Genomic DNA, 72,089 nt, shown 5'->3' on the forward strand with positions numbered 1-72,089 from the left:
TTGCTGACACACTCCTGCTCAGGACAGGTTGTTTCTTTTCAATGTGTGCAAGGATCTGGGGAGAGAAGGTTGGGACAGGCAGAGAACTCATAGGAGAGAGAGGCCCCCAGTGGCATTCATGCCTTTCATGCCTGCAGCTCCCTGGGACCTGATTCAGGAATTTTTTAACAGACACTTTCAAGAGCATGTGAGAGCCTGCTGAGCAAACCTCCCTAACTCAGAGCCAGACACTTGGCTCACTTTTGCTCCCTTCCCCCCATTTATTTCAGTTGCATAAACAAACATAGGAACAATATTTCCACCAGGCTGGAGCATTCCCCTTGCCAGCACTACAGCATGAAATGGGATCTGATCTTTATTCCTCACTGAGCACAGTATATAATTCAAGAACATCTAGATATAAAAAATATTTAGGTACCTCACACACTGATCCAACATCTGTCAAATAAAGAAGTCTCAGACCCTCAAGAAAAAATAAAATTAAAAAAAAAATCAGTGTGAGTTCTACGCTTAGCAGGAACATAGGCATAAAAAATATTAATATCTTCATCAAAGTATCTCATTAAGTTTCCCCTCTCATTTCCTTCCAGTGAAGACAATTCACTAAAATCATATCTCTTCTTGATCATCTCTAAAATCATGCTCTTCTTGCTTGGGCAAGCTCCCAGTTTGATCCTCTGCCTTGGAGACCCACAGATTTCATGCCCACATACACCTACTGGTGTCACCTGCTGTGGGGCCTTTCATTAACACCTGTGAAAAATGCAGAAGATGCAACCTCAAAAGTCCCTGAGGTATCCCCTCTTAGTTATAACACATTGTTTGCAAAGACTCAAGAATTTTGTTTAAGTTCTTTCTTCTGGAGGACTGAATGTATTCACACTGGAAAAGTGAGAAAATAAACATGTTTATACATTTATTATCTACAATAGTAAGGCACAAATTTAAACAGCAAAGAATAAGAAATCTTTGGCTGACCAACAATATCAACATTTGCTGGGGGTGACACATAACATCCTTCATTTCCCCCCCTATGTACAAATAACCCTCCAGCTGTAAAACACTGTACACAAACTTCTCTATACAACCAACAGCAATAAAAAATGACAGTATTTTACAACTAGTTACCACTGACATCACCTGGAATGGCTACAGCACAGTTTCCCAAAAACACAAAACAGTCCAAAGAGCTGGGAAAGCCAGCACAAATGGAGCTGGGCCGCTCTGCTCAGCGGGGCTGACATATGGCAGTAGTACTCCATCCAAGTCCTGTGAGTGCTTGGGCTGGAGGGAGACACACCACTCTTCCAGGAAAATGAACATCTCTTGAGTTCAACAGAATGGGTGAGAATTTGGTTTATTTCAGCTGTTGCATACACATTGTCTCTAACAGTTCCCTATATCTGGGGCAGCACCAAGTGTAAAGCCAGCTTTGGATAGCAGCACCTGGAGAGACTGTGCTCTCCCCAAGGAGGAGTGCTGTACTCTAGCTGACTTGGAGAACTCGAGCTGAACCACTACCAAACATAACTGAGAGCTGATCCATGCTGATCCAGCACTGTTTCTCCTGGATGCCTCACTGTCTGCCTGCACACACTTTACTGAAGAGTTTCAGCAAAATAAATATTACAGCTGGTAACAAAATGCTTAGGGACTTCCAAGCACCTGGGTATCCTTATTTCTTGGATAAAAAGTGATGCCATTAAAAATTCACCAACATTTTACTTGTATTCCCTTGATTTGTCTTTCTCTTGCCCCATTCCTATCCCAGATGCTTGAGGAAGAGCCACGAAAGTGGGTCAGTGGTGATGTCACATGCGGTCCCGGCTTCTATGCAAACAATGACAACGTTTAAATTAACTTTAGAGGGGAAAAAATTATCTTACAAGGCATATATTAAGCTGCATATCATCTTCCAAGGGTTTTACACCTTTGGTTTCACAATGCAAAGCTGCTAATACTTGAAACACACAGTTTGCTTCCTGCACAACCTACCTACCACTACTTTGTTTAACAAGTGCGAAACTCAGAAAGAGGGTGACAACAATATACATCTAATTCTAGGTACACACAAAAATAAGTGCATAGCTTTAACATAGCAATTTTGTTCTTTTTAAAAACAAAAGGTATCAGCCAGGCAGTACTGAGCACAAGGCTCTGGCCTGTGAAGGCTTTGAGTTCACAAGGGCTTCAGTTTTTGGCAAAAGCAGAGTTTAAAATGCCTGGTGTTCTCAACAGTCAAGGGCTCTGATTTGTCGCTTGTGGGAAGAGGTGACCTCGAGCCAGCCCTGAGTGCACGATTACTTCTAGCACCCATCACTTTTCCACTCTGGGCAGCTTCACATTAGATCCCATTGCTCCTTTTCCCAAAGTTAAGCTCTCCTTAAAGTGCACCACAAGCAGGAACTGCAAAGCCAATACAGAAATGCCTCGCAGAGGAAAATTTCCCCATCGGCATGTGCAGTGCACGAAGCCATGAGTAACACAGTGGGTGAGCTGGCTGCCTCCTACTGAATTCAGGGATAAGGCTGAAAATAAGAAATGTTCCACCCTGGGTAAAATAAGGTGAAAAGAAACCGCAGCTCAGCACAGAAAACACATGATGCTCACGTACTGCTTTGCAGTTAAACCCTTCCCCGCCTGCTCCTGCACTCCTTAATGTCTAAGTCCCACATCAGCTTGAACAGCAGGTTTGTATGCTCAAAGAAGCTAGGATTTGGCCATAAGAATTGAAAGTTCTTACCACAAATACACTGACTCTTCAAACACGATGAACCAGTGCCCAGAACGAGGTATCTTCTGATCTCACATGGCAACCCAGCTTAACTCCTCTAAAAACAAACCCATGCAGCTCCCCTCTGAAGGAACTCTGTAACTCATAGCCCTTTAGGGAGCTGCTGGAATCCTCCCCCAACTTCCCCTCCTGAAACTTTCCTATGGTTACAACAGGGTTTGCTTCATCAGGGTCCCCCTCCCCCTTCTGCATTCATCCACGAGGAGAATTCCAGCCAACAACTGCTCCTATCAAAAAAAGAAGTCTCAGCAAGCTCTGAGGTTGCAAGACATGAATATTTGTACTGTAAATTCAGCTCCAAGAGAAACACTTGTCCAGCCAGGAAAGAGGCACCTGACCTGCCTGCCCAGGAAAGCCACACCAATGCCACTTCAAACAAATACTTACAAGAACCTGCCATGTACATCTACAGACCAATTATTCACAAAAATTAAGTGAAATTTTTGAGACTGAAACCTTTGAGAAATGCATTGATATGGAGGAAGATGCAAGTTTTTCCTGGATTATTCAGAAACTTTCTCTGGCCTCCAAAGAGACAAGATTTCACTCCCTGTCCTGGTTGCTGAGGCAGGAAAACAGAGCAGCAGCGTACAACCAGTCTGTAACTTCACTACTTTCTCTTTATGCCAGAAAACACAGTTTCCTTTTTCCTCAACACTCCCTTTCTCACACCACTTTCCATTTTCAATGACCCTTTCTGTTCAGAAAACGTCAGACGTTCATTTCATCACTCCTCTTCAGTGCTCTTGACTTCTCTCCTGGTGAAAAGTCTCAACGTGTCAGACTCTAGCTTCAATTTGGGAATAAACTTTGTCTTTTTTCAGACTCTCAGGGTTAGTTTTCAAGGTTGGCACACCAAGGACCATCTTGGGCCTGGCTGTACACACACAAAACCCCAGAGATGCTGTCCTCTGCTCAGATGAGGACTTCCATCATGTCTGTATCTGGAAACTCAGGCTTGTGGAGCAGGCTGCTCACTCTGCCTTTGCTGTCAGGCAGCTTCCCGTGGCTGGAGTTCTCTGCAATGGAAAGAAGGGAAAGTTGGTCTTCAGTCCAAATTCAAGTTGTTCAAAGCAAATATCAACCCATTCCTTGAGGGTGGGGCATGTATGAGCTGTACACCCTACATACTGAAAGCCATATTTGTTCAGGACACTAAGAATGTGTGATGCTGAATTCCCCACACAGTGACAGCAGGTGTGTCGTTGTGCACAGACCCCGAGGTGGTATTTAAGAGATGCACACCAAAGAACCTCTTTAGCTAAAAGCATAGAATGGTCTGGGTTGGAAGGGATGCTAAAGACCATATAGGTCTGTGATAGTCAGCCCTTTTAATGATACACAGCATGTTTTTAGAGGGAAAACTTGCTTTTGAGAGGAGATGAATATGTAAGAAACAGGCTCTTTCAAAATAACATGCATAAAATAAATATCTCCTTTGCTAGGGCTGCAAACCAGCAGTTTCCACCTTTCAAAAATAACTAAAATTGTACTTCTTCACCCCTCCTAAAAAAAAGGTCTCCACTTTCTCCTTACTATTGCCCCCAGCGTTTCCTTAAAAATTAGGGAGAAAATGGTGGTTTAACCAACCATGGTTTCAGTTGAAAAAAAAGAGAAGATTTTGAGCAGGTGGGGAGAGTTTTCAAGGTGTGAAATTCTAAATTTTATATCTAGCAGCATAAATATCTACCCTGCCACAGACGAACAGAGCTTTACAGAAGCTGCTGAGCACAAAGCTCTGCAAAGCCACCCTGGGCAGCCTTAGAAAGTTCTCTCTCTACAGTTTTATTTTCCCTGAAGAAACCTCCACCACACCTTACACACTGTGGCAGCATCACATACCCACACCTTGCCCCATTAATACTGATGTGTCTCTGGGATTGCTGATAGCCCCGGGGGTGCTGACATTTCACACTGGCAGGGATCTGGGAGAGCTCACCCAGTTTCTCGCTGGCCACTCGTGTCCCCAGGGGTCGTGGGGCTGGGCTGTGTGCCGGGGTGGCACCCAGGCGTCCCCTGCCAGGGAAGGAGGCGGTGGCGGGCCAGAAGAGCTCCGCGGTTTTGTCCGTCTGGGTGCTGCTGTCCTTGCTGCCCGTCTTGGCGTGGGAGGCTGCCGGCACTGGGACGGGCATGCAGGACAAGGAGGGCAGAGGAGGAGGCAGAGAGGGGCCTGATGGGTGGTCATGGTGCTCCTTTCCCAAGAGCAGTCCTGAAAACACAGAGAGGTCAGTCACATCCTGGCTCAGATGCACGTGCTGTCCCCCATCCCACCCTGGAGCTACAAGATGCTGGGTATGGCTCCAGTCATTTAGTTCAGCTTAGCTTCTCCCCTTGATGCTGCTTTTTCTGGCATCCACATGGTACTTTCCTACAAAACAGCTTTTTGAAATCAGCTTCCCCTCCCTGCCTCCCCTCCCACACACCCATCCCAGTGGCACTTACTCCCAAACACTGCTACTGCCTTGCACACCTCCACAACCCCATCCTATGTGGTCCCAAACAACAGGCAGTCCTGCACTGATTTTCCCATTTATCTGCCACATCACATCATGCTGTCCTATCCAAAGGGATTCTCACCCTCTTGATTAACTTTATTCAGGCTTTATTTCTAGCCCAAATTTGATATTTACTCCCATAAAATTACAAACAGTATGCGCTTGTATCTGGGAGGTCTTCCCTCAACTATGGCTTTTTATAATCAGTGCAGAATGATTTAATATGACTTAAAATGTAATTAAGATACGATGCAAGGTTAAAGAATTACTGGGGTTTTTTTTACTTAAGCACAAGGATACGTATCCTGGCCATGAAAGTGCTCTGGAAATGAGCTGCCAAGGCACTTTGGCTAAGCTCAAGCAGAAGGACTAGGATGAAGTGATGGATGAACCAAAGCTTAAGCAAAAGCTGAACTCACCTATGCTTCCCTTCCAGAGCTTTTCCTCCTTCCTCTCCTCAGCTATCTGATTGCTGGTGAGCGATGTCTGGCGCGAGTGCGCGCCGGCAGCGGCGGCGATGGAGGGCACAGAGCGAGCCGGCCGCAGGCTGGCACTGTCAGCTTTGCCAGGGTCCTTCCGTGACCGCTGCTGAAGGACCTTGATCATGGCATCCTTCTCAATTATTTTGGCGTGGAGATTCTTTATTCTGCCAAAATATGAATGCTCTGCTTACAGGAATGGAAAAAACATTCATATGGGTAGGTCTCCACACCTGGAGGGAGGTGCCCAGGCAGGGAGGTGCCCAGGCAGATGCCCTGCTGCTCTGTCCTGTCTGCTTTTGGATACTTGGGCAAGACAGCTCCCAGCAGTTCCTCCAAGGATAACCAGGCACTTCAAAACAGACAGCATTTCTAGCTATTAAGCCAAAACTTTTCTGCAAGGTTAACTGAACCCATCTATGCTATGGTTTTACTACCCCAGCAGGAGCAGTGGGCTCTATCCTGACCAGTATCCTCAGCAGTATCCTGACCAGGCTGCACAATACAATCACATAGGCAATTTTCACCCCTGTAATGCATTGGGGCCAAATCTGGAAACTATGCTTTGGCAGACTGAGTTAACCCCAGGATTCAGGTCTGTTGTCAGCTGGATTAAAAAGACCTGCTGAAGTGAGTTTCTTTTGGTTTCTCTAAGAGGTGGTCTGGGGTCTTCCTTCTCCCTCACTGCTGCAAAAACAACCAGCACATGGTGTTCAGAGCTGAGCAAAGCTCACTACTTCTCTCATACCCTCTAGACCCTAAAGACTCTCAAATCACTAAAAAAATGGGATTACCTGAACTCTTCTCCAGAAATGATTAGCACCAAATCATACTGAACAACTACAAAACTATGTTTTTCAAAAATCTGTACACTTTGACAGTCAAATTACTAGCCTGACTGTGCTGTACAATATATAATGCAATGCAGGTGCATTTTGTGAAGCAGTGAAAGCATTCGTTTTCTTCATCACACATTTAATGAGCAATTTAAACAAAAAATGCTAATCTATATTTATGAAAGCAGAGGCAAAACTCCACTACTTCCTTGGAAGCAGGATTAGCTTGCATCTGTGAGTGAAAAACAAAACCCAAACCCAGTAAAAACAATCACTGGTATTTTCCACAGCAACAAATACACCTCTTTTATAAAAGTGTCTGCAAATTTATGTCCTTGTATGCCAGACTACTCTTAATAGTGGAACAGCCTCTGTTTTGTAAAAATGTTGGGCTTGCCACAGAAGGCTTAAGAGGAAGGTAGGGAGGAAGTTATGACAACAATTCTTTAATCCCTGTTTGAATGCTGAAGAGCAAAACTGAAGTCAAAGTGAAGCCAAGCCCATCATTTCCAGGCATGTAGGAAGGAACAGAAGGGCATCCTGGTTTATGTGAACCCAGCCCCAACCCCACAAGAAGCAGGAACGGCAAGGCATATCCCTTACGTGTACTCCATGTCCTGGCAGCGGCGGTTGGCTTGCACGATCTCCTCCTCCTCCTGCCAGCCCCGCACCTCCAGCGCCGCCTCGCCGTAGCTGCCATTGTGTGAGTGGCTCGGGGCCGAGGCATCCCTGGCAAAGGGTTCACCATGGTCAGTCAGGCTCCTGAGACTGTGAGGCTGCCTTTTGCAAGTGACATTGAAACTTGCAAAGAAAACCCCAAACCCATGTCCAAAGAGCAAGCCTGGAATGCTGTCCATCAAGCAGATGGATACCTGGCATCGGGTATCCTGTAGCAGGCTACTCTTGGCTTGGGCTGGGTCATTCATGCCATTCATTTAACTGGGTTAAAGGAACAGAGAGCATGCTGGAATCATGACCCACACAGGGATAACAGCCACCCAGAAGGAGAGGGTCAGACAGAGGGACCCATGCACCAGATTCCAAGTCAACAAGACTACATCATGAACCAGTAACAAAGCTCTACACCTTGGAAGTTGAAAAACAGCACAGTAATTGCTGCCTAGACTGGAGTGTGAAAGGAAAGTCCATCCTGAGTCACACATCTGAACACCTTTCAAAGGGAAAACTCACTTTAGGAAGCTTCCTGGGGATTTGGTTCCTAAGAAACTGGGTTGAGAAGTTAACTATCCCATCCTCCTGATCACTGGGAAGTGTCACTGCCTTTTGTGCTTTTGGCCACCACACTTTGACACAGACAAACTGGAGACATATCCAGACACAAACAATGTGAATGGGAAAAGGTTTACACTAGGTCATGTCAGGAATGGCTGAGGGGAGGAAGCTAGTTCAGACCAGGGAAAATACAGGGAATATCTGTCCTCCAATATTCACAAGGCTATTTAAACATCAACAGTTGTCAGTTGTTCACCCTGTATGCCTGGGAAGGACAAGAATCAATGGAGGTAATTTGCAGTGAAGAAGTTTAGCTGAGCTATCAGGAAAAATATTTTAGTTTGAAGATAAATGAAGTGGTGGAAAGGGTTATTTAGGCAATAAAATTTCCCTTACTACAGGTTTTTGAAACTAGGTTAAACAATCTTGTTGCAGGCCAGGGGATGGATGCAGCTGTATACCACGTCCCTGCTCACTATGCTGGGGAACTGTGAGGAGCTGCCTTACCTGTGCTGTGTAATTTGGCACCTTGAGACTCCCAGAGGGCATTGCTTCAATTTGATGCCTAGATTTGATAAGCCTTTGGACCCAGTCAGAAGGATAAATTCTGTCTCAAGCAACTACTCTGTCTCACAGGCATGACACCCAGGAGAAGTGCATTAACCCTGGCAGTGTGACTCAGCAGGGCAAGGCAAGCAACATCCACCCTCAAGAGAACACCCATTCTGTACTATTTTGCCATGCTGTCCATGAGAACAGAGCTGCCTGCTGGCAGCAAGGCCATCTTACCTCTCTGTGGCAGCTGTGGCTGCAGCGTTCATGGCAAAGTGCCGGATTGTACTCTCCTCCAGGTACTTCTGCTCCCACTTGGTCATGTCAGCTTCCAAGGCCAGGATCCTCTCCTCCTTCTCCCGCACCAGCTCCATCAGGGCCGGGGCATTATGCTCTGGAAGGCTGCTTGCCTGGTAGCTGCCCTGCCTCTGCCAGTGGAAACAGTGACAGATATTCATGCCCTGCCAGGCATGGCATGCTGACCCTTTTTCCTCAGTTTTCTGGCACACAGAAAGACACATCCCCATGTCTTTTGACAGGGGCAAGTGAAAATCCCAGGCTAAATCCCTTAGCTTGCAGGAGAACAGGCACATTGACCATATGTGCAGCCCTAGCACACTCCTTCCTAGACCATGCTGACAGAAGCAGGGATTTGGCTGCTACTCTGGATGTGCAGAGATTTCCTGGGATAACCCAAGTCAAGGGAAAAGTAGGAAAAAAAAACTGGTAGGAAAGGAAGCAATGAAGCTTTAAAAAATACTCTTCTTGCTGGGACTTCATGCCCATGGCTGGGCAGTGCTAAGTATGGACAGGCAGTTATTACCAGAGGGTTTATATATTAAAGCTGAAAAAAAGCACCTTGTGACCTAGTTACATGTACCCTGTTTAAAACAGCAGCTGGGAAAATATCCCAGCCATGCATTTAAGCTTGTCCCTTCTGGCACATTAGTTCGCTTGTGCCCTCAGGGATACTTTCATGGTGTAACAGCTAACTTTCTAACTGGAGGGGCAGAAGATTCCCAGGCACCTGTGGGGTGGCTCCCATGGGATGCTGACAAGCAGCAATGGGTGCATAACTGTTTCCATCTATGCTGCAAGAAAAGTGCTCGTCCAGGCAGGATTTATTCCACCCAGTTACAGCACTTTAATTTAAGTCACCTAAGCAGCATGGGTGGCTACCCTGAGCTCCTCTCACTGCTGACAGGCAGGCAGAGGTAGATCCTGTCCTTGGCTCAGCAGAGGGATGAGTGCACAATGAGGGGAGAGGCATGAAGCTCTGGGAGAACTCAGTAGAAATAAATTAATTTTTCATAAATGCAAGAGATTTGTTATACTCCATGGTGAATGATATTGTGCTGAAGAGGAAACCATGTCTCGGGAGCACTGACTTCTCATTCATGCTGCACCTTGAGGTTCCACTGGCAAAGCTGTACCATTGAAACTAGAGATACCAGGAAAGGGCCACAGCCTTTGCCTCCGGTGCAGTAACAACATGTTTGGAAGATGCTTTCTGGAAATGCAGTATGGAGTGGCCCTTGGGATCAATGGCTATGACTCTGCTCCTGCAAAAATATTGTCAAACCACCGTCAGGAAAACAGTATTTTGGAAGTGTGATCCTGATCTACAAATGGTATTCTGGAACATCAGAGAAGCTTGTCATCTTCTGAGTCAAAACATCTGCCAGCCCTGCACACTGAGCCTGCAGTGCTGACTGGAAGGGTTTGTTTACTGGTCCCAATTAGTGTGTCAGTGATAAGGAAGATTTGCCATTTGGACTCAGCTACCAGCAAGCCAGGAACAGAAGAGATTCTGGCTCACTGTCTCTTTGTGTGCTGGGTCCCTTCTGCTCACTCTGGTAAAAAAATGAGAAAAGAAAATCACCTTTTTTTCTCTGCAATGAGAAAATGTTTCAGTAGCTATAACTTTGATTACTCAGAGAAGACAGCTCTGAAGCAAAAAACTGAGGTATTTTGAAGTAAAGTGAGTCTTTGCAACATTGTGGCTCATAAACAAATAGTACAGATAAAAATAGTAAAAATACCCCAAAGTTTTCTCGCAAAGCTTATAGGTAAGGCAAGAAGTTAAGAGTATCTTACCTCTTAAAACTGACTAGATAGAATCGGTGCAGGCATTTGAAAATTATGCCAACCCAACAACCAATTGCTAATTATGGTGCCAAAATAATTTAAAAATAAACAATCTGTAAGTTACAGAAGAATTTTCTGCCAAAATGAACAGACATAGCCTGAACTTGCAAGACAAGGATTTCAGCAACAGTCCATACCTGTTACTTAGTATATCAATCTGTCCCAGCCTTGGTTCTAGCTTTACATTCATTGAATTTTAATTGTATTTTTCTCAGATGTTCTTTTCTCAAATGGCATTAGCATGTTATATTCTACGTAATTCCCTTGTTAAACTGTGAGAGAGCTGGCTGAGGGGGAACTGAGAAGACTTGAACACCAAGCCTGTGGTGGACTGCGCAAGAAAGACTTAAAACACTTCTATGGCAGCAAGAAAGAGTAGAGATGAATGAGAAGGGTCTTCAGGGAGCAGCAGCTGAGTGAAACCTTGGGCAGGGTGCTGGGGAACCTGCCCTGCCCTGGGGCTGCCAGAAGAAAGGGGATGCTCTCAGGTCTGGCTGCTTCATGACTCTGCAAACTCCTGACACTGACCCTGACCGTAGAGCTATTTCCCAGTGGCATCCTGCCAGCAGGATCAGCCCTCTGCTTTCTGGTAGCACAAGCTCTGTGTAACAGCTGCTTTGGTGTCCATTAATGGCTTATAAATAAGGAAAGGTTATAGCAGCAGATGCGTGCGATGACAGATATGGGTGAGTGCTTCAACAGTTTCAAGAGTTCCAAGAGCATCATGCTTTGCTTATGTTGCTGCTTTTTCCCCAAGCTGTAGTCTGATACATTTAGCATATCTGCTCACTCTCCTCCAGGGCCAATGCCCATATATTTGGCATTTGGTGTGGGCTGCATCCTGGAAATTCTCCCCGCAACCTCCTCTTTTTTTTTTTTTTCTTTTCAAGATGACTGGACTTTGTGACTTAGGGATGAAGGTGTTATAACAAAGGAGTAACTGTGCATAAAATACAAGCATAGCAATACCCCTCTAAGGACACAAGGCCGCCAAAAGACAAGGGAACACACACAGAAATTCAAAGCTATACTCCTAGCCCATTCTGGACTGGACTGATATATAAATAATTTATTGTCTGAAGATGATATCACTTGGCTCCAGATCTGTCATGGTTGAAGTTTCTGTGAACCACACACATCAAGTATTGCACAGAACAAACATGGGCCTAGATCTTGGTCCTACCAAATCCCACTTCACCCCACTTGGCCTTTTCAATGAAACATCAGCTAAAATTTTTGGGGTGAATCTCACACGTACCGCACCTTTCCTCTCCTCCTTCTGTGTGGAGCTGGTTTTTGCACAATTTACCATTGCTAGAGACATGGAAGGACATTTTCCCCTGCCTGCCCTTGGGCAAGGGAGCCAGGACATCTCAGCCCAGCAGCAGGCAGGGCTCAACTGTATCCAGAGCCCCACAGCAGAACGGCCCCATCCTCTGCTGAGGATCAGGAATAAGAATCATAGAGTGATTTGGGTTGCAAGGGACCTTCAAAGATCATATAAATCACCCCTCCTGTCATGGGCAGGGAAAACTTCATGAGTTCAAAGCCCCATCCAACATTACCTTTAATACTTCCAGTGACCAACAACCCTATCCAAAGGAATGGTTTAGGAGGAAAGCCCAACAATCCCAATCCAAAGACAAGGTGTCACCTGGCAAGGCTGCAAGTGACCACCTCTGTTCAAATCAACACCAAAGGCCCCGTGCTGGGGTCCTGCCCATATCACCCTGTGCTCACCTGCTGCATCCTCAGCGAGTCCAGCTCTCTCTCCAGGCGTGTGCGCAGCCGCCGCTCCATCTGCTCCCTCTTCTCACAGGCTGCCTGCAGCTGTGTCAGCGCCTGCTGCAGCTTCTCCACCTTCTCCACGTAGGCCTGCTTCCTGCGCAGCTGTGGGGCACAGGGCTCAGCAGCCTGCAGGGCACTGTACCCCACCCCAGGCCACTGGGGCCCCTGAGCACTTCAGGCACACACTGAGCTTGAGCATGGCTTGGGTCATTTGCTTCCAAGAGGGATAGGATGGTGCCTTTGATGGGCAGGGAATGTGCACAGAAGGCATTGCTGGGACGGGACACAGCTACCCTTTTTGGAAGGAATGCTGCCCCAAATCTTCCACCCACTGGTGATCTGCTAACCATGAAAACCCCATAGGCCATTTCTAGGCAAGAGCTGTGATGTTGGTGGACACTCTTTGGGCAAATACGCAGGACAAATCCAGTTAAGAGGAATCCCCATGGGTTTTATTGACTGCTGACACTCAGCACACTGCCTGCACCCAAACAGAGGGGTTCTTTCTTCACTCCTGCATATCTGCTCAGCACAGGTGGAACAAGTGGAGTGCCAGCAGCCAGAAGCACTCCCACCTACTCCATCCTGTCCATGGTGATCTGTAGATGGGATGTCCTGGCAGCTAAAGCCAGCCCCTCTTTACATCTATAATGCAATTACTGAAGGGCTAAACATGACACAAGGATTTTGCAATGCAGGGTTTTACAGCCAGAGATTGCTCAAGCAGCATACCCCAAAAGGGGTACAAATTCCTCTTCTGTCACCCTAAATCCATCCATCCATCCATCCATGTCACAGGTGAAGTGAAATACAGACTTGCTTACAGCAAAAGCATAGCTTGGTCTAAACAAACCTCCCTAATGCCTGGCACCAACAACTGGCAGAGTGACCTCCTTAGCCCTGCTGCAATCTAGGGTAATGCTTACAGCTCCCTGGGCTTTCCCTGAAAATTAATGAGATTATAAACCCCACCAGTCTCTGGCAGCAGCATGAAGACTGCATTCCTTAGGAGCTCACGACTTGGCAAGACCCACATAGCAGAGACTTCTTGCTGAAAGTGCTACTTTGGCAGTAGGAAGGTGTTTGTGTCACCTCCAGCCACACCAGCATGGATAGAGAGGGTTAGGGAGCTCCCCCAGGGTCTCTCTTTGGCAGCAGACCTCATCTGCTCCCCAAGTCCTGCCAAATGCTGCAGGGTCCATCTGTATCACAGCAGCCACAATTTGGCATTGGAGCAGCCCTCTAGGCCCCAGGGTTCACACTCACACACCTCTGCCCTTGTGGCTGAGGCAATGCTCACGTGCCCACCACTGCCTTCAAAAACAATTTTGCATGAGATATGCAACAAGACAGTTCTCATAAACATTCAAAAACAAAACAAAAAAAAAAAACTACCAATGCATTTAAAACACAAAGTATAAAATGTTGTAATTCATATTAATTTGGGTTGCCAGTGAAGCATGGATCCATAAGGGAAGGTTGGCTAAAATCAGAGACATGTGACGCTAAGCTCCAACATCTCACAGACACACAGACTCCAAAAAACCCCAAAACTGGATGGCAACTGGAGAGGTACCAATCCATCCTCCTGCTGCATGGTAGGATCAACTGCACATAAAACCTGGCACATATCTCTATAAGTTGTTTACAAAATCACCCAGGGGTAGGAATTACACGACCTATCCCTGCAAACTACTTCACAGCTTATTTTCCTTTACTGCCAGAAAACTTTTACCCTAATGCCTAATCTGGCTTTCTCTTATGCAATTTAAGCAAATTACTTCTTGTTCTGTCTCCAAACTGTGATCTACTAAAGCAAGAAGCATTTAATTAAACAATTCACTTCTTCACCAGATCAGCAAACTTGCCTGAACACTGCCCTTGTCCTGGGAATTAGAAAATGAAGATGAAGAACAGCTAAGGCTAAAAGAAGATCATCCAAGCAAATAAATCTGAGTAAAGATGAGTGGGTCTTGGAAAAATATCTGTGCTAGAAATGTAACTCCGGTCTGAACAATTGAATTCTACAGATATGAGATTTGAATGAAAGACTGTAAGAGATGGAGAACCCACTATCACTCTAAGTAGATTGTTTCAGTGTTCATTACTCTTAACTCTTTATTTTCAGCCTGATTTGTTCAGCTTCAGCCTCCAAACACTGCATCTCATTACTTCCTCTTATGTTAAATAGAAATGTTTAATCTCTCTACAGCAACCCTTCTTCATCCATCCCTGGATGGATAAAGGGAGAGCAGTGGATTTTGTGTACTTTGACTTCAGCAGGGCTCACCATACTGTCTCTCACAATATCCTCATGGGTAAACTCAGGAACCATGGATGAGTGGACAGTGAGGAGGATTAAGAATTGGCTGAAGAGCAAATCCCAGGTGGCAGAGGGTCTGGTTGGAGGCTTGTCACTAGTGGTGTCCCTCAAGGTACAATACTGGGTCCAGCTTTGTAAACCTATGAATCAATGACTTGACTGAAGGCACAGGTGCCTCCTCAGCAAGCTGCCTGCAGAGACAAAGCTGGAAGGAGCTGCTGACAGCCCAGAGGGCTGTGCACCCCTCCAGAAGGACCTCAACAGGCTGGAGAGATGGGCACAGAGGAACCTTCTGAAATTCCACAGGGGAAAATGCAGAACCCTGCACCTGGGGAGAAATAAGCCCATACTCCAGTACAGGATGGGAGCTGACGTGCTGGAGAGCTCTGCAGAGAAGGACCTGAGGGTTCTTTACTATGTGAGTGTCCGAGCACTGGAACAGATTGCCCAGAGAGGTTGTGGAGCCTCCCTCACTGCAGATTATCAAGAACCATCTGGACACAATCCTGTGCTCTAGGATGACACTGCTTGAGCAGGGAGGTTGGACCAGAAGACCCACTGCTGTCCCTTCTAATCATAACCATTCAGTGATTCATGTTCATGTGCACAGTCTGAAGCTCAGACAGCTTTCACTTAAACTCTTCCCAGCAAAGAACAGCTTCTGGACCCCAAACAAATTGTACAGCTGCTTTCTGAGCCCCTCTCCAATTATTCAGTTTTCTATTCAAAGCATGGAACTGACACATGATTCCCGTAGCAGTCTGCTAAATGACATGTGGTAATAATACCACCTACACATTTTGAATTAAATCCTTCTACAAGCAGACACTCAAGGATAATGCAGATTTATACAGAAGACTATCTTATGTTAATTCAACTTACTCGCTACTGCTTATTTCTTAAGGCTTGATTTAAAATGCTGTTAATTACATGCTGGTGGTAGAACAAATCTGGGCAGATTTACAAAGCAGTGTATGAGCTAGAGCTCTGTTAACAATAATAACAGTCATTGTGATTTGACTGAATTTGTGTTTTCCTCAATATATTCCAAATTATAGTAAAAATCCCTGGCTTAAAATGAAGGTTTAACAGTGCAGCTTATCTTCTGCATGTATTTAAGTAAGATCCAGAAACATTGGAGACTGTTGAAAAGGTGCTTGGAATCAGCCATGAAAACAGGACAAAAGGGAAAGTGAGTACTGGAGTTTGGGCATGTGCTGGCAGCTTCAGGTTATCTGCACTTCACCCAAGCTGCCTGACACTGCCTTGAACAATTAAAATATACAGCTGGGCTAAAATTCATTTGAACTGCCCCTAGAATGAAAAAAGAAGCTAAAAGGTACCAGATCAACATGGGTTTGTCAGGCTAAGGACTCTGATATACTCTGGCAAATACCAAGGCATCACTTTCATAGGTCACCTCTGAGACTTCCATGCCCAGGGCAGGAGATTACCACCTCTGTAACACCTACAGTACCCCAGACAGGAATTTACCACCTCCATAACTCCTACCATGCCCTAGGCAGGTTAGGAGCTCCCTAGAGCTAACCTCTGCTCAGCTCTACCAGTCCACAATCCAGGATCCAGCAGACGCACATTTCTGTTGAATGACTAGACTAAAACCTGACTACTGCCAAGCTCTTAGAGCCCTAAGGCTGCAAACATATTTACTACAACACAGCAGGCACAAGGTAGGTTCTTGAACCACCTGCCTGGAGACCACTGTATAAATGCTTCTGCCTTCACTAGTCTCTACTCAGCAAATCAATATTACCTGCCAGTACCACACTGACAGCCTGTGGACCAGACACAAGCTAACCACTATTTCTTCCCATCCCCTGCATGATGCCATGAGCATAGAAGCAGGCATTGCCACCTAAACCATTCCTTTATTCAGCCCTTTGTAATGAAATGCAAATAGAAAACCTCAGGTTGCCTTTCAGCCAAAGAGTGTCAAGTGAATTATGTACAGATTAAAGATATGCTGGCTCCTGCAGCTACCCCAAAGGGACTGCTTCAAATACACCCAGATGGTGAGCAGGCTTTAGCCTAACGAACAAAGGAGCAGTTAAACTTAATGTGATCCTCTTCTTGCTGCTGAGTGCATCCATCCAAGGAAATCGAGTTTTTAACATGTTTCTAAACAGGGAGTCAGAATGGGCCATTTTGGTCAGGTACAAACCAGCAATGTCTTCAGCACTCACACATAGCACTTTAAATCTTCCAGACTCTAACCAGTGGTTTAGCCTGACAGAGAGTCTATCATTGTCATTTTACTGTCAATAAAAAACATTCAAAAACCACAGAGGTCAATTCTCCCTTCGTATTTCCAAGACAATGAATGGCACTTAGGTTAATTGCAAATATTAGAGAAAGGCTTTCTCTGCTCCCCACAAGACCCCTTGCATCCCGGCTCCCCTTGCCAGCCCTGGGGACGGAGCAGGTGGAAAATGAGGCTCTGAAGGGGAGCAGAGCTGCCCAAGATCCTGCCAACAGTCTGTGCCAGAGTCTGAACCTCTACCTAATCTGCCAGGGCAGAGGGTCAGCCTTCCTGTCATTGATGACCTGCCACTTAGGTAGTAAAGATCAGGTTCCTTTTACTCCCCATAAAACATTCTCCCTCTGTTGGTCACAGGGACAGAGATTTTAGGGGTCTGAAAGGTCAAAAGGGCCTGTTCTGACAGTTTTACCCAATCTGCTAGCATGCATAGACTTTCAACCAGTTACTGGATCCATACTTCCTGATTTGAAGGTCCTTAAGGAATACAACAAATTGAGACTTTCTTCACCCATAATGGAGAACTGATATTGTCACTCTTAGCTATAGGCAAAACTGAACATTATTTCCACTATGAATTTGTCCATTTTCAGCTTCCAACTGCTAGGTATTGCTCTGTCAGTTTAAAGAGCACCCTGTGCCTGGGATTTTGCTTCCTCTCTGAATACCTATTTTCACTATCAGGCTTATATGATTACTTATTGGGATTTTTGCACTTCTTGGGTCTCACAGTATGATAGGTTCTCTTCAGATCTCAAATAAAACCTGCAGCTCTAAATCCTGGTCAGTCAGTCTGCTTCCATCCAGATCAGCCAGATATTTTAAGATGTGAAGTCACCAAGTCCTGCATTGCTGTGTGCATCTCAAAAGCTGGTATTCTTTGGTGAGAAATGGGATGCACTAACACCACATGTCTCTATCACAGTCCCAGGCCAGTGAGTAGTCAGTTTTTTATTCAATTTTTCTGTTAAATACTACCATTACCTCAGCCACCAGCTAGGTGAATTTAATCTCCCTCCATGTTAAAGGCTTTGCTCTAGACACAAGTATGGTCTACTTTGCTTGCTTGTTTGGCTCAGTATTGTGTAACTACACATTTTCTCTATAAAAGGGCAAGTGCAAGGGAAACAGGAAGACCTAGCACCCTGTGGGTAGAAGAGAATCAGGACTTGGATGGAGAAAGGTCTAACTATGAGCCATGTGCATCCTCAGAGCACAGAAATATTGTCCATGCCTCACCTCCTCTTCCAGCTTGATAACCTTGGCTTGTGCATTGTTTAGGGCCTGGTCAAGGATTTCAATGTGCCTCCGCTGGTCCTCATTGGCTGAACGTAAAGCTGCCAGCTCCATCTCCAACTTTTCCTTCTCCTTCAAGTTCTCTCTGTCTGAAAGAAAGACAAGAACAAGAGCCACACCATGAGGACAGCTCACAGACCACACACCAGAGGAAAGCTGCCACCTCCCTGGAAGAACAGAAATTATGAAAAGCAGCAGCGAGCAGGGCCTTTACAACACAGTGCTGAGACACAGTGGGCAAGGAGCTCCTACTGGCAGGGCTCAGCCCCTCAGTGCCCAGCCTTACACCAGCAGCAGAGACCAGTGGCAGCTTGGGCTGCATCTGTACCAGCAGAGCTTGTGGCCCCCAGCACTACCTCAGAGCTTTCCATTCTGCTGAACTGCTAGCACATCCCCCAGAAACACTCTGGCTTGCACCAGGTACCCCTTTTTTACACAACACCCTGCATCAAGAGCTGCTGATAGCTGCCAGCTTCAATTCTGCCGCCTTCTGTGTTGGCCAAGAAACCTCAGCCCCACGGATGTGGGCTGTGCTGTGCCTCGAGCTTTTTATTTGCAAAGATGGAGATCGTGACGCACAGAAAATTTGAAGAAGCCGAATAGTAAACACAAATCTGTGCTGGACAGCCTGAAAATGGAAAGAGGGGAAAACAGGAACAAAGAATATGATAGGAGGCCTCTGTACAGGCTTCCTCTGCCCATGCAAAGAAAAGGGAGGCTGTGGGAGCCATTTCAGGCCTATGGGGCTCTGGGTGACCTTCCAGACCTGCAGGACTTAAGGATCCAGTGGCCAGTGCTCCCCTTCTATTAAGCATTAAGAGTGAGACTAAAGCACGCAGATAATCTCTGTGCTGAAAAATCATCCCTTTTTTGGGTAAGATTTAAAACAACATTAAAAAAATAAACAACCGGCTAAATTCAGTCTGCTCTGCTCACATCTTTGTCTCCAGCAACAAATTGCAGGCCCACCATTGACTTTGCTGGCAAACTGCCTGGGGAAATGCTTGGCTCCATCTGCTTCTGCCCTGACAGTGCTGAGAAGCCACTTCTGGGAGCACAAGTGTCACAGGCCAATCACTGGTTCCCTGATGTCAGAACACAAACAGTTAATGACTGGGGTGAGCAGGGGATCGAGGTTCCTTTCAGTCACATCTGAAATTTCAAAATCTGGCCTTTGTTCTGAATGACAACAAAAATAGATACTTGGAAGGCCTCCAGGAAGGAAAACTTCCTCCAAAAATTTATTTGGCATCAATTAAATGTTGTTTTCATTTTTGATTTTTTAAAACATAGCATTACATAATTTATTATTTTTTAACTGAAGTGAAAAGTTGTTTCAAAAACACTGAAACATGGGAAACCTGCCCCAAACATCCAGCCCACGCCACCCAAATGTGGCCACTCAAGCTGAAAGCCCAATCATCCACCTTCCCCCAAGCAGGGTCAGAAAACTTTTCATGGCCAAAGCCATTCCATTTTAGACCTGAACTACCCCCAGCAGAGCCACATTCTTCCTTAGTGTGAGGTGGGATGAGAACAGGTTTAATTCACACACTATCAGCAGGTGCCTGTAGCGAGGTGAGATGGACACAAGCTGAGCCATGTGTACAAGGCAAAAGTGGACGAGATGAGCCCAAACCCACCCACCTGTCCTCTCATTTATACCACCAGGAGGAACTCAGCACCTCATAAAAACTGCTGGTGCCAATACCATCATGCTGGTCACTGCAAAGCCCACAGGCAAAGCCCAGTGAGTGCTGTGGACACTGCACCACTGACTGCCACCATGAGCCATCTTGGGATGATGGTGGCCTTCCTCTTCCCTTGTTGGCATGGGATTTTAGGATTGAATGGCAGACCTCTTCCTTCAATGCGAAAATATTTACTTCAATCAGATTAGCCAGAAGGAACATTAGTATCTATTGTAGAAAAGTGTAAATCTGGGCAAATTATCAGGGAGCTAATGTCATTAGAGGGTGAGGAAGCTGGAAGATGAATGCTATTTCAGCGCTCCACTGCACCACCTCATGCTGGGACCACACACGCTCTGCTCTGGATTTGAAACCCGAGTTTCACGTTACACATGGGGATAACATAGCAAAACAGTGCTTGGGATCCTCATTTTCAATTTCCATTCATGGAAGTTGAAGTCCTCAGCCTACCCCGTTGCATTGTGCTTTCTATCCTGCCAAGAGGACTAATTATACACAAATACACAAAATAATCACCACTAGAAAGCTGGCAAGAAAAATTTCCTGAACAGCTCTCAACATTTCTCCATGTCAGCTTCATCCTGTAAAATTCTAGATGTACATTTTATAAGTTCTTTACTTGCATTAATTTTTAGTGATGAAGGACTTAGTTGAACTTATCTTAAATTCTCTTGAAGTGCAAACAAAGTATCCTTAAAGTCTTAAAACACTGTTTTACTGCACTACCCTTGCATACACCTTTTTAACTAAAGATCTCTAATTAATAACTATTTCTGTGTTCTGCTGGGTCACTGCCATACCCCATTACAGAATAGCTCCCAAAAGACTTCACTGTTGCAGCTCACAGTTGTAATCTCACAGCTTTCTACGGACTGACTCTGACTGTTGTACCTCCACACACTGTGGATATTACACTTGTATTCCAGCTGAGTAGAGGAAAGGTGATGAAGCGAGGAGGCTGCTTCAGTACTTCTCAAACAGGCTTTCTGACTTGTCAGGCTGGGCAAGTGCATCAAAAGTAGACAAGTCTTGAATCTGCTTTGAAATGGAAACTTTAGACAAAAAGATACAGGCACGAGATGACCCAGACTCAGTGTAACTCAGATGTGACTCCCACCTTAGCACACATCACATCTGAGTATCAACTTATTTGACCATCTCAATACATCCCAAGCTGATTTTTGCCTTGCTCTGATGCTGCAGAGTGGCAACATGGACATATTTTAAATACAGTCCTTGCTTCAAAATGACCACTGCTGGCAGAAGAAAATATATCAAGTTACAGCAGCTGGAGACTAATTTGGCTGCAGGAGATTTCCTGCGAACAAGAGTGGTTCCCACAGCACATCCCTTGCAGCACTCCCAATAACGTCTCTTATGCAGGTTTTCATTTCCCAGTGGTGGCTCTTCACTCACAGCTGTCAATTCCACAGATGCCTTCCAGTGACCATGCCTTTCCTCAGTGAAACCTGAGGGACTTCTTTAGCCTCTCATTACTCTTGCAGCTCCTGACATGGCAAGTGTGTGGAGGAGCTCTGTCATATGCCATCCCTGGTCACAGGCATACACCATGGCAGCTGCTGCCAGTCACCCTTGGACCAGCTGATGTACCAGGATGGGGCACAGGAGTCACCTCTCCTGCTCACCTAGATCAAGCTGTATCCCAGCCAACTCCAGCGACCCAACCTTCCCAAACAGCCATGGCTGTGAGACAGGGGACCAAGAGCAAGATGGGCCCTCATGCTCCAACAGCCTCCCCAGACTGACTGTCAGAAAGAATCTGAAAGGAGGACAGGACCTTGTTCTAACCTCTGATTGCCTGCTCCAAGGACCTTTCAGTAGCTGGTATCCATCCCATAATAATAAACAAAATAAATGAATTGGTATTTACACCAAGCAGCCAAACAGGAGAAGGTTTTCCACAGTTTTACTATATTCTCTACACATCAAATAGGGCCAGATTGCCAGCTATTTCCCTGCAGAAGAGCAGCAGAGCTACTGTCCATCTGCCCAATCCTCACTCAGTCCTCTGCAGCTGTGGTTTGATGCTGACAAAGCTGGGCCAAAGGAGGCCTGGAGCAGCAATACAGATTATTTCCTGATTATTTCTGGTCTGGAAATGGGAACATTTTTTTTGCCTCGGATATTTGGGACAGAGATATATGCACAAGTTCAGGGCACATGAACTGAACACTCCCACAAAGAGTACACACTGCTAAAACTGTCCATGTATCCCCACTAACACATGTGGAGCCATGTGGATGGGCACAATTCATCTCAGACACCTGAAAAAACAGTGCTCCCACAGTTCAGAAATCCCAAAAAAACACACAGAATCCTCACACTCCATCAAAATACATTTTTCCCAAGATATGAGGATAATAAGTTGCATTGTAAGCTTTCTCTCAGCCCCATGTCCTTGAAACCATCCTCAATCATCCTGCTTCTTCCTTTCCACAGCATCTCTCAGCCTCCTCCTAAGTGTCTCTTCTCTTGCCTGTATGGGCCTATATGCCTCCATCAGTCGCTGCTTCATGGCTTTCCTTAAAAAACCCTTTTCCCTGAAAAGACATCACGTAATTATCTTTTAACTAATATGGTGTGAGTATTTTCCAGCCCTGCCTAGCACTCAATTCTTAGAGGCATGTGGCCTGGCTTTGTCTATTATAATTGCAAAGAATAAGATTTTTTTGTCACCTGCAGTCTCCATCTCAGAGCACATGACTGCTCTGCACTGTTGCACTGCTAATGGAAAGCTCTGTGAGGAACTGAGAAATGATCCCTGAACATCCTTCCTTGCCAGATTTCTTTTTCTGGGAGTCTTTCTCAATACTGGAGTTTTACCATTAAAAAATTGCTATGCAGTATTACCAGCCTCAATAATCTTATCTTTCTTCAGCTCATCACCAGAGTGGCTTAAAAATGACAACTTTTAGCAAACTGTGGATGTTGGAGCCTTCTTATATAACTTGGGTCATATTTCCCTGCTGTCCTCCAAAAACATAGGGACTAGAAATCTGCTTTTGCTTTCCTAATGAAAATTTAGATTTGCATTTATTAACCTGCATTTACTTAATAACCTGCCACTCTTCGGAATAAAATCCAAACATCACCTTCACAACAAACCTCTTCTTCTAAAATGACTATTTCAATCTCAGTGTATTTAAAGCAGCTAAAACTCAGTTTCCTTCTTCTCAGTTTTCTGCCTGTGCATCCTATTAAAAGACATGAGGAAGATAAAAACTGTGCTTGCAAAAACCCCCAGGTGAGCAATGAAGTGCAGCCGAACCCCAGACACAGTCTGCCCCAGTGGAAGACTCAGACACACACGAACATCAGGGTATAAATGCAGTCAGCAAAAGAGGATTTCCAAGCAGAACCTTTTATGGACTCTGAGAGGGGTGCTTGTTAGGCAGACACCCTGATATCGAGGTCAGCACTGTGCATGTCCCAGCAGCCCAAATAACATGACTGAAGAGGACTTGCTTTACATGTGCCCATTTTTCTATTCTTGGAAGCACTCTGCATTGCATTAGTAACATTTAGCTCGCTGGCCTAGCCAGGAGACACTCCAAGCATCCAGACCTTCTTATGTGACAGGATCCAAAAAGCTATATTTGTTTGTAAGCTGTGAATTGATTGCAGCAATATGCTGAGTGCACAGCACAAAGTTGCACTGCTAGATATTTACCAGCAGAAGCACAGAGCATGTTTATGTACTGGAAAAGAACTCAAACCGAGTCCATCCCGGGGATTTAACTCCTCCTTGTAGCTAACAGCATATGGCAACACTGCCAGGTTGTCTCTATATGAAGAGAGCAGATCCCGGTCTCCAATTTCTACTGAGCAGCTTATCCCATCTGAACTCTTTCCGAGGATGACAAGATTTATACAGCAATACCCTTTCCTTAAGAGATCATCCCATTGCATTTGCAGCAGTATCTGCACACCTTTATGCCATTTGCTAATACGGCAAAGCTAACGTGTCATGGAAAAGATCCCCAGATTCTCTTCTGGTTTGTGCACACGTGTACCAAATGATCAGCTGTGCTGGCATCATCGCTGCTGGTGGGAGCCAGGAGAAGGCTCTCCAGCATTTGGAGCAGCTGCTGGACATTGCAGGGCTGGTGGTGAGACATGTTGAATAGTACCAAGCTCTGCAATGGAGGTAGATGGTTCTCCACTGCAGTTGCAGCTCATCTTCCTACAACGCATTGGGAATGGATGCTTCCATAGCAATAGAAGCCGCAAAATCTCTGTCACTTCAGCCCTTGGTAAAAAGCATGGTTGAGCTCTGCTCTTTCTGCTCTTAGCCAAACCGTGGCACTGACAACTAGGCAGCAGACCTCATTCTGAGCTTTTCCCAGCCAAGAGAAGAATCTGGCTTCTCTAAAAAGCATGCATCTTTAGAGATTATCTCTGCAAGCAACACTTCACAATTTCAGATAAATATTTATCAAAAATAAGCTAAGTTGTGTTACCATTAACTCCCACTGCTTGGTTCTGGTGCTCAGAGGGAAAAAACCCTACCCCAAACAATCCAGTCTGCAGCTTAAACAAGACTGTGTGATGACTTAGCTGAGTAAAACCAAGCCACAAGCAGAATAACAATTAATAGCAAAGTATTCACCTCCACTCCACTATGTATACATGTGTGCATGTATATATGCATATATATATACATATCTGCATCTTCCAAGCAGATCAGCACAGTACTCACTCTGAGTGGCATAAAGGCCCTCTGTTGCCTTATCCTCATGCCCATCGAAGTCTCGGCTGGCCAGCTGCCTATTGGCTGTCTCCAGTCGTTCTGCAAAAAAGAGGAAATACTTCAAGTATAAATATATGTATATAAAACTGTAGGCCAACCAAGAAAATAAGATGCATGCCAGCAGAGAAGTATAAATAGACTCTCTGAAGGAGGATATTAAAATGGAGGCTGACACATACATAAAAGATGAGGCCTTTGACCTCTTCCATGAAGCTGTGTTATTCAGATTCACAGAAACTGGAAGAAAGTCTCTGCCATTCACAGCTGACATGCCCAGGCAATCACGTCTCTACCCAGTCGTGTAAGGAGATGGCTGCTTTCCTGCAGTGAAGAGCTGCCCCTGGTGCAGCAAGACATCCTGGGGAACAGGAGCCCCCAGCCCAGTGACACCACTCCTTGAGGATGCCCTGGGAAAGAAGGCATTTTCTGGAGCCAAGGACAGCTTTCCCTGGAAAAGTCCTGCCTTCAGAAACTTCCCCCCTTCAAAAAGACAATGTGTCCCACTTACATCATTGCAAAAAACATGTCAGCTTGAAAAAGGCACCTCACTGCAGGAGCAGTGAGTACCCAAGTAGTTCCCATAGGCAACCTGGATGGGCGATAGTTACCCAACATATCCTCCATTTGCTTTCTCAAAAGGATACACCCTCAAATTTAAGTTTTTTAAAAAAGAGAAAACCTTTGATACTGGGCTACCAACCTGTGAAGGCACTGATCTTGGAGATTTATGGGTAACACAGCACTGTTCTACATTACAATTTGCTCTTTAGCTCTTTAGGAGTGGGCAGGTTTCTCAGTTTGAGACAACAGGATACTGTGACTGGTGGCCTTGCTGTCAAATCCATATTTTCAAGTGTTAAACACAAAGGCACCATCTGGAGCCGACTCTTACACTTTGCCAGAAGGTATTTTTGCCACCAGGAGGGTGACAGCAGTTTTGTCTAATGCCAATGAGGAAGGCCTTATTTCTCATGATGTGTATCTAAACATTGTGTGAAGCCACTCTGCTAAAGCCTGCTGCTCTGGAGCTTGTTAGTGAAACACCATGTCAACCAAAGGGGGAAAAAATACACAAGCAACTGTAACGTACCACGGAGATCCCTGTTGAAGTCATGAAGTCTCCTAATTTCTCCTTCGAGTTTGTTTCTCATCGCTTTGTCCAGGGACTCCCTCTTAGTGGTGGTCTTCACCAAACCTTCATAAGCTTCTGAAATCCTCTGAATCTCAATCTCAAACTGAAAGGAGAGTTCCTGTTAAAGCCCTGCAGGAATGTGTCCCGTTCCAGTATTTGCCCGGCACATTCCAATAACACAAGGGGTCAGGCAATGCTCATGTCCAGTGTCATGCCAGCCACCAACTCTGCAATGACCAATCTCCCTGGCAGACAATGGCATGAATCCCCAGAAATGCTGGTGGCTCCTGCACTGGGGACCCCCATAAACACCCTGTGAGGCAGCTCACCATGTCACAACACCCCAGGACACCCCACCAGCACCTCCCAAAAAAAGCTTGAGGTGGGCTAGACTTGATGGAACTGCTTGGTTGCCTTTGGTCTATGACCAAGGTGACTGCTTTAATGCCACCCAGGAGCAGAAAAAACAAGAAATGGTGTACTTATGTGGGCTGTATTCTCTCCTAGAAAAGGTGTAGGAGGCAACATTTATTGTTCAACCGGTCCCTGATCCAGAACTTATCTCTGAGCTCTGAATGCCACCAAAAGTATTTTAGGCTCAGCTCTGGCCTCCGGTCACTTTTAAACTACTATGATCCATTCCTTTCCATCCTTGACTGAAGACTGCTTTATACAAGAGAAACTCTCTGTAACAAACAGAACCAATTGTTTTGGGTTTTTAATCTTCTTATCCTCACCTTCTTGAAATCTGGCAAACTGCAGGCAAGGTATGCAGAGGAATCCCTTAGTGGTGAACTTGCATTTTAGGACCCGAGCCCAAAAGGCTGACAGAAGACTAGTCCTGAGTAGAGTTTTGCTGTTCAGCTCAATCCATCCAACTCTTTTAATAAGATAATATCATGTTAAGTGATACAGCTTTGGTTAAATTATTGCTGCAGAGATGATCAATGCTGATGTGGGAATCTGTTCCTGCATGCCTGGCCCTTGTGTTTGTGGAGAAGGGCTTGATAATGTGCACAGGCTGGAAAACCAAAAGACACACGCAGCCTCCCACGTACCTCTCTAAATCTGGTGCTTTTTTGGCCTCTTGAGTCATGGGTGGGACAGATTCAAGAGTTTTGAAGCCAGGGTGCAAGCTCACCTCCACTTGCTGAAGAGCTAGGTTCCTCTCAGTAAGCTTCAGGCATGATTTTCCAGCTGCAACACTTGCAGAATGAGAGCTCCAGAGACACTGGAGCTGTCACCCCTCTCTGGGTGTATAGGAACCCACAGTGAGGCTCCAGTAGCTTGGACCACTCTGTGGAGATACAGCCCGTGGGCAGGCAGCACCTCCAAACCATGCACCAAGGAAAGCCTGGCAGAGCCATGAAGGGGAAACCTGATTACCTTCCCCAGTTTCTGCTTCCAGCTTGTTCACAAGCACAAAAGCTGAAACAAGTGGGGACATTCAGACTAGCCATGAGAAAGCATTTCTTTACTGAGTGGGTGGTCAAACCCTGAAACAGGTTTCCCTAGAGAGGTGGTCAATGCCTCCAGCCTTTCAATGCTTTAGAGGCATATGAACAATGCCCTGAGCAAGATGCTTTAATTTGGTTCACTTTGAATTGTTCAGGGAGTTGGTGAGCCACTATCTGCAGGAGAAGATGCTTTCTCCAGACAGCTCCTACCACAGTAGAGCAGATTTGCCAGCACAAAAGTGGCTTTCCACAGCCTAACAGTCTGGCCCAATGCAGCTGGTTACCACAAGGGCTCTGCTTGGCCCTCTATATGCTGGTATTTCCCAAAACACATCACCACACCGCCTGCAGCCCTGGAGGCAAAAACTTCCTGTAGCAAGTGCTCCATCAGCACTGAACAAAATTAAAGGAGAGCAGAAGAACAGCCATAAATTGTGTTGGCGTTTCTCAACAGCTCTGGGATTTCCTTCTCCTTCTTCCATGGAGGAAAAAAAAAAACAATTCAGCATTTTCTCTGCCTGGTAGCTCCTGGAGCCAACCCACTCAAACAACCCACACATGTGGCACGGGGAAGAGCCAGCCCAGCCTAGCAATTAAACTTGAGCAGGTAACACTACTCAGAAAAGAGAAAATCATCCAAAAAGCTCAAAATTAAATGCACACAATTTCTCTTCCAACTTTTTTTAGGTAAGAAAAAAAGGCAACTCATCAAACAGCAGAGGGACTCATCAGCACCTTGTACCTCTCTAGAAAAAGGTCTGTTCACACACAACTGAGAATGTGACAACCCTCAGAACTGAGCTGTTTGTGCAAATGCCCAGGGAGTCCTACAAGTCAAGCTGACTTTCTCCAACTTCTTCCCCTATTCTGTAATGAATAAAAGTGATGGGAAGGTCGTCCTACCTAGAATAAAATTGTTATCCACAAACAAGTACTCATTCCTGACCTTTCCACTTGCAACAAGAGGGAAGAGTTTTCACATCCAAAGTACATAATTTAACTCAATCACATTTTCAGAGGCAATGTTTGTGGGAACTGAGGAAGACCTGCCCTGACCTTGTGTTCAAACACGGCAAAAGCAGCATGGGAGGGATACCATGTGTTAGAGATTTGGTTTCCTGAAGAAAGAATGCACTTGAGTATGTGTTTCACTTTAATAGTCTGCTTACATTCCCCCAAAGTCAATGGGACTCAAGTTCACACTTTATTGGCTGAAGTAAGACTTCAGCCCATGCTTGAATACCTTTCTGTTGGTGTCTGATGCAATACACTTGCAGGGCATCCAAGATAAAGAGAGAACCATTTCTAAGCATGAAAGATACCAGAATATTTATAGGGCATTACACTTAAATACCTTTTACTGAACAATGCAGCTTTTGTAAAATTAATAGCTGGAATATTTCTTTTTGCCCACAAAGGCCACAGGAAGTCAGTAATAAAGTTTTTGCAGATTTCTTCATGAATAGTTAACATTGCTGCAAAATTTTTTCTAACTAAGTTTAGGAAATTCTGGGAATAAACTCAGCTCATCTTGTTGCAGAGGAGGCAGAAAGGACAGCAGCCACAAAATACTTGGTCTTTTTCCTAATCTGTTTGAACAGATTGTCACAAATTTCTCCCAAAGCTAAGGACAAGCTTCTCCCTAAGGTGGGACATGGTCTCTGAGAGCTGCTTCTTCTTCTCTGAAGGGTGTCTCCCTGATCCACACAGCATACAAAAAAAATTGAGCTCCCATACAGACTCCTAAATTCAGAGAGAAAAGACCTGCAGTCTAAGCTCATTTGTGTATAAGCGGTGGGAAGACATAAATGAAATACTAGTACACGGTCCTAAGTAAGTTATTTGGTCTGAGCTCTTAGGACCCAAAGTCAGCAGATCTGGGGAGCATCTCTGATTTGCCGTCAGTGAGCCTCAGTTTTAAGCAACTTCTACTGCATTAGATACAACTCTTCATCTTCTCACCCCAGGCAGTGCGCAAGACATCACCCTCCTGCACTGAAAAAACCTGCATATTTATAGAAAAGAGCATGCAGGATCTCTTAGAAAAATGGGTTTCAAGTAAAATCTTTATCAAATGGTCCTTTCAGATAAGGGGACAGTGCTTTTAGAACCAACATGTTCAAATGGATGTCTAACATCAGTTCTTAGAAACTCAAGGAGCAGTAACTGAAAGCCTCTAAGACAACCCAGTTCATCAATTTCATGGATGGAAATTGGTGAACAATGGACAACCCCACTGGCGGCTGTTACACTTCCAAAGAGTGTGGAGCAACACACGAGCTTGTTGTGGTGGACGAGACTGCCTGGGACAAATAAGAACGTGCTCTTCACATGGTTCTCACCTGCATCTCTAACCCCTGTGCAGATGATGCAGGACCCTGCTGCACCAGGAACATACTGCCCATGGGAGACTTCCAGGGAAAGCTCCAGTGAGGCCAGCATGGAAGATGGAAGGGGAAAATACCCAGTTGAGAGATATCTGATGGACTCCTCTGTTTCATTCTAAAGACAGTAGAGCCCACAAGGCTCTACTGTGAGACCACCATGGACAGGCAGTAGTTAGAAGTGGCCAGTGGAGCATCCCCACTGCAGTGATGCAACTATGAAGAACAGTGTCCAAAGGCAGAAGCACCAAGATGTTATCCTGGCCAGGGATAACCATCCCAATCTCTAGACCTACCTTCTGCAGCTTGTCTGCCTTCTCGTAGTAGCCCTCCAGCTCCTGCCGCAGCACGTGGTTCTCCTCGGAGAGCATCTCCACCATCTGCTGCGCCCGCTCCACGATGGCAAAGGCGTCGGGTGTCAGCTGCTGGCCCGGCAGCGTCGGGGTCTGGGCAGCCACGGGGGCCGGCAGCGGGGGCAAGGAGCCTGGGAGCAGAGGGCCAGCGGTGGCCTGAGAGGACATGGGGCTGTGCTGCTGGGCCGGCGGCGGCGGGAAGGGCGGCGGGCATTGTCGGCTGTGGGAAAACACATATGGGGGAAGTGTCAGAGCCGCAAGCCCTCAAAATGCTTACAGGAGCTTTCACCCAGTGACTGCATGGTTTATTAATAGTGTTCTAACTGGAAAATCACGACTCCTAAATGCCAACAATCGCAGCGGTGACTGGGTAAATTGCCTTCTTGCCTACTCTTGACAGTGACGTACACATCTGGTATGAGTGCATAAAGGAAGCACTGACTCAAAACCAGCATTTTTGCCTAGGTGTGCAGCTAATACTTCAGCAGCCACCAGCCTCTTCCTGCCTCCCCTTCCCACCAACACCATGGCTGAGAAGCATAAGCTGGCAGGCTTGAAGAAAACACAAGGGATGCATTACTCACCCTTCGAACACCACTCCCCGCCCAGAGCAAGACCAGTGGATCAGCTGAGTTGGGAGGCAAGAGGAAGTGATGCGAGCAAAGCAGCATCCCTGAGTGGCTATAGCAAGTAGAAGAGGAAGTGCTGCTGCAGAACTGCTGGAGGCAGCCCCATTCAATCACAGTGAGCCATGAAAGCCATCCTCCAGTAGGAGACCTCATTGTGTCACTCCCCCATTAAAGGCATCTATCACTCACCAGACTCATATCAGGGAAAAATAAGCAGTGAGCTGGTAGTGGATCTGCTTGTGAGCTAGGCTTGCTGTCAGCAGGCAGCTCTTTAATATACCCGAATCATAATTTGCAGTGGCTGGAAGATAATCCAGAAGGATGTCTCAGCAGTGAGGGTAAGGCTGGAGCTGACAGTCAGCTGGGATGAGAGTCCCTCACCCGACCCATCTCCATCCCTCCCTCCACTGCACAGGCAGCCCTCAAAGCCTCGGCCACGGGAAGCAGTCCCAGGCAAAATCTCACTGTGCACAGGCTGAGCCACTTCTCAGCCCTGATGCCAAAGTTCTGAAATTTCTACGCTGATCTTGTTAAAGAGACTCAACCCACACCACGTGGTACTTCAGGCCCAGTTTGGCTGGAAAATAAGTTGGCTGCTGGACCCCACCTGAAGTCTGCAATCAAGCACCTTCTGGATTTGTACTTTAATGTAACCACAAGCTATTAGGCTTGCTGTGGATACCATTACCTTTATTTCTGTACTCTACACACAGCACAAGACATAATGAATGCACATATTTACCCCACTGGCCCTCAAAGAACCATGAATGCTTTTTCTTAGACAGTCAATTTTGTGCTATATAAGTACATAATAATTATGGTTACTGTTGTCTTCAGCACCTACACAGCTTCTCAAAATAGATTTTCAAAAGCCTTCAGTGTTGGCCTAATTCTACTGACAATAACCCACCACTTTGTTTGACTGCAGCAGAACAAAGCTGAAAAGTGAAGGCAATTTTAAAATCCTGCCCTAGAAAATGAACAGCACTGCTCTAACAAACTTGTCCCTGCCAAGCCACACGACAGCAAAGAAAGCCAGCAATTCAGCCTTAATCTTCTGTCCAAACTAGTGAAAGCAAATCTGCAGGCCCTCAGACACAGCACACACACAGTCCCACACTCTCACCCCAGCTTTGCCCAATGCATCCACTCTGGCACAGAAAGGTACTGAAATGGAGGAAACACTGAACACAAGTACACTGCTAACTTGTGTCTTCCCAGCATCCCTGGGAAGAAGATCCCAGCAGAGCTTCATGCAGCCAGCAGTGAGGAAAGCTGTGCTGAGCTCAGTCTGACATTGAGATGGCTTTGACCTGCCTAGCACAGACATGCTCTAAGGCTGTGTCTGTCCTGTAAATTAAACATCCACGGAGGCGGCTCATGAGTACAGGAAAGGGGCCATTTTCCCTGGCAGCTCCCAGGGCCAGAAGGGTTTGCTCTCAGCCCCAGGCATATAAGTTCTCTGGCAGAGGTGCAGGCTAATTACTAACAAGCTAGATGTCTACTGAAAGAGGATAAAAGACAGGAAGCCAGGGAGGTGCTGTATGGAGGTGCTGTATGACACTTCACAACAAAACACACAGGAATGAATAGAATCACAGAATGGCTTGGGGTGGAAATTATCTTTAAAAGCCATCCAGTCCAACCACCCTGCCACAGGCTCAGACACCTTCCACTCCATGAGGCTTCTCGGGGCTCCAACCAACCGGGCCTTGAACACTTCCCATGACAGAGCATCCAGAACTTCTCTGGGCAACCTCTTGCAGTGCCTCACCACCCTCAGCATAAAAACTTGCTTCCTTACGTCTAATCTAAATCTTTGAACCCTCTTCCAGTTCAAAGCTATCTCCTTTTATCCCATCTCTACAGGTCTTGGTAGAACTGTCCTGCTCCAGCTTTCTTATAAGTCCTCATTAAGTTTTAGAAGGCTGCAGTAAGATCTCTCTGGAGCCTTCTCTTCTCCAGGCTGAACAACTCCAACTCTCAGTCTGTCTTCACAGAAGAGGTGCTCCAGCCCTCTGATCATGGGCATAGTTGTCACACCAACCCCATAGTCCCCTTTTCCTTCTGGTGCTCCAGTGTGCAAACCTAGCAAGGTACTCGATGCCCACTGTGAGACTTGAATAATCTTTTGCTCAAAAATCTGAACAATAAATAACATCATGAGTGAGGGATGTCACTCCCAGTGCAAAAGACGCTCCACAAGTGAATGTGAACTCAGACAAGCATGCAACACCTCCTCAATGCTGCTGACAGCCAGTTTGTGCTCACATATTTTACCACAGCAATTAATTCAGTTAAATGTGAGCCTGTTTGTCTTTACCAAAAGAAAAGGCACCACTGGTTTTTGTGAAAGTAAAAACCCAACTGTCTGGATACAGTTACACTCCTACAAAGACACTGAGTAGCAGAAAATTTGGAAGATTTGCTGCAGATACAGATTTTCTCACTTCTTTATGGGAATAGCGTAGAGCAATAGACTTAAATTGATCTCTGAATCTAAACCAGTGGAGATACAGCAATCTTTCTTTTTCATTATGAAGCACAGCAGTCTTTGTCCATAGATACACCCTTTAGACCCTTGCATGAACTTTTGACACTGTACTTTTGGGAAATCTTAGCCTTTCAGCAATTTCATCTTTTCTTGTCACTTTAGTCTGTCTAGCTTTACACTACAGAGGAAGGAAAGACCACAGAGATCTCTATTTTCTTGAACTGCAAATGATTTTCTGAGCTACTAAAGATTTACACCCTGTAGCAGCTGCCAGCCACCAGAGTCTCAGCAGCCATGGTCACAGGAGAGATTCTCCAGTGTTTTCCAGCTCAGAAACAGAACAGGTACAAGTGACTTTATATCTCTTGAAGCACAGCTATTCAATAAAATTAATGTTTCTAACTTTCTTTTTACTTGTTTAATCTGTCCCAATTTAGTTCTGACTTAGCCAACTGCAAAATCTCTGAGTGCATACGTAATAAAATAAACACAGCAATTCACATTAACAAATCAGCATTTGCAAAAATAGGAATGTTACAACAGCAGCTTAGCTCCTATCCAAATTCTCATGTAAAGCTCTAAAGAAACGCAGCAATCAGGATTATCCTGAGGTCCTTTGGGCTTAGTAAAGAATGACATTCTCACAATGCTTTTACTGTATTCTAAATGTTGCTCCTACTCTGCATTAGAGCAGGTTAAAATCTTTCAGCCAAACATTCTAGTTAACAATCATCCTTCTTAAAAGCACGCAGCAGTGGAACATTATGAGTTTTGGCTATCTGCAATATTTCAGCTACATTTCTATTAAAAACATATTTTTTGTTGGCATTTTTGTAGATGTAGGCCCCCATAAGCTTCTGCAACATATTGTAAAGAAGGAAAAAGAGAAAAAAAATTAAGGGAAACAGCTTTTTCAATTAAGAGCACCAGCAGGCCATGAGGCTTTCAAGGGCTGCTGTGCAGGGGTCACCAAGCACTCTCTTTCTTTTCAGAGATACAGCATGCATAATAGCTTACTATCTATAGCTTGCAATACAATGTCTTCAGCAAAATACTTGACAATGGACCCCACTTTCATAAAAAACTCCTCCAGATGTTGGGGCTGCCTAAGCCCCCAAATTTAGGCATGGTCTTAATAGTCCTCTTATACTGGACCACCTGGGAGTAAGAATTACCAAGACAAAGAAATCTGGGGAGAATTTGTAAATTTATGTAGAAATAAAAAACCTGGAAAGGAAAATTAATGATAAAGTCCACTTGCTGTTGATGACCAGGAAATCATAAATACAACAGAGTTGTTGTTGGATAAAGCAGTGCAGTATTAGTAAATGAAAATGCCTGTAAATGTTCTGGAAAGGAAATTCCACCTCAGCCTTCCTACAGGTACAGTGAAGCTCTCCTCTCTTCAGGGATGGAAAGGGGCCAGCAGAGGAAGGACTTTGTTTCCAACACACCGTGGCATTTACATTCATAATTAAAATGCCCTGCTCTAACCTATTTAGCTCATCTTTCTCTGAATGCTGTGCCTTCCTTTGCCTCTAGGGCAGACTGGCCTATTTCATCCTTCAAAGACTCTCCCAAGGAACTTTATCTCACAACTTCATGCATCTTCTGTGGATGCTCTGGATGAGTCAGCGGATGAGAATAAGGCATTTCTAGGGTGCAGTTCTTTGAAGTTGCCTCAGGCTTTTACCTTACAATGAGAGTAAAAAAAGTGTGTGAAATGTGCTTATTCCTGCCCATTGACTGGGAGCCTTCAGCCAGGATACTAACCTCAGACCAGGTGTCTACCTGATTTCATTATGATTTCAGCAGTCACAAAGTAGACTTCAAACACTATTCTGTCTCGCTTGGAATAATATGGAAGAAACAGTATTATGACCATGAAGGAAAAAAACAGGATCATGGCAAAGTCAGGAAGCCCAGTCTGATGGTCATGGTGCAAGGAAACACAATTATAGATCCATCACTAAATGGTGACACAGAAAGAAACGGGAGAACATTTGCCAAAGCCCAGACATGGTCCTCATAGATGGAATCAGCAATAGTTGCAGTGTTTGTTTCAAAAAACACTCTGCAGACATGGACTCACGTCTCTTGAATTCACTGTTCTGTTGGTGATATTTGTTAGTTCTGGAAAGACTTGGCCCAGCTTCTTTGGTACAATTATGTGAAGATTCTCAGGGCAAAATGATAATCTAAAAAGACATCTGCTGTATCAAACACACCCTTGATAGTAGAGAGGGACAGGATACTGTGTTTCCTCACAGAGATTCACACTCAGAATAGATCCACACTCAGAACAGATTCTCAGCATAAAGAAAAGGTGCCTTCCTGAACCTCTGCACTTCTAGAGGAACCAGCTGGGATAATAACAGAGAAGGGTAAGGAGAAATGACAGGACATCATCCAAGCTGTGGAAACTGCCTAATTTCACTTTCATTTATTTTAATGTAAGGCATATTAGACCAGAAGGAAAGGATACAAAGCAAAGCTCTTCTGCAGGGCTGTCAGATGGAAGTGTAGCCTCCAACCCACGCTCATGCTTGGGCTATCCTTGCCAGAGAAAAGCCAGGACAAGTCAGCTTGGGTGTAACATCCTCCAGCTTGTGCACAGTGCCAGCAAAGTCGCATGCCTGGGCTGTCTCAGGGAAGAAAACGAGCTCCTTGTGTCCTGACAGCAGCCACAGACATGGCTGAATTGGTAACTATCAACAGGTTGTCTGAAAACAGCAGTAATATGTGTGGGGGAATAAATACACAAATACTGGAGAAGCAGCAGACTATTTCGGCAGTTAATTATAGACTTCTACATCCTGGCAGGGTGGAATTTTATGAGGCACATAAAAAATGGGATGTATTTAAGAACAGCCCAGATTTATTCTTTTCATTGATTCTGCATGCTGATTTTGAAAATGCATGGATTAAATCAGAATGAAAAGGTGCCTGCATGATTGTCTTCTGCACGTACCAAAAATTAATTCCCCTCAGTAAGAGGCAGAGTTTCCAGTTCAGGGCTTCATTTGCATTATACACACTTTTTATTAATAGTGCAGATAAAGAAATCATTCTGAATATAAGACACCAGGATCTGACAAGAGCCACTGGGATCAATGAAGAGGATTCATTGCACTGAGTGATCTGGATCCCAGTTTAAGCACGACACGGAGATACAATATCGACTTGAGCTGGTCCAAGCTCATCCATCCAGGAATAAATACAGCAAGCTAAAGTGAAAGGGTGGAAAATACTATCCTGGGCTGTGACAACTCTCACATCCCTGACTGGGTAACAAGCTGTATGGGGAGATCCCAGGGTGCCAACTGCAAGTGTTAATGAGCTATGTAAACAAGGAACAGAGTCAAATCAGAGGTGTTACTACACCTGATTAGCCTCTGGTCCAGTTGGTACTGAACCAGTGTTCAAGTTGGCTTTCCACAGTGAAAAAAAGGAATTTTGACAATAGTGAAATAAGTACAGGGCTCTGGGCTCCATCTGTTAAATGTATTAAAGGAATGATAGCACAGGTCTCTTCACTGTATTTGACAAAGATTTTGCAAAATCCCTGGTAACTAGAAAACACAGGCTGAAACTAAAATGGAGATCTTTGCCAGAGATGGCAATTAGCTAGTGGAACAAGGCTATAAAATCCGTGATGGATTCTCCAGATGGAGATTGTTATACTCACCAGGACTGAATGTTTCACAAACTGGAATTAATTCATGGAATCGTGCAAAAAACTAAATTAGATTAGTTCCAAGCCCTTTTACCTAACAAGCCATGACTTTCTGAACCTACACCTAAGAAAAGTTAGCAAAGACACCATTCAATAATGGCTGCACATCTAGGAAAGGAAACCTTTTCTAAAGATTATTATACTTGGCTAACTTAAAGCATTCAGAAGTTGTGAGTCAGGGCCCTAAGCATCAAGCAATTGGCTTAAAAATACTGACATTTTAAAAGTAAAAAGTACTGGTTCATTTTTATTTGCCTTCTAGTTGTTTTGTCTTTTAAGCTTCAAGGTTCAAATTCTGGTCTGCAACTGTGATGTCCATAAAACAGAAGTCACTATATCTAATTTATAAAAATGCTGAGACTACATCATCATATGACTCTAGGATTTCTTCAGTACAACACCAATTAATAATCTTGAAATTTACAATAAATTTCAAGATTTCACCCCAATGATTATAAAGGCAATGTCTCCTTTAAAACCAGTCATGTGCAAAACAAAAAGTCAAACCAAAAAAGGAAATGAAGCAGCAGCTACAGTTATTCCATAATCCTTCAACAGCTCCTGGCCAGCATTAGTCCATTTCCAGCCACATTTCCCTTGTCAAAGAAGGACAGTGGGGAAGTGGGGGTTCAGTGGCCCTTTAAGTCTTTTCCATCCCTGGTACCTGTGAGTGCTTTATCTGGCTCAATGCTCTCTGTGTTTCTCCTCTTTTGTGGAACACAGAAGACACTCCCATGGTCACTGTCCAGAGGATGAACCTGCACTGATGGATGGGCTGGGGAACTGGTATGACCAAGACAGGGAAGGAGATGCTGGGGTACATGAGATTCCCATCTGACCATAAGCAAAGTTCTGTTTCCATCAGTTTCTTTCCCAGACACTCCTGATGAGATGAAAGCTGAAATTCCTTACCTCACTTGTTCCTGTAACAGAAAAACCAGCCTCTCCAAACCCTACCCCTACTGTTAATTAACCCTATGAAATCAGGCAGTCCCCTATCTCAACCTCTTCTGTCACAGTCCAACATCCCAGCCAGATGCCTGTCAGTGAGCAGCCCCAGAGCCCAGGTAAGGGGAGAAGCAGTGATCAGGTGCAGGGTTCACAGGAAGGTTTATGCTTGGGAACAATCCAGGAGTGTAACACAGCGCTCCCCCTGCACCCAAGTCCTCCAGCAGGGCTCAGACAGTGACTGCTGCCCAGGCAAATCCTCTAGTAAAGACAGGGCTGACTGACATCCCTGAACAGGTAACTTGCCTTTGTCCTCTCCAAAGACTGAAATACTTGGCATAGAGACCACTTTATGAAATTGCATTTTAAGCAGCGCAGACATGGGCAAGCCCATCCTGTCATGCAGCCCAAGATGCATGCAAGGATGCACTGGAGCACAGCTGCTGAGATAGAGAAATGACAAGTGATGAATAAACATACAGGGACTAAAGTCACCTCCAAAATGCTTTTGTCAACCAAATCTTCCTGGGTGACAGGACCATACAGGACCTGGGACCAGTTATAAACTGGGATAAGCACAGAATAAACTGAGTGAGTTTATTTCCTGGTTTTTAGTGACAGTAGTTCATAATAATTGAGAAAAGGTAATGAATATTTCAGTGTGCCGAAGGAAAGTGAAAAGTTGACATCCTTGTGTTAAAAAATACAGATAAGCCTGAGATGAGGATGAAGACCACCACTTTGCTGAGACCCAGAGGCTCACTGTCTGACATCTGAAAATAGTCAGATATTCCCCCATTCACCGACAGAAAACCTCCCCAAAATCCAGGCAGCATATGAAGGAAGCCAAGAAGGACCTGAAAATGACCACCTGTACATAAGGACCCAGAACTGCCTTAAATAAAGTTCAAGAAACACCATACACCTTAGAGCAAACCCTGATTTGGTGAAACAAGCCCAGCCATGCCAAGCCCCTAACCTACATCTGAACAAGTTTGCTGGCAGAGCCAGGGATAGCAGACTGACAAGTATTAAGGCCCTTGCTGAGTTGCAAGAAAGATACCACTGAAGAATTTTTTAGTAAGTGTGCAAAACTTGGCTCTGCTCTGCTCTGTCACACTGCCAGTCCTCTGCTGCACAGAATATCCCTTCCCCTGGTGCCCCAGGACCTGACAAGAGGGAGATTTCTCCATGCAAAGAAAGCATGCAGGGGGAACAGACATCCTCTCTGCAGTGTGATTTGGGGGTGAACGATGCTGCCTTGCCAGGAACAAGCAGTGACCACCACCACGAGCCAGTGGATTTCTCCCCACAGCTGCTGAGGTGATCCAGACTCTGCTGAGGACTTGGCATGGAAATCTGCACTGAATCAAGGAGGTTTCTCAGCACTAACCTTGCTGATCAGGCAACTGAGAAAAGCTTTGGAAGTGGCCCCCAAGGGTTTTCTACTTGACTCCACTGATGTTCCCAGTTAGCTGAAGCAGTGCATGCAGCACCCAGCTCCACTCACTTGCACAGACTCAGAACACTCTGTGGCTATTGAACCAGCAGTTTCCAAGAGTGATAAAAATACTCAAACCAGCTCCTTTTCTATGGGGATGAATCTGCTTGGTGCTGGAGGTGCTTGTTAGCATCACAAACAACTGCAGAAAAGCATGGCCTCAGTTGTCCTCAGATCTCCATAGGTCTTTCTTTGCACAAACAGGCATTTTTGCTTAGGTCTTAAAAGTACCATCTTGCTCTGAAAAAGTTGCATAAACTCTGCACAGTGGCCATACATGTAGCTGTAGAAGGATTCAGTGCAGGCCTGCCACTTGTCACAGCCACCTTGCCTCTGCCACTGAAACTACACTTTGAGTTTCTACCTGTCTCAACACAAAACCCATCTTTGCTGCAAACATGGAAAAGCAGAGCATTCCCTCCTGCATTTCATGCCTTACACATTTTGGACAGAAAGAGCCAGGTCGGTTGCACCACCTTTTCTTTGTGCCTGTGCTGTGGTAAAATAACTATGCAACTTCAAGTGATGCCAGCAAAACCTCTGGGGATTCTCAGATCAGTAAAGACCCAATGAGGCAGCTTGCAACATGGAAACTGCTCACATTCACACCAAACAATGTCAGACTTCCAAACCCAACAAAATAACTGTCTGAGAGGTCAAAGAGACAGGGATGACACAGACAAACACTTGCATTGAAGTACAACAGGGAAAAAGAGCCCTTAACACACCATCTCATCTCTGAAGGCAGGACCTGCACCACTGGCAGGGCTCAGTGCACAGCCAGCAAACACTGGATTATTTTTAATGCGCTTGGAATAAACCTGTGCTCACAGGGAGGCCTGGCATGAGGGGCTCAGTACCGTGAAAGCCCCATGTGAGTACTGTGGGGAGATGGAAGTAGCACATAGCGGAATATAAGTTTTATAGAGTCCTCTGGGAGATGCAGGTACCTCCACCAGCCAGGCCTGCCATCCCAGCCACAGGATGTTATGTCCCCACGGCAGTGTGTGATGTCCCCACCGTGTGCCTGGAGCTACAGCTCACTCTGGCCGTGTCTACACGAGGCCCAAGCCCCACAGACACCCGGGCAGGAGCAGGTGACCCCGCAGACCCCCCAGTGGCCATTACCTGCTGAGCCCATACTCTGGGGGCGGCTGGTAGCGCACGAGGGCCATCTCTGCCCGGGCGGGCTGGGGGGCGGCGTAGGCAGCCTTGAGGACATCTTGTGACGATTGTTCGCCATAGAAGAGGCCGTGCTCCTGCGCCTTGCTGCCTGGGGCTGCTGCCTTGCCTTTGTAAGGGTACTCGGGAGGTGGGCCCCGTGGGTCCGCAGCCTTGCTGGGTTGTGGGGCTGCCTTGAAACCCTTCCCACCTCCTGGGGCTGGGGGGTGCTGCTTGGCCCCGTTCCTCTCCAGAGAGAGCTGCATGATCCTCTCGCTCAGCGAGCGGACGTGGCCCTGCTTCAGCTCCTTCAGCGCCTCATCCTTATGCGCCTGCCCGCTGTTGGCCCGGTTCACCGTAGGCCTCCCCTCCGTCCTGGACTTTTGGCTGGAGGAGCCATAAAAACCCGGCGTGGCGGCAGTGGCTGGTGGTACGGGCTGGCCACGGAAAAACTGGGATTGAGCCTTGGCCTCCTCGTAGGTGGGGAGCTCCTCGGTGCTGTGCGGGGGCTGCGGGGCCCGAGGCTGCTTCTCCATGGCAGCACCGTCCCCCTGGTGCTCCTGCCCCTGTGGTTCCTGCCGCCCTGATGGCTGGACCATTGGCAGGTCTTCGGGAGCAAGGTTTTCTGCAGAAGAGAGAGTGCTGGCAGTGCTGTTGGAGGGGCCGGCGCTGCCCGTCGCCTGGTGCTGGATGGCCAGCAGGTTCATGTTCTCGCTGGGGTTGCCATACCTCAGCCGCTCCTGGATCAGGCGCTGCAGGACGGTGCCGGCTGCCACCTCCTCCGCCCCTCGCATCTCCGCCTCTGGCACACGGCGGAAGCTGGGCGGGCGCAGGGTGCAGAGGCTCTCCTCGGCTGGGCAGGGAGAGAAAGGAACCCATTAGCTCTGCTGTCCCGGAGCTCTAATTCCCCCTGCTGTTTCTTCCCTTCCTACATCCTACAACGGTGACCCCATGCCCAGGATGCACCCCCATGGACAGTGTTCTGCCAGGATTCCCGTGGCAGTACAGGGGACATGGCTGGAAGCCAACAAAGGAGGCAGAGCACTGCTCCCTGCTCATCCTCCACCCCTACATCCTAATTCTGTTTGGCAGTGACCCCTAGGAACACATTCCAGTCCCCTCCCTGGCCTTTCCCTCCATAATATTCCATGCGTCCAGTGCCCACAGCTCTGAACCTCCCTCTAAGTCAACAAGGGACATTCCATGTCACAGGGAAATTTGGTATTTTCTAACATGGTTAGGATAGGATAGGATAGGATAGGATAGGATAGGATAGGATAGGATAGGATAGGATAGGATAGGATCCTACAATGGTTATCTCATCCCACTGCTTGGCCAATTCAATGCCCACAATAAGATAAAGCATTTTATTAAGTCCTTGTCCAAATGCCTCTTTAAACACTGACAGGCTTGGGGCATTCACCACCTCTCTAGGAAGCCTCTTTCAGTGTTTGACCTCTCTCAGGAGATGGCTTGTACAACTTACAGAGCCAGCCTGAAGGACAACACTAACTGCTGTATTTTTGATGGCCAAAGGTGTAAGAGAACTGTGTGCCATGACAAAATAAAATGTAAGATGCGTCACAGAAAAACTGTGAAATGGAATTGAAAATGAAATGGTCCTAAAGGTCAGAGAATAATCTGTGCTCTGGCATCTTCCTCTAAAATGGCAATTTCCCTTCTGGATGAAAACACTATTTCTAAGGGAGTCGATAATAACTGTTGCAATTTTACAAGGAAGGCCTTATGGTTATAGATGTAATGCCAGCATTTAAAAAAAAAAAAGCACAGACAAATTAGCTACACAACCCTAACACAGACTACTGAAGTCATTCAGAGTCAATGGCACCATGTTTGCGCTATATATGCAGTGGAGCTTGCCTGGAGCTAAGCATCTAGAAGCATTTGGACAAAGCTCTCAGGCACATAGTGTGATTCTTGGGGTGTCCTGTGTAGGGCCAAGAGTTGGATTTGATGACCCCAATGGGTCCCTTTCAACTCAGCATATTCTATGATTTAACCATGGCTGAGACTTCTGGAATCCCTCCCTCCCGTAGCCCTCCTTCCATCCCAAAAGTGCTGTAAGATGTCTATCTGAACACTGTCTGAGCTCAGACAAATGCTTCTGAAAGACTCCAGTGCAGACAAAAGTGAGAAGAGTCTTCCAATGTCCCTAGGCAAGAAGGAGGTACTTTCTGCAGTTTGGTTTCTTGAGGTCACTCTTGGCAACTTTCTCTCTCCTGCTGTTCCAAATTCTCAGAGGAGTTTGTCAGGACTTATATATGTTTCTTGGCATTTGAAAGCAGTTTAAAAGCAAACTTTCTCTTGAGGTCTTGTCATTTCCCTGAGGTTTCATCAGTTACTACATGCTGTGGGATAACTTACATACAACCCATATGCCAGAGGGAAAGAAAAGCCTTTGACTCTTAACAATGATAAGAGGTCATTTCCACTAACATTTCTGTGGCAAAGCCTTAAAGATGATTGGGGGGCTCATGAGAGACAGAAGATTCCCAGGCTGTTTCACTCCACACCCGTCCTAGCAGATACATCTCTCCCGCTTTCCCTGAAACAATGTTATCTGTCTGCCAGCCTCACTCACTGGGGCTGCAGTCTGGCCACCAGCTCTCAGAGAGTCTGTCAGCTCCTGGGGATAGTGCTTGAGGCAGGAAGATGCACAGACCCACAGTGCATCTCCATCTACCTGTCTGCTCAACAGCCAAGTATCCAGCTGCTTTAAATGTCCCTGCAGTTACAGCAAACTCTTGCTGCTTTGTTCATGTTATCACAGCACACTGGACACTTTCACAGACAAGCAATAATGTCTCCCTTACACACCAGAAGGCTTACAGTCTAGGTTGTTAGACAATGCCTGAGAAAAGCCTGAGGAAAGGGGATAAAGCCAACATCACACAGTCAAATGCAGTTTTTTATAATACATCAGGATTTCCGTGCTAGTCATGTTATCACCTTTTTATCTGGGAGGTGTACTTTAAATTGCCTATTACTGAAGTCCAGAAGGATTGACCACAGTGAGCTTTCCAGTGCCTATGGTCTTGCTCCATCAGCAAAAGAGCCATGGAAATTGGTCCAGCTGCGCACTGAAAAGCAACCATGTCCTGAAGGACAAGTGGAAATTATGCATCCTCCACAAATACAGGTGATAAGCGATGGTGGGTCACAATACACAAGTCAAAGGTAACTTTGACTCTACCAAGAATGAGAAGCTGGACTTCAACTCTCTAAATATTACTTGTAAATGGTTTAAACTGCTCAATTTATACTTTGGGAAAACCCTGGAAGTAAATGCAGTGTGTTCATAGAGAAGTGTGGTCATGCACTTACTAGCTTTTTCTTTGGCACTGATCACTTCAGCCGTTAGCGGGGACACTTCATGCCTGCCAGCAAACAACTGATCCTGGTAGAGAAAGCTAGAGTCTTCCAGTACCTGGACTGGGCTGGTAGGCTTGTAACAAACAGATGTGGAGCCTGTAAGAAAGAAGAGCAGAATGCCAGTAAAGAAACCGCATGAATGACAAAATGTGAAGCCATGACATATGACAGTAGTCCAAAAAAATTTCTTGAGCATGGCTAGGTGCTGAGAAGCCCTTCTGTGGCCAGTGAGCAAACCAACTCTTCAGTCTGCACTTCCCAAATAACACATTAGCTCTGGGGAACAAGAGGCAAAACACCAAGTCACGAGTGTTGTTTGATGCATTGACCCAGCCTGGCCTACAAGGTGCTCAGTCCAGGTACAAAGAAAGGTTTGTAGGAGCTAACAGTGAAAAGCCACAAGGTCACAAATCAAGGCATAGCCTGAGGACATGAAATCAAGAGAGTCATAGTAAAACTGAACAAGGGAGTGGGTAAAAAGAAGGAAAGGTGAGGACACAGCCACACATTAAATAGGACTATAGTCTGGGAAAGGTCTTACCACAAAATCTGCTCATGAGTAATAGTTCAGCAATACAGAAAATTGCTGAGACAGAAAATACAACCAGTGCTATCAAGGGAGAGAGTTTATAAATCACTTTGTCCAGATGTTCTTAATACAGTATGGAGCGGATGTAGCTGGAGGCCATGGGAATTTGTGCTGCAGACCAACTGCACAGGAGCTGCATGCCCCAGCATCCCACAGAAACTGATGGCTGCACTGCACTGGTTTTGGCTAGGACAGAGTTAATTTTCTTCTCAGTAGCTACTGCGGGGCTATCTTTTGGATTTCTGCTGGAAACATTGTTGATAATACAGGGATGTTTTAGTCTCTGCCGAGCAGCACTTACACAGCACTAAGGCCTTTTCTGCTTGCAACTTGGCAAACAAGGCTCATCCTAAATCTGTTTTCAGGGGTTCTTGTTCTAACAAACTGATACAAAACACATCACAGCAGTGTTAGGCCAGGAATGACATTGGCTTGACCCTATATTTCAAGCCACAAATGGCACTGGCATAATCCTACAATTCAAGGAAGACACAGACTGTACAGGGTCCTAAGGAGGGCTGCAAAAATCATCAGTGGGCTGTAGAACTTGTTCTGACTAAGAGGAAAGGCTGAAGGAGTTTGGTCCTTTTTCCCCAGAGAAGAGAAGGCTGTGAGGGACCTTCAGTACAGTCTTGCAGCTTTTAAAGGGGGGCTACAGAGAGGAAAAAGGGTCTCTTTTCACAAGGAGCTACAATGAGAAGGGGCAGCAAGCACAAGTGCAGTAAGAGATGTTTTATCTTGACATAAGGATGAAACTTTTTACAGTGAAAACAATCACTCACTGAACAACCTCCCCAGGGAGGTGGCAGACTCCCTATCACTGGAGGTTTTCAGTATGCGATTAGACACTGTCCTAGATAATCTCATCTACATTGTCTCCTTCCCTCAGAAGGTCAGACCAGATGATCTGTGAGGTCCCTTCCAACCTGGTCTGTTCTATGCTTTTGTGATTTTTACTTTCTCATTTTTCTAAGAATTTACTAATTTTGTAAAGAGAGGCTTCTTGAGATTCAAACTTTGGAAATGAGCATCTTCTGGCTGCAAGTACCCTGGCACAACAGGCACACAGCAGGCTCACTCTCCACTCACCCCACTGGTTGTCACAGGTTTTAGGCTAAGAAATGGGAATGGTCATCAATCTCTAACCCCAGCCACTTGCCAAGGACTTGCTTGAGCAGGAGGCAGAGTGCTCAAAGTGGCACCAGTGGTGCATCTGGCCATCCCTGTGGGGCAGGAAGCCCACAAGAACAGGGATCCACAGCATCTCACTCTGCAGGAAAAACAGCCATCCATGCATGATCTGGATTTATTAATCCTAACTGCTTGGTTTGAGCTCAGCTAACTGCATGCTCCCTGCATATATCACACAGGTCATCACTAGCCCCATGCAACTGCATGGAGCAAGGCAGCAGGGGGATGATAAGGGGGGGGTAGGATCCAGCCTGTCATTTCTACAGGCACGAAGATACTATTTTCTTCTGTGCCAAGAGGAGAGGAAATAGGCATTTCTAGAAAATGTTAATGAATTCATCACTTTACCATTCATATTATGCATGAATGTGTATGGCAGTTATCTATATTTAGAAAGCAAGAGGGAAAGATTGCTTGCTTGAGTAGATCTAAGCCATATATGTACGTGAAAACAAGCATAGGAGACTGGTCTGTAAATTGTGCTGATGCTGACACAAACCCAAGAAAAATCTCAAGTACACTAATTTCCAAAATTATTGGCCTTTTCTGGTAGAGAATAGGATTAAAGACACCCTTCGTTGTTCCTCCACACACACAGTCCTGCCTTGGAATTTGGAATCCTGTATGCAACCAGTGCACTTCAAACTCGAGCTTGTTCTTTGAATAAAAAGTAGATTGGGGTGAAGCAAAGGAAACCTGCACACCCAAGAAAGAAGACAAGCAGCTTCAAGACAGGCAACATGGGCAGCCAGCAGATACTGGCTTGGCCCCACCACTCACCAAAGAGAATTCAAAAGAAATAAACTGTTACTAAAATTGCAGCCTCGCCTTCTGCATTTCGAGTCTGTAGGCACCCTTGGGTCATGATTTCAAATCTTACAAGATGGAGAACAAAGATATGTTTTTTTCTTTAACAGGAGCAGAAATTCTCACCTAACCACTTGTCCCTGGTTGTTGTGGCAGAGCAATATTCTACTAAAATCAGGACTGGTAAGTGCCAGCATCTGCCAAACTGCTCAGTTTCTGATCTCTATTGTATCACAGTCAAAATCAAGTAGCCCCAATCCAGGCAGAAACTACTGGACTGTGCTGTATCCATGTTGATGTTTTATCATCATAAAATGATGTCATGATGTTTTATGATGTTAAAAATGATGTAACAATATTTTATGTTCATTCACAGTAGGTTTTAATAAAATGTCAGCTGTAACTGACACAGAAAACCAGTTTCCGTGTAACACAGAAAACAGATGCCAATAGATCAGTGCTTGGCACACAGCCACAATCCAGATCATGGACAATAAGGCACCACTTGAAAGCTCAGTGGAACCTCACAAGACATTTGAAGCAAGGCACAAGCTCTTTTTCTTTCTCCCCTTGCTGTCACTGGAGCCTTCCAAACCCCAGCTCCCCTCTCTCAAGGGAAAGGCTTTATTACATCCAGTTCTGACATGGTGCAAGGCACCCATCCAATGGTTAGGGACTTGCTCCTTTTCCCAGACCTCCTCATTGCTCTACAATGGTCACCAGAAGAGCAATTTTCATTCCTATAACTGATTCCTAGTGCCAGAGCAGTGGTGCCCAGCAGCCAGGAGCTAAGAAGCCAGTTGAGAGCAACCTAGAATGAAGATCATCACCCTGCCAGGGGCACGTCCCTGGGGAATGGCTCTTTACCCATATCTAGTCCAAACAAGCCACAAACCACAGCTGCTGCAGCTGCTGCCCCATGATTTGTGGCAGCCACTACCAAGAAGAACTGACCTCATCATGCCTGTAGGTGCCTGCAGGCAGCTGCCAGCTGGGCTGTGCCCTCTGCTCTCGCCCTCCCAAAGCCAGGCCAGTCCCCTCAGCCCCAGAATGCCAGGATCCAGTCCAGTCCACAGACATCATGCCTTCAATTGCCATGTATCTAGTGTCTCTTACAGCCATCTCTATAACACATGGGCATATTTCTGGCCCAGTTCAGTCCTTGTTAAATTGGGCAGCTGCTCCAGGCCTTCATTTCTGCATCTCTACCAACTCTCCTACATCTAAGGGACTGCCTGACACCAATTCATTTGTTTTTCCTTTACTTTTAGATAAGCATGCATTCCACTGTACAGAAGCAGATGTATTATCCTGGAGGTTACTGCACAGCAGTGCAATTCATTTGAAGATTCAGAACTATTCAAATGAATCAGTTGCTAAGATGAACACCAGACAGTCAGCCAGGACCCAGAGACAGTGGAGCAACACTTAAATATTTCCTGTTTCTGATGTGGCTTCAGTCTGGTTTTGAAAAGGATCTAAAGCAAACCACATAGGAAGCTCATTGCTGGGACATGAGAGGAAAGCCATGTTTTTAAAGCAGTAACAGCATCCCCAAGAAACAAATTTACAAAAACAGTCAGAGAAGATGGTTTTCTTACAGCCAAACTCTACTACTACTCTCGTCTTCAGCAAAACACCGGAAGATGCCAGTTGTGAAAACACACAGCTTGCTGTTATTGAGAGGCAACACCTCAAGGCAGAGCCCAGGTAATGAGTTTCTGCATCACACCCACTGGCCACCCAGGTAACATAATGTGGCTGCCCACAGCACAGCCCATGCTGCTGGCATGTATGACTCCTCTTCTACCACCCAAAAGCCACCCAGCCAAACAAAACCACAGAGCTGACCTTCAAAAATTTCTCTTTCAATCTGTACTCTACTGACCAAGTGGTTCAAAAAAGACTGACGTGTTTCAAATATGGTCCTAAGCAATCATCTGAAATTAAAAAGTAAGGAGGCTTTACACTCTCCTATAAACCCTGCCACAGTAAGTAAGGGAAGTCCAAAAATGACAGGAGAAAAATTACATCATTTCCAAGCCCACATCTGTCCTTCTGTATCACAGCTGTGCCAAAAAGGAGGATAAATACCTTATTCGACATTTAAAATATTTTCTCTGCCCTGCTGCTGCATAAAAACTTCAGGTCCAGAAAGGAAGAGAATTATTTAAGGGAAATAACAAAAGAACAGTAAAGCACTCCATGGCCTAGGGGGCAGCACAAAGGCTGTGCCATGAATTGCCCAGGGTGCACCAATCAGTCTCCACAGTGGGTCACAGGAACACTCTCTCCAGGATGGACACCCCTCCATGAGCATCCTGGCCCATGAACCCTACTTTCTTCCCTAAGCATTAGCCCAGCCATACAGCCATGCCACTCTCCCAAAGCTGGGAGGAAGATTTGAGTTTCCTTTGGCACAGAAAAAAATAACTCGCATGTCTCACTTATTGGTTTAAGTGCAAAAATTGGACTCCTAACAATGTCACAAGGGATGCTTTTGGTACCTCCAATAGCACTGGGATTCTTTTGCATCCACAGCTCCAAGGAAGCGCAGGGACTCAGGCAGCCACTGGTGATTATTTTCCATCAGCAGCTCCCCAGTCAATGCACAAGTTTTCTAGGTCACTTCTGGGGTGCCTGTGCCTGACTCATCCTCACACCCCATAATTCTGGGAGGTTCCCATGCCTGGGAACTTCGCATCCGCAGCCAGGGCTCCTGAGCCCTGCGAGGACTGAACAAGCATCACTAGTATCACTTCCACTGGAGCAGAGCAATATCTTGCAGGACAAAAATCCAACATGCATAATGCACACCAGATGTGAGTGAGCAGCAACTCTCATTTCCCACATGAAAGTGAGAGAAGCTGCACCCCTTTGCCTGGCAGGATTATCAGACCAAGCTACACCTCCACAACTCCTCGCTCTGGGGAAAGAGATCCTCATCCTAGTATCACCTCCAGGATCCACGTTGTGCTATTCCCCTGCTCAAGAAGAGTTTCTGGAGTCACCCATCCTTGGTACTGTCATTTCACTCTCCAGAAAGTGCATTGTCCAAGAAAGCACGAGCAAGACTAATGGGAGTAGGCAATGAAGTCAGCCAAACCCCGTCTTTCCCAAAGAACTGTGCTAACACGTCCAAATTTAACTGCCTACAAGGATGAACATTCTCCATGAAACTTCAGCCTCACATGCTTATTTTCATATATGCTTCCCTTCAGCAAAAACCAAAGCAGGGGAGAATAAAGCCTATGAGAGAAGCAAAGCAAATGTGCTTGGAAAGCAGCTCCCAAACCTGGCATGAGATCAGATGGATACAGGCAAGAGTGGAGCCAAGCCTGCCTCCCCGGGAGATCCCCTCGGATGCCCGCACTTCCCCGCCTTCCCGATGGAAATCAGGCGTGTAGGGGCAAACAGTGCCCATCACCACTCTTTCATCTCAGATGCTAACAGGTTTTATAACGCTAGAATAACACACTGGTTTTCACTCCTGACCCAGGCACACCCCAGAAGAGAGGCAGGATACAGGCAGAGTATTCTCATCACACCTCCAGGTGCCAAACATTACCTGGGCTGATGGAGGAAAGGATGCATATTCCTTAGGAAGCTGCGTTTGGCTTTGCAAAAATATGTGCATTTTAAGGTCTCTCCATATCATAAGTGACACATTTGCCTTTGCAGCTATAACATTGAGTCTACAAATACATCCAGCCCAAATTTATTCGAAGAATTGAATCAATAATTGAAACTCTTGCTTTGATCAAAGTGCCAGTGGCACAATGACAGCTCATGTCAGCACTGCTGCCCTGAGATGAAAGGATAAGTATTATTCAGAGCTGAAAGTAGGGGAAGAAACTCCCAGTAAAAGAATGAAATACAAAGGCTGACATGGAGCTTGCGAGTGAGACAACACTTCTGCTACAGCCACACAACTTGTCAGCCCAGCAACTGTCTGCAGACATTTTCACTACACTATAAATTCTGATTTCCAAGCAATAAAAAACCCTCCAAGATAAAAATGCATCACATAAATTCTTAGGCAAGGAAATCTTTTCCCACTGGGGGAAAAAAGCAAAATCATCAATCAGCTACAACTTACAGACAAGACACTTGTAGAGCAGGAGTTTAAGCCATGATAAATTTTGCTGTAGTTACTGCCTTTAAAAATGATCACATTACAGAAAAGCACTGGCATGATCCGTGTCACTCCGATATTTAAGCCCTTACATTAATTAACCAGAAGTGAAATAGGACCTAGGTCTGTGGATCATTCAGTCGTAGTTCCTTGTTACTTCAAGCAACTAAGTTATAAAATTCCCTTCCTGAACTGAATAAACAGCATCCTGAAGAAGAGGATTTTTTTTCATCCCATTTGGAGTAGGTTTTGGGATCTCTCTTCCTCAGACACACACAAATATTCCTCTTGGTTCCCACTCACAGTCACAGACATTTCTCTTTATCCATCTATGTTGGGTTTTTTTGCCAGTGGTGTCCTTTAGGTTAAATAGCTTTCTCCCTGAGTCATTCCCACAAACTTGCAGAGTACAAAGGAGCCTGGGATAAGGACAGAACAAAAATAGTACAAAGGCTGTACAGTACTCTCTAACTGAAAAGGCGGGCATTGAACTCTATCGTATGGATTTCTAGAGTGTTTCCATTTTTTAACACAAGCAATAAACCATCGTAGGGATCTACAGTTCTTCACTTGATGTGTGTGGAGAACTGCTCGTTCTTCACTAAGATAACCCTACACTAAGCAGAGTCTTTGCACAATTTTTAAGTGTCATAACTTAAAGCAAGAAGAAATTAAACCTTCTTCCCACCAGAATATATATTACAATTATGATCCTTCCATTATTAAAACATTACATGCAATTTATATTCAGCCACCTTAAAAATGCAGGAATTTAATAAAGGTATTACACGTAGAAGTGCTAACAAGATAATTGCCTGTAGCTCTCGCTCCCAGATGGCTCAGCTCAGATTTAGAACAGGGAAAATCACAGCAACAGCCACTGGTGCGGAGCCATCATCATACCAAAGCCAGCTTCAAAATGTTGCTGGTCACAAGCAGGACACATCCCAGGGAATGGGACATGTCACTAGCAGGAACCTTCTGTCTGTCCCAGGTAGCCGTCACAGGGGGGAATTTCACTAAAAGCATTTAAAATCCTTAAATCTTTCATTAAATGAAATTAACAATGTCATTATTTTCCAGACTGAGACTTGATCACTGGAGTTATCGTTGTCTAAAGCATGTTTGTATTAATAATGATGTTTATATTTACATTAACCAGCATGGTCAGAGCAGATAATCCCAAGCGCTGCTCAATTATTTAACCCCATGCTATGTGTCCTCGAGGCATGCCATGCCCCTGTAGATCACCCCTCTCCTCGGCTGGTGCTGCCTTGACATATGCTGGTTGCCACTGCCTGGTTTGCACAAAAATGACACGCTACAACTACAAGATGTGGGACAGACATGCATCAGGAAAACCACAGCCACACAATGTGGGACACACCTGACCTGGACAAGGCCACTGGAAGCCAGCAAATGCTGCTAATGGGATACACCATAGTGTGTGACCAAATTCTGCTCTCGCATGCACCAATCCAAACCTGGAGCAGTTTCACTGGCTTCTACAGATCTACCTGAAATTTACATCCACAGTAGCATCTCATCTACTCAAAAAGTCACTAAATGACCAAAAACGGACACATACATTTCCTAAATGCAGCATTTGGACAGAAAACTTGCCCTAAGAATTTTTTTTTAAAGGTAATGTTGTTCTTGTTGCTATTATTTTCTACTTCCATCTATTTCTACTTCTGCCTTGAGTGGAAGGCAGGCCATTCCATTTAAAAATTCAGGACACAAATGGGGACCAGATTACATCTATCCCAAAGCTGCCAAAAAGCAATTGCTATATGAAGCCAAAAATCCTCCTGGGATTTTTCTCAAATCCACAAAATATTCCCGAGCACTAAACTTTCCACTGGGACTATTACATTAGCAGATAGTCTGTGTGTGAAAATCCAACTATGCAGCTGTCCTCCTAATGGTTTCCAGGACAAGAAGGCTGCACAGGGCACACACTCCTGCCTCAGCACCAAATAACATTTATACCAGACCTGGCCTTTAAAGCAAGTTACATGCCTATCAGTGAGAAAAAAAGGCACCGTGGACTCTTTCCTGAAGGAAAGCTGCAATGGTCAGCAGTAACATCTGTGCATAATCCTGAAACCAGAAAAGTCTGGTTGCGCCTGACCCTCCCCAGGCTGCTGCTGGGATTCCTTCCAACCCCCTTAGGTGTGTCTTTGCAGGAGAAATGCAAAGCCTTTGGCTCTGTGCTGGCGTTTCCTCACAGAGGAGCTCTTGCAAGGAGCACTAGAGCTGTATCCATGCATCCATCCCTCCATCCAGGCACTGATGTGCAGAGGGCTTGGTCCAGATCGCGGTGGGAGGTCAGGACTTGGAAACTGCCTTCAGGCCTGTCACCAATCCTGCAGATATCTGGACTTAGGAGAGGCCACACATGCCTCTTCGGATTGGAGCTGCTCTCCTCCAACAGTTGAGTGCTTTCTGAAAGAAGTGGGAAAGCAAAGTTTCCCCTGCCAAACATTGACAGGGAGAAAAGGGGAGCAATGGACATCAGGACAAATGAGAACGGACATGCAGGTGATTGGGGAGGTCCAAGTGGCCCCACACAGCCTGGGGAAACTAGGAAGCCCAGCAGCACTGTGGGGCACATACCTCCCCTATTTAACAACCTAAAACCTAAAGCCTCCCCTCAGTCGTGGCTGGGGATGAGGAAGGCTGGGCAGGACACAGACCCTCCATGCAAGGCCGTACCATGCACTCAGCACAGCTTCAGAGAGGGTTTTACTACAGGCTCTTGCCAACCCAATATTCCCTGCCCTCACCACTTGGACATTTCTGGATAAGGTACTTATACAATCCTTGGAAAAGCTTTTCTGGCCAGTAGAAATGACTACATATATATACACATATATATGCATAAAAGTAATCATATACACATGGTCTGTTTTTATTTATATACAATATATACAGCCATATATGTCTATAGCTATGTAAATATATAAAAATACATAAACACACATCTACATCTATTTAGATCTATATTTAGCATCTATATATATAGCTATATACATGCACACCTGTTAGCAGGAATGGCGCTGCCAGCTAGCTGTGCTCAGGAAAATTCACAGCAATCATGCTCACTGCCACTCTTCTCTCAGGAAGCTTTTAGGCTTATTTCTATACATAAAAAGGCATAACCTGAATTCAGTGGATGCACAAGACGGGCCTTGCAGACCCCCAGCCACCAGATTGTTTTCTCTGGCGGCAGCTGCCCACAGCTCCCGGGATGCTCGCACAGCACCAGGAAAGAGGAAAAAAACTCTTTCCATCGAGAGAGGAAAAAGCCCAAGCAGCGACCTTCCTGTACTTAAAGCTATGAATCACAAAACCTGGCAGAAGGATTCGGGTTTAAATTCACGTCGTGGGTTTTGGGTTTTTTTTCCTTTCAATGCTGACTTTTTTTTTTCTAACCGGAGTTTATCTTTGTTCCCTGCATGGGTAGGAAGGTTAAATATAAAAAAGTTCCCTCTCACCATCGTCCTGCAACAACAACGTGAGAAAGCGCCCTCCTGGCGTGGGAGGCCCCTCCTGCGTGTCCCCTGCGGCCGGCGCTGCCGCGGGACGAGACGAGGCGGGACGGAACGGGACCGGTGTCCCGGTGGGTGCTCCGGGGCGGCTCCGAGTGACAGCCCGGCGCTGGGGACCGCCGCGCTCGCTGCTGCGGAAACGGCAGCGGCCGCGCCGAGCGCCGCTGGAAGCATTCCCCGCGCTCCCGGCCGGCGCTTCGCTCTTCCCGGGAGCGCCGGGGCGGCGGACCCCGGCGTGTTCCCCCGTCACAATATACTGCGGACACCCCGCTCCGAACCGGGGCTGTTTCGGGGCGCCCCCCGCGCTGCTCTGCGCTCCCGGAGCGGGGAAGATTCCCGGGGAGGACTCCGGGAGCGGAGGAGCGGCAGCAGCAGCGCCCGGCGGGCGGCGGCTCGGGTCTGCCGGGGCGACGGGCGGCTCAGCACGGCCCCGGCCCCGCTCCCGCACCGCCCGCGGGGCAGCCCGGGGCAGCGGCGGGGCGCGCTGGCTCCGGGAGCCGGCGGAAGGCTGCCCAGGCCTTCCCGCATCCTGCCGGGAGGGCGGCGGGGCACGGCAGCGCTCGCGGGTGGGCATGAGAACGGGCACCGCGCCGCGGCACCCCCGCACACCCCGGCGCGATCCCCCGCGCACACGTGGGCACGAACACCCGCACCCCCCGTGCACAGACAGACAGAGAGACACACGTGTGCGCGAACATGTACGCACGGACACGCAGCCGAGCGGGGACACACGGACACCGTCTCCCTCCCCCGCCATTACCTCCGGCTCCGCGCCCCGCCGTCCCCGGCAGCACGGCTGCCATCCGCGCCGCTCCCCGCCGCCGCCGGGCGCGCTCCGCCGGCCGCCAGGGCCGGGCCGGGGCGGGCACAGCCGGGGCGGGAGCAGCCGTCGGGGCGGGGCCGGGGCTGGCCAAGCACCTCCCGGCGTGGGGCGGCCGCTGCCCGCCCCTCTCGCCCCTCCTGTCGGGGATGTAGGGGGGGGGCACGTTCGGGGGAGCCTCGTACCCCAGGCTTGAGGCTCGCAGCCCCATCCGGAGCCACTGAAGGCACCAGGGTACGCCCGGGGTGAGCCTGTGTGGCAGCACGGCTGCCCCGCCTCGTGTGGGGATGCTCGGCATCTAAATCCCGACCTAGAGACCGCCACAAACTCCCTGGTCCCTTGCGGGACAGTTGTTGGGGGTTACGCCGAGTCCCAAGCCCTGAATTAACTCTGGGCATCCTCCTCGTGTCCCAGAGCTCTAGCTTCTCCTTGAGCATGGAGGAGTCGATGGCTGTCGGGCATTGACCGGGGATATCATTTAGCTCCTAGACTCAGGGCCACGTTCCTGAGCGCAGCCCCTTGCCCTGCTGCCCACCTGCTCCATCACACGTCTTCGTGGTTTGGCACACAAGCTCCATGGGATAAGCGCTCAATAGGGCTGAAGTGACCCACTGCTCCATCTCCCCAGACTACTCCAGCCCTCCTGCCAAGGGTTTGACAGAGGGGACATGGCAGAAGAGCTGCTCTGGTGTTTGCACAGCACTTCATTCCCATCCCTGCAGCCATGATGTGGGCACAGACTAGGTTCAGTAGTCCCAACACACTCATTCCCAGCACTGCTCCATAAGGTAGGCATCTTTTGGGATGTGTGGCACTGCCAGGACGCTGCTTGGGTTTCCCCATCTCAGTGCTTCAACCTATTTCAGCCCAGCAAGCTGCCCAATGATGCCAGGATTGTCTACTGTATTTGTACTTCTTTCTCCCAGGGACTGATAGGTGACTTCCTCCTCCTCAATACTGTGCCAAATGGATAAAGACAGGTGGGAAGAAATGCAGCAACAGGCTGAAGAAGAAACCACTCACTGTCACCACAGCCCCATAAAGGGGCACAGTGAGAGAGGAACTGGCCCAGTGCCATGGCCACAGGACTGGATGGATGCAGAGAGGACTCCCAGCAGCTCCAGGCACCGGGAGAGTGCTGGGATTCACAGCAGCCTGAGGTATTGCTTTTTTGCATCACAAAACCCAGCTTTGCTCGGAGTTTGAGTTTTGCTCAGATGCAAGACAGAGGAAAGCTATAGGATATGGGAACAGGCAAAGAAGGATAAAATATTCAGTGGTGAAATCATGTTCCTCAGTTCTTGCATCTGAGCATTTCCTGCATCTGAAGATCTCCCATGATAGAAATTACCCCAGAATGATGTTTGCCATGTAAGCTGGGCATCCTCCGAGGTGCCCTTCCCTCCATGCCTGCGTGCAAGGCGAGGTGCCAGTCAGGTGCTGCAATGTCTCTCTGAAGCTTTGAAACTGAAACATCTTTTACCTGTCTCCATGAAGTCACCTAATATAGGCCAGGGATATGCTCAAACAGGGGAATTGCAATTATGCTGCTTTTTGAGGTGGGGAAAGGGGAACCATCACATCGTTGACCACTTCAGGGGAAAAACTACAGGCTTAGGTTACCAGACTTGGATTGGAGATAGATTTTCTGTTCCTTTGTCATCTGCAGATGGCCTGAGTGTGTGGGAGAAGATTAAGCCCAAATTCAGGTTTCTGAATGCCTAAATCCTCTACAAAGTCATGGAGAGCCTTGACAATAGTTAGACACCTCAATCCCCAAGAGGACCTTGCCTTGGATTTTTCAGATTTTCCTAATCTTAGCTTTGCTTAGAAGCCCAGATGAACCATGAACCAGTTCAGTTGTAAAATGAAGTGAAATTTTGCCCTTGCTTGTTAAGGGCCTGTTCACTGTGGCAGATGAAGTGGGATGAGGGCACTGCTGTCCAGTGAGCCCACTGAGTCCAGTTTAAAGTGCCAATTCAAGCACTACATTTTTTCACGTTCCAACTGGATCATTTGGTTGGGCAAAATGTAACACATTATTTTGGTTATTCTGCTTCCCAATCTGTGTCATGGGGGCCTGGGCACAATCTGGCTCTACTGCCCTTGGCCAAGCAGATCCAACCTCTTCAAGGGCGTATTTTTGTTTCTCATTCTGGCCCCAGGGTTTGTGCTCTCCTTTCACCTAGTGAAAGTGTTCAGTGGTGATTTTGGTGCTAGAAGAACAAATATATCAAGAAAAAAAAATTATCTGCCAGTTTGTCTTTCAACAGACTTGCAAGGACCTGGTGAACCAAGCTGTTATGTTCCCAAGGAAAAGACTCCTTTTTTCTGCTGAATTAAAAGTATGGTTTCAATTTTCTCTCATGTTATTAATTTTCTGATGTGTTTTTCCACATGATTTTCAAAATCTTTTTTCCTGTTCAATTCCATTTTGATTCGATAAACTGATAAGTGGCCACAAAGGATGGCAGATTGGAGAGGGAGTTCTCTAACCTCTTGTGGTTTGATATATCTGATAACCTCTGGGGAGCTGTGTCTGCCCAGGAGGGCAAGGCAACTGCCGGCCAAGCTTCTCTCCTTTGCAGCTCCAATATTTTAATATATTTCACATATACTTAGTAATTTGTTTATTTGTATATTTTATAAATAAACAATTTGGTCAATTTGGGAATAGCTCTAGTATTTTAATATTTACTTGCATGTTTGTTTGTTTGTTTGTTTGTTTTATGTAATTCTAAGGAATTTGGGGCAGGAAAGAAATTTGGTTTTCACTCCTTTTAGTTCTAACCTGCTCAACCAGGAACAAGTGCCACCAGAACTCCAGTTGTAAGGTCAGCAGATATATGACAGTGATATCTCTTTTCAGGTTATGACAGTACCATCTCTTTTCACTGCCTCCCTCCTGCTTCTCCCTGGTAGCCATGGACTCAGGAGACCTGCATTATCCACATCTCCATTATATCCTGCTAGGGAAAACAAGCACCTCTCATGGATATCCCAAGCATTTTGGTGAGCTACATGGGAAGAGAGAAGCATTTCCAGGTGCCACCACAGCTTGGTCCTGAGCAGTCCCCTGCGTCACTCAGCATCCCTGCTGCATCCCAAACACCTGCTGGCTGGGGAGCTGTGAGCAATTGCTACTGACAGACCTGGGGCTGGACCCCTGAGGCCCTGCAGCAGGGATGGATCCCAAACCCTGCGTGCACACAGGCATTGATGCTCGTTACATTTGCAGCCATCCATGCGTGTAAGCCCACAGATTCCAAATGCTGCAAGCAAACAAATAATTGTCCTGCTCCGCCTGACACTGCGGCAACCCCAAATGCCCGCACACAATTCCACTTCTTGCTGCCTCTGCTGCTTTTAACAGTGGCTGATGGGCAGACTGAGGGGTCCAGCCCCTCTCTGAGGATGGCACAAATGGCTGCCCTGCAATGAGGAGCCCACAGCAAGAGCTGAATCAAGAAATATTAATACATTGCATAGAAACTTCCACCCAGGCAAATTTAGTAAATAAAAACCACAAAGCCTTTGACATAAGAGATGTTCTTACCATACATCAGGTGGAGAATACTCTCTCTCTTCTTGATAGCTACAGGCTTTACCTGCCCTGCAGAGACTTCTAGCTACTAGGCAGAGGCAGATCCTCTTGTAGTATTGGAGCACCACTTTCTAAGTCACATCTGCAGGAAGTTTTCAAGTAATCTTGTAACCTGCCAGCCAGTAAGATCAGCTCCAGTAAACCTGAAGCCCCAAAGGAACCCATCTTGCTAAATAATTAGCCACTGTTAAGATTTCTACCACAACAACTGCGCACATTTATCAGATTGCCTGTGATACACATTTCATAGGCAGCATTGTATTTGGAGGCAACAGAAATATCTCTGCACATCTGTTTTTCCAGTTCTGCCAAAGAGCTTTCATTTTTCTCTAATAACTTGACCTCTTTGGTTTCTGGCACAAGACAGCTAAGCAGAGCACTCGCTCCCTGGATTTGCTCCAGTATGGGATGAGGTCAGGACAAGAAAGAAAAAACAGCTGGAAGGTTATGAAGCAGTGGGAAGAAGCAGGGCAGGGACCAGGGCTTTTTCTTTCCTTCCCCTTTATATCCAATGGGATTTCATTTCTGGGCATGTTTATTCCCCAGGCAGACAGTATCACCAAAGCAGTATTTCCTGCAAGCCGCTGTTGTGGGGAACCTCCTCCAGCAGCTGACCATGCCCAGGGTGCACTTATAAATAGCACAGCCAGCTAATTCCCCCTCTGGTCGGCTGTCAGGGAATGTGAGGCGCAGGTCCTAGGGGTTTCCACTGATATATTGCGTCTCCTGTGCATATTCATCTCAGTTTTGGCAGAGTGAGGTTCATACCCCCCACTCCCACGTTATTTTTCCATTTCATCACATTCTCATTACTCTGCCCAGGGCTTTCTGTGCTGGGGACTTTCACCTCGCATTTTTTATTCTGTCTGCTTCCTTTTTTTCTGATATTCAATTAAATCATCTTTAAGCAGCAAGCAGAAAAAATGCCAGTGGGGTGGGAAGGAGGTGGAAAAGAGATGAAAGATGAGGAAATGGAAAATGGGGAGAAGATATGCCAAGCACGGGAGAGACAGAAAAGTAGTCTGCATATGTTCCTCTGTTGGGATAGTTTTTCTCTCTCTGATCTCACTTTCTCCATAGCCAGAAATTCCACCTCAGGATTTGCCAAGGCAAAAATATAGCATTTCTCTGCTGGGCCACAAAGCAAGTGTGAAATGTTCTGTTTTAATCATTTACAGAACAAAAGGAACACAACAGTCACCATCTGATTCATATCTGCTGAAATCCAGCAGCTAAAGCTGTGGGAGAGGAGATGAAGAAAGGAAAGGATGGTTTGTTTTTTCTTTCTTCTGGTTAGTCACTGTTGACCTAAGACAAGGAGGACCACATTGGATTATTGCAAAGTTTAAGAGCTCCTAGTGTCCTCTCCAGTAGATGACTGCAAAGAAAATACATAGACAATTACAACTGCTGTTTCCTCTAGTACATGATCCCATTTCCCTTTGTGAGCCAGAAGGTTTAGCTGCATCATCAAGTTTGAGAGCCCTTCAAAGACCTTTCTCCCATGACGTTTTCTCATCACTTTTTGAGCCCATTCATACTTTTGGCACCCTGGACATTCTGTGGCAGCAAGCTGCACAATGGAATTGTGTGCTGAGTGAAGACATACTTCCTTTGGGCTGTTTTAAGCCTTTCCCTCTTTCACAGAATCTCAGACTGGATGAGGTAACAAGGGGCTCTGCAGGTCATCTGCTCTAACCACCCTCTTTAGACATGACCACCTAGAGCCTGTTTCCCAGGACCATGTCCAGATGGCCTTGGAATAACTCCAAGGATGGAAAGTCCACAACCTCCCTGAGAAATATGTTCCAGTGCTTGGTCACTGTCACAGAAAAAAACTGTTTCCTGATATTCAGAGGGAACCTCCTGTGTTTCTGTTTGTGCCCATTGCCCCTGGTCCTGGCACTGGGCACCACTGAAAAGAGTCTGATTACAACCTCTTTACAACATTCCCATGGGTATTTTTACACATTGATGAGACCCAGCTCTCTCAGCCTTTGCTCACAGGAGAAGTGCCACAGTCCCTTCATCACCCTTGTTGCTCTTTGCTGGACTACATCCACTATGCCCATGTCTCTCTTGCACTTATTTATTTCTATGCCATTCATAATTCTTGTACTGCTATTGTACCTTCCTTCAAGCATCTCTTTTCCACCTAATTCAGCTGTAGTTTACTCAGAGGCTGCTTTCATGGAAGCTGCTCTCTCCCTCTGTCACTTTTGCCTCCTTTACTGGCTACTTCTCCAAGGAACGTCAGAAATGCACAAAGTACAGGTGAGCCACTGATTCACACAGCAGCAGACCACAGAGAGGTTTTCAATGGTCAGGCATGGCAAAGCAGAGCACAAATCTTTAAGACAAGGAGAGAAAGTAGAGCTAGGAAGAGATTTCCCATTCATTGTTAGTTCCATCATTGGAAGCTTTGGAATCACCAAAATTTTTGCAAACATGTAGAAGAGGAGGGTATGAGAAACATCCAGCATAGATTCAGCAAGAACAGAGCTGTCAGACTCATCTGACCTGCTGGAATGAGGTGATAAACCTGGTAGATGAACGAGAGAGAAGGTGCAGATGCTGTGTGTGTTGGTGTATAAGTGTGCCTTCGGGTACTGTGTCATGTGGTGTCACTATACACAAGATAGGAACACCCGGGCTACAATAAAATATGAAAAGATGGAAGTATGTCTGCTCAAAATTTTTCTTAGAGATTAGTTACTCACAGTATGACGCGATGCAAAAAACCTGTCGTGAATCTGTCCCAAACAGCATTTTCATAAATAATGCAAAACCCAAGGGCAGCTTTTTACATTTGCAGTAGACAGCAAGCTGGGGCAAGCTGACAGAAAGCTGGACACAGGACTAGAGGTCAAGGAAGACATGATGAGCAGAAAAAAGGCATAGACTCCACTGATCTTCCATTGGATGCTCCCTTCAGCCCCTGCAGAGTGGTCAAGAAACTCAGTCTGACCCTTGGAAGGCCTTTTTCCTGCTTATGCCTGCCTTTGTCTTAAATTACAGAAATCTAATTAGACACTGAGGAAACCCCTCCAGGGCAGCAGAGCACTGGGGTGAGTTGCCTGGGAAGGCTGCTAGGGTGAGTTGGTCCTTTACACAGGGTGATGTGTGAACAGGAGCCACCATCCCTGCCCCCAGGCAGAAGTGAGGTGTATCTGTCTTCCTGAGGTCCTGCTCAGACCTGCCTTTCTGTGACTTTTATCCTGATGATGCTTTATTACAATATTGATGTTTTGTCACAGCATGTTCTTATTATAATACTCCTCTATCTGCTGCTCCTCTACTAATAACTCCTGCTGCTCAGGTGGCTGGTTTGACCAGGGCTTTGTATTTTTGACCTGGTATTCTTTGGTTAACAATCACTTCACAGCATAAATCCAGGGTGCTACTGGGATGGCCTTGTCCTCCACCTCTCCAACCTGTGCTTGGTCTTACCGCCTGCTTTACCTGGTGCTGCAAACCAGACAGCTGGGCCTGACTTAGGCCAGGGGACTGATCCAGCTGAAAACTCACCAGCTGGGAGCAAGGCAAGAGAAGAAATAGTATTTCCATTACTTGTTCTGCTATCTCATAACTTTTGTCTGTCTAGTCTACCTTGGATAGAGTAATCATGTCTTGTGCTATGTTTGGAAAGCAGAGTGGAATTGTAAGGTGATATAAGCACTGGTTTGGATAATCTTTTCCAGACTGAGAGATGTCTAAACATTTGGGCAGAGGAAAGTGGAGTCTGAGCCGTTCCTCCTAAAATCGACCACAACTTGTTATTTGGGAAAGGGAGCTTATTTTCTTTATCACTAAATACTAAGATCTAGAGGGTGTGCCAAAGTTAGAAGAAGTCGGCACATGCCATTGAGGAAGGACTCTGTTCAAGGAATAAGAGAAGAAACACCAAGAGGATAAAAGGAGCTGGTGTAAGTTCTGTCACAGAAAATGCATTTTAAAGTTATTTGACATATTTTAATCACAATCAGGTAATGAATGAGGCAGTCAAAGGAAGGCCCTTGGCTTTATGCCCACTCCCTGTTAAGACACTCCTCTGGGTGAATGCATGTCAGAGCAGTCTCTACCCTGACACCAAGTGGAGAGAACTCACACAAACTGCTTTAAAATGTGATCCTCACTGCCAGTGAGGACAACCGCTCAATATGCCACCCGTTCTAGAGCCAGTGAGGCATACAGTTTTTAAGCATTTTTGTATTTCTAGGAATTTTTTCAAGAACCTATCTTCTAGCAGCTGAAATATAAATTGGAGATAGTTATACCTGATGAAAACTGCTCTCTGGACTCCTGTAGTTTTACCCTCCTATCCCAAGTTTCCACCAGTGCCATACATGGTGAGTATGCATGTGGGTGCATGTGTGTTTTACTGGGATCAAGCTGGGTTTCAAGAGCAGCAGGGCAGTCACAGAATCACAGAAAGGTTGAGTTTAGTAGGGACATTTGGAGTTCATACGGTCCAATCCCCTGCTCAAGCAGGGCCACCTACAGCCCATTTCCCAGGTCCCTGTCTAGACAGCTTTTGAATACCTCCAAGTGTGGAGAATTTCTTGCCCTGAAAATGAAGAAAAGGGTGCCTTTTCCTTGTGAGGAAGGGCCAGTGCCTGGTCATGCCAAGGTGATGCACATTGCAGTGTCCTGTAGCAGTCCCACCATGCCAAAGAGCAAGGCAGGGTACCTAGTCCTGAGGTTGGCATATCTCCCAGTGTATCTGGCATATTTCCCAGTGTATCTTATTGCATAGCATGCTTCTTTCCAGCATGCTCTTCTCAGGGGGGGCTGGGAGCTGGTCAGTTCTGGGCTCCTCAGCACCACAGAGATGGGGAGCTCCTGGAGCAGATACAGCAGAGGGCTACGAAGAGGATTCAGGGACTGGAGCATCTCTCTTACAACAATTGGCTGAGGGTCTGCTCAGCCTCTTGAAGAGATGACTGAGGAGACCTTACCAATGTCTGTGAATATTTGAAGGGAGGTGTCAAGACGATGGAGCCAGGCCCTTCTCAGTGGAGCCAAGCAATAGGACAAGCCACAACAGGCAGAAACTGATGCACAGGATGTTCCACCCAAATATGAGGGTGTGGGTGACCAAGCACTGGAACAGACTGCCCAGAGAGATTGGGGGTTATCCCTCACTGGAGATACTGTGGAACTATCTGGATTCAACGGGGCAATTGATGGCACTTGAGCGGCAGGTTGGACCAGATGACCCTACTGTGGTCCCTTCCAGCCCTACCCATTTTGTGATTCTGTGTTTTTCCCCTTTCCATGACATCAGACCTCCAGTGTTAAGTGGCCAGAAGCCCTCCTTCAGAAGTTTCCCATCCTGCAGCTCCAGTCTTCACCACACCTTATCTAGAACACCTCTAACTCATCCTGAGAATCACACCTCTTTTGGCCTTGGCCATAGGATTAAGGGGAGATCACTGCCAGATAAGGTTTCCCCATGGATTCACCCTTCAGCTGCCATTGCTTATTGGAGATTGTTTTCTCTCTGACTGTCTTACTCTTCTCTCTTGCTTTGCACATCTACTTCTGCCTCCCGGGTGAAGAAAAATCCCTCATCATTTTGCAAGGTGCCAGAAAGTCACAGAAACTCCAGTACCAGCTACTGGCTAAGCCTCAAACTCCCAGCCAAGAAACAATAGCATCCTATGCCTAGCTGTTGCACCAGAAAGGCAACAGCTTTTCTCCCACAGGGAAAAAACCCTACATCAATTTAACACAAAAAGCTATCAAACACATCTAGTGTCAAGTTAGTCCATCCCTCTGATGGATGGCATTCAAAAACAGCACAGAAAGGAAGCACTGGTGCTGATAGATTCAAAAGCATTTAGCAGCTGCCCTGTTATTTAAGTCATCTCCTAATTACTCAACATTAAAAAAAAAAAAAAAACAGGCAGAGGAAAATGTGTCATGCATGGACTTACCCAGCTGATCCAGAGCAAAGAGGGCTGGGGCACCTTCGGAGAGCTCATTGTCTGAGGGAAGAAGAACAAATGCTAGGGAAGTCAGCTGGGGAGGTAGATGAGGACAGATGGGGTGACAACGCTGTTTTAATCACACTGCAGATAAGCCCTTGCTCAGCTTGCTTCCAGTTCACCCTGACAGCTTTCATGTGCGTGTTGGGGGTTTTCTTTTAATTCAGATATTAGTGAAAAACCTCAGAACCAGCTCAAGACAGAGACTAGTCAGGATGAGCCCTGAGGAGCAGAAGCTCCACTGCTCCATCTGTACCCTCCCCGGGATCCCCAGTAGTGCTCCCCTGTTTGTCCATACCACAGCTCTTCACTCCCTTTCTTCCATTCAGCCGGCGCTCAGAGCATGGCCAGGAGCACCCTGCCTGCAGCAAAGCTTTCCTGCATGCTACAGTCTCCTCCAACAACAGCAGCTGGAGAAGGTTTAGCCAGCAGGAGTAAGAATTATTCAGAGGCTGACCAAACCTATGAGTTACTGACAGCAGCACTGCAGTGACCCAGTGCCTGTGAAAGGTGAGACCACAGGCTCTGGAAATCCCTGAGCTGGTGCCATCTCTCACCAACAACTTGTAGGGGTTTACTTTGCATCCCATAAATGAGCCCACCCAATCTTGTCTGCTTCCAGCTGCAGAGCACAACACACACAGATCCCTCACTACCAGTAAAATCTACTACCACGCAGGAGCATGTGACCAAGCATTGAATTCCATTTGTGCCTCGTAGTTCATGGGGATTTTGCTATTTTCAAATATTCCTTGCAATGTCAAAAATGCTGTTAAATTGAAAAACCCAATTAAATTTTTTTAAAAAATTAAATTGAGGAGGGTGGGGTTTTTGTAGTGTTGGTTTTTTTTTTTCTCCTTTATAATTCATGGCATTTTTTTCAATGAATGGGCTTGACTTAAAAATCTTTTGATCTGGAGTCTGTGGATCCCTGTATTCCTAGGGGTTCCAGGAGGACATTTGAGAAGAGCAGGTGCATGGTACCTTACAGCAATCCCATACCTGTGCCCTTTCAAAGTGATCTTGCCCCCTGTTATAAAATGCTCTTAGGCCAAACATTTAGAAAAGGTTGTGAGCCAGGAATTTAGGGTAGCAATGGGCTGCATACAAAGCCAAAAGCCAATGTATAGCCACATTCAATTGTTCAACTGGTTTGGGTTTCTATGAACCCCTGATGGCAGTGACCCTGCTATCCTCTGCTTTACACACACAAGCACAGTGCAATCCTGAAGTCTACAGGATTTAACCAATACAGTTATAAACAGCAACACAGACTATGCACACAGCAAAGACTTTTAAGAAACAACAGAAGCAGAGATTGCTCTAATGGGGAAGAAGAGTGGACTGCAGCAAGCTTCCCTGTGCTGTTGCCCTGGGGCCACCCTGGGCTGGGTATCTGCAGAAGCAGCAGATGTTCTATCATAAGGATGTTGACCAGTGGTGCTTTGCTGGGGATATTGAACCCAGGGCTCAAAAGCATAAATCTATTTATGGGTTCAAAAGCATAAAGCTACTTATGTAATTCAGCTCTCACAGAAAAGGAGGCTATGCCACATCTTGGCTAGTCCCTCTCCCTTCCCCCAGCATCTGTGCTATCAGTGGGAAGCCAAGGGAAACAGATGGAGATAAGGGAGTGCTTTACCAAAGCAAAGTGTTTCCGTTCCCAAGGTGCTGCCATCTGGAAGGCTGCGGGTTTATTTTGGTTTTAGTCTGGGGCACAGCACATCCCAGACAAAGAGGGAACTTTGCCCAGGGAGGGACAGCTTCTGCTGGCCCAGGGGACAGGGACCTCTGGTAAAAAAGATGACCTGGGGCTAAGCAAGGAGCACTTGTGGCTGCTCCTGCCAAATGTTCAAATGGGGATTAAAAAGCAAGTACGAGCAGCTGACTGGGAATTAGGTAGAGATGAACTGATAGAGGAAATAGGACTGCTGGCTACTCTCATTGCATCTGCACCAAATGCTTTCCTGAAACAGGGAGTTTCTGGAGAGTAATAAACCCCAGGCTTGAGATGGGACATCTTGTGTCTGGCTTGAACAGCCCTTGCACAGGGAGCTCCAGTTAGGGCAGCCCCCTAGTCATTGCCAGGTCAGCCTGGATCCCTGCAGCCAACCTAAACTGTCTCACACAAATATGATTGAAGAGAATATTTTATCAGGTCTCCTGTCACTCCTTCCCATCCATGGTCATCTGCAAAATCCTGCTTGTGGAGAGGGAGGGCAGTTATATCTAGCACAAGTGGAACATTAACTGACCAAAAGATGGGTGTTGGGGCTTTTTTCTTTTTGTTATATATTTTTTTTAAATTTTTTTTAAGCCCACTCCAAAGCAGGAAAACAAGCTGCAGGCCAAGTGGGTGTGTCAGTGTGACAGTTTGGATCTGACCTTTCCCACCTTCATACCAAGTACTGCCCAGCTCTGGGCATAGCCCAACAAAACCCCTGGGACCACTGCAAGCACGGTGAATGGCAGCAGCACATTGGGAAGGCTCTCAGCACTTTCACTGGATGGATTAAGAGCCAGCAATCATATCCTACCTCCTTTCACATTGGAAAAGGGGTGGATCCCACCATGAGACAACCAGTTTGTTTCATCCAGCTTCCAGTTTTCACCAGGGTCCATCTCTGATCCGCAGCATCAAAGATCTGCTTGCAATGCCTCCTGCTGCTCTCTCTGGAGAATAACCAAAAGATACTCTGAGCATCTGTCATGTTGCTAGACCATAGCCAGCTGCTGAGAAGCTCACCTCAGCAGAGGAAAATCTTGTCAATGTTTCAGGGAAAAAAAAGGAAATTATTTTTAAAAATTGAGGAAAAACCCACATGGCTTACAGGGAACTCTTGGACCAAGGAGCTGCTGACTCCACTCAACTTATCAAGCCTCTTCACTGCATCAAAAGGCCACCAAGACTTGGACCTCTTAAATTACTGTTAGCAGTCTGACCTGCACTTAGAAATTCCTAATCCATCATGATACTTGCAGGGATGGTGTTTTACCTCTGAGTGAGATGATGTTTCACAAGGACATCCTTCAGGGATGTGTGTCTTGGCTTTACGGGCCTAGCCATCAGGTCCTGGCAAGTGAGGGGAGTGGGCAGGCAGGCTTGCTAGCCCTTGTTCCCACATCCCAGCTCCTCCATGGACAGGAGTTGCAGGCTGGAAGTCTCAGTCAGATATACATTCCAAGGCAATCTACCACTGACCACTTGGCTCTCACAGCTGCCCAGCCCCAGAGCAGTGGCTGTGAGACACTGAGGGAAAGATGGGGATTATGGAGCAGTTAACACAGGAGTTCTCCACCCTAAAAAGTTCTTATCTGGTATAGACATTAAATTATTTTCCTGACTATCAGTTGTTCAGTGCAACCCACAGGTTTGTTGCACCTGGGAATCCTCACAGTGACATTTTCCTTCCCTTGACTCCTTGGACCTGTGCATCTGGGCAATCCCAGATGTGAGCAAAGACTCTGAGAATAACTCATGGAGAGCATCCCTGCAGAGGACTTGAGGTTCTCATGGATGGACATGAGCCAACAGTGTGTGCTCACAGCCCAGAAGGCCAACCTCATCCTGGGCTGCATCCAAAGCCCCGTGGGCAGCAGGGCCAGGGAGGGGATTCTGCCCCTCTGCTCTGCTCTGCTGAGACCCCACCTGCAGGGCTGTGCCCAGCTCTGGAGAACCAGCACAAGAAGGACATGGACCTGTTGGAGTCAGTCAAAAGGAGAGCCCTGAAGACAACCACAGGACTGGAGCATCTCTGCTGTGAGACAGGCTGAGAAAGCTGGGGATGCTCAGCCTGAAGAGAAAGCTCCAAGAAGACCATGTAACACGTTCCAGTACCTAAAGGTAGCTTATAAAAAAGTTTAGATTAGATATTAGGAAGAAATTCTTTACTGTGAGGGTGGTGAGGCATTGGAACAGGCTGCCCACCTGGAAGTCCTCAGGACCAGACTGGATGGGGCTTTGAGCAACCTGGTCTGGTGGGTAGTGCCCACAGCAGGGGTGTTGGAACTAGATGGTCTTTAAGGTCCCTTTGAAACCAAGCAATTCTGTGATCCTATGGTTCTATGATCCCTGGTGGGGTAGCACATACAGGCATTCAATGCATCCCTAGGCTTTCAGGATTATATGGATTTGGTAGGGAACAGAGTCCTTGTAGTATCAGCAACCTCTAATTTATTAAGGAAGCATACAATAGTGTTGTGATATAACAACAAATTTTTGCTTCTGTTGGAAGATGCTGAAAAGGAGGTGACAAAGATTTTACCTAGCATTGTCTGAAGCAAACCCAGACCCCAAATGGCAGCAACAGAGTTGATTTCATAGTGAGATGAGTCCCATGAGACCCACCACACTGGCAACTGGTCATCACTACTTGGCCTCTGATTTCCTTTGCCCTTATTTGTATGAATATTTTGTAATTAATGCTGCCAGGACCCTAATTCAGGACACTCGTGGGAGAAACAGACAGATAGCAGTGGAGGGACACCACCACACCAGCACCATCTCCTTAGGAAATGAGGCCAAGAAAGGGATGGACAGGCCCTGCCTCCACAGGGAAGCAGAGCATGGCTGAGCCATCCCACTTGTCAAGCACTCAGTTACCACCTACTGACGGGGGCTGCAGGAAGGGACACCTGGCTCCCAGCGGCTCCCAGCATGGCACAGCCCAAGCCCCTGCTCAGCCCACTGCCAGCTCTCACCAGCATGAACCAGGAATGTGCTGCTGCTTCCTCGACTGGCCAGACCTGCAAGAAATCATTTCACACATCCTCTTGCTCAACACCTTAATTGACTAGAACAAAATACTTGTCTGTATGTGTTTGGTGAGCAGCGAGCAGGACAGGTCATTGCATGCGCAGGCAGAGCCGGGCTGGAGTTTTTTGATGTAGCAAATTCACCTGAATTGCAATTAAGAGGTGCTGAGACTTCAGGCAAATTTGGGTGGACTAAGTAATTAGTTTAAGCTGAAAGAGAAGAAAAAGAGTCCTGAGAAGAGCAGTAAGGCTCCATCTTGACATTTTAAAAACTGATTTTTTTTTTTTCTCTTGTTCTTTCAAGTGCTGGTTTTGGCTTGAAAATGACCTAGTTTGCTTTTTCTTTTCTTTTTTTTTTCTTATTTTTTTTAAGTCATGAAAAGCAGTAAATAATCTCAAACCAGAATGTCTCATGCTATGCTTATGAAAAGAAATCAAAGAAGAAAAGAAACATTCTCCTTTAGGGGGTGATCCAAACCGAAAAGTATTTTCAATTTTTCCCTTCAGCCACTGAAATGAAAAACCTATTATTTGTACAGCTACACTACTGAAAGGCATCACTTCAATATGTACTGCTGGCAATTTCTTCTTTCTACCTGCCAAGGGAGGGGTTTGTCTTCAAGTTCAATAAAAGTATAAGAGAGAAAGAACAAAAGGGCAATTTATCAACATAGAGTAGGAGATAAAATGGCTTTTCCATATTTCCTTGTTTCTCTGAAAGAAGGACCCTCAGCTCTTTGCTGGCTGCCCCACTCTGTTCAAAATCATGTAGACATGAAATCTTACAGACACAAGTCCCGAGCCCTCATTACACAGAAGATTAATTGCAAAGTGAAACCTTCTGACTTCACTGACATGTAATGCCTAACCAACATTAGAGAAAGCAAAGGTTAAAATGTATTTGGGTCAATAACACCTGCAGTGACAAACACCCAGAAGATCATAAACATCAGTCCTTGGTGTAGCTTTGAGGCATCCATCTCCTCCCTTCACAGCAGAACCTGATGCCAGCAGAGGCTGCTGGTGTCAGGTGTTCAGCACCAGCATCAGAGATGGGTTTGCAGCGCCTGTCTCACCACAGAGCACACATTGTGCCCACTGTCTGCTGTGGCTGCCCAACAGAATGGGATGGGAGGGAAAGGGATGGGTGGAAACACAGGACAAGGCCCACTAGCTGCCTTTACGTTCATGCTTGCTAAAATACAGAGCTGGAGAAGGAGACATCACTGCTTGGGCTGGGGTCTCACCAGGGCTGGGATCACAGCTCCAGCTGCTTGAAGGGCTCAGCCTTGCTACAATCAAAAACCAGCACCCATTAACTCCATCCTTCAAGAAGACAAATCAATTGTGAGATTTTCCAAAGGGCCTGCTCTCAAGTTCTGTGTGCAGTCTTCACCTAGGGCAAGGGGTGCTCATTTTACACACCTACAGCTTCCACCATTCCTCTGAGGAAATACAAGGTGAGAAAAGAGCCACATTCCTCCTATATCCTGATACAATATTAAAAAAATAATAGGGGCTGAATACATTAAGACTTGTTTCATTCTGCAGCTTTTACTGTACCAAAAACAGCAATGCAGACCACAAGGACTGTCCAGTTTCAATCTAACCTGCAAATTTCATCCAAACAGGAGGAAAAAATAGCATCATATTGGAATGACCATTTCACTAATGTTTTACAATGCCTCTAATCTGTCAGGAGTGGCTGCTGGAACACAAGCCCCAGTTAAGCTCCTCTTCTGGAGCATTTCCAGTTCAAGACAATCTGCCACACAGCCTCTCAGAGCACTCAGCATCTGCAGGGGGATTTATTTTTTTTTTTTAGTACCATAAACTGTAGAATTCACATGGCCAGAACAGCAGGAAAATAAAAGTTAATGACCTAAAATTAACTCAGACAGAAAAGAGATTAAAGCATCAAACCCTAAATGCTACAGCATGCAGGGACTTGATCTGCTGGACAAGTATAGGCTGGAAGTGTTTGCCCAAACACTGCCCTTAAAATTGGCTCCAGCCACATGGCTCAGGTGCTGCTCCATGGAGATGCAGATGCTGTGCAAAGGATCTCACATTTCTCTGAACTATCATGTCTCCTCACATATGGTTCAGCTTTAGAGCTCTAACTGCATCCAATTTTACTTGACTGGGAGTAAAATTCAGTGGCTCTTCCAGAAGACACAGACTCAGCTACTTCTCTTCTCCATGAGGAACAAACAAGGGTACAGTGTCAAGAGACACTCAATTCAATCTGATCCAGCTAGATCACACCAGGGCTGGTGATCACTTAGGGCTGGTGATACTCACACACCACCTTGCTGCTCTGAGCCCCAGAGCAGCACACTGGAGCCCTTGGCATTTAATGATTTCTTGATTTAGATGAACAACCTTTCCAACACCTTGTAGCACCTAAGGAGAGTTCACGTGTGATCCCTTCTGGATAGCATCTGTCCTGGGGGAACCAGGCAGTGTGGGGTGCACACACTGGGATCCTGGGATCAGAGCAGCCCCAAGCCACACCAAACCATTGCTTGGTGGCCAGGCCAGGGCTGGTGACTGCAGAGCCACCACCAGCTTGTAGCAGCCTGGTGTAAGAGTGAGCTTGGGCAGGGATTGCAGGCAGAGAAAGGCCACAGAGCAGCTGAGGTGGTCACAAGTCACGGGAGATCTGCTAGATGGGGCAGCAGGGAGCACCAAGGAGAGTGGGGTTCAGTATCCCTGTGGAGAGAGAGGCTGGGACAAGGGAGAAAAATC

The 72,089-nt window shown here is 46.3% G+C and overlaps 1 protein-coding gene across 3 annotated transcripts; it reads right to left on the bottom strand.

Moving 5' to 3' along the window:
- Nucleotides 1-581: 581 nt before the first annotated feature.
- Nucleotides 582-55,013, bottom strand: AMOTL1 (angiomotin like 1). 3 transcript variants are annotated; one of them, XM_064718776.1, is made up of 13 exons: nt 54,930-55,013; nt 43,846-43,989; nt 40,468-41,353; nt 29,975-30,251; nt 25,796-25,940; nt 24,655-24,744; nt 18,166-18,311; nt 12,278-12,427; nt 8,627-8,817; nt 7,208-7,333; nt 5,709-5,935; nt 4,734-5,003; nt 582-3,813 (listed from the first exon to the last, which is right to left on the bottom strand). In XM_064718776.1, the coding sequence occupies exons 1-13, from the start codon at nt 54,970-54,972 to the stop codon at nt 3,710-3,712; spliced, it is 2,799 nt and encodes a 932-aa protein (XP_064574846.1). In that variant the 5' UTR covers nt 54,973-55,013; the 3' UTR covers nt 582-3,709. The 3 variants fall into 3 exon arrangements, with proteins under 3 accessions (XP_064574846.1, XP_064574853.1, XP_064574865.1); XM_064718783.1 differs by lacking the exon at nt 54,930-55,013 and adding an exon at nt 54,116-54,201; XM_064718795.1 differs by lacking the exon at nt 54,930-55,013 and having other exon boundaries at nt 43,949-43,985.
- Between the last annotated feature and the right edge of the window lie 17,076 nt (nt 55,014-72,089).

This window comes from Zonotrichia leucophrys, chromosome 1 (genome assembly GCF_028769735.1).
Source record: "Zonotrichia leucophrys gambelii isolate GWCS_2022_RI chromosome 1, RI_Zleu_2.0, whole genome shotgun sequence".
Lineage (NCBI taxonomy): Eukaryota > Metazoa > Chordata > Aves > Passeriformes > Passerellidae > Zonotrichia > Zonotrichia leucophrys.

Excerpts from the sequence above, each read along its gene's own strand:
- AMOTL1 (XM_064718776.1), bottom strand. The coding sequence starts at position 54,972 with ATGGCAGCCGTGCTGCCGGGGACGGCGGGGCGCGGAGCCGGAG. Across the intron at positions 24,745-25,795 it reads CTTCAACAGGGATCTCCGTG|AACGACTGGAGACAGCCAAT; the intron begins GTACGTTACAGT and ends TCTTTTTTGCAG. Across the intron at positions 7,334-8,626 it reads GCCACAGCTGCCACAGAGAG|GGATGCCTCGGCCCCGAGCC; the intron begins GTAAGATGGCCT and ends ACCCTTTGCCAG.